Source organism: Sorex araneus, chromosome X (genome assembly GCF_027595985.1).
Source record: "Sorex araneus isolate mSorAra2 chromosome X, mSorAra2.pri, whole genome shotgun sequence".
NCBI classification, from domain to species: domain Eukaryota; kingdom Metazoa; phylum Chordata; class Mammalia; order Eulipotyphla; family Soricidae; genus Sorex; species Sorex araneus.
The window spans coordinates 79,863,668-79,935,756 of record NC_073313.1 but is presented as its reverse complement, the minus strand read 5'-3'; the positions used below and the strand labels follow the sequence as shown (position 1 = coordinate 79,935,756).

At 40.1% G+C, this 72,089-nt stretch overlaps 1 protein-coding gene and 1 pseudogene across 1 annotated transcript; one reads left to right on the top strand and one right to left on the bottom strand.

Moving 5' to 3' along the window:
• Window positions 1-29,664: 29,664 nt before the first annotated feature.
• On the top strand, window positions 29,665-29,760 carry LOC129400533 (U6 spliceosomal RNA; annotated as a pseudogene).
• Window positions 29,761-45,141: 15,381 nt separating this feature from the next.
• CT55 (cancer/testis antigen 55) lies at window positions 45,142-63,294 on the bottom strand. Its single transcript, XM_055121112.1, has 5 exons — window positions 63,201-63,294; window positions 60,518-60,702; window positions 54,195-54,333; window positions 46,046-46,158; window positions 45,142-45,336 (listed from the first exon to the last, which is right to left on the bottom strand). Exons 1-5 carry the CDS (start codon window positions 63,292-63,294, stop codon window positions 45,142-45,144), a joined length of 726 nt encoding a protein of 241 aa, XP_054977087.1.
• Between the last annotated feature and the right edge of the window lie 8,795 nt (window positions 63,295-72,089).

Below are 72,089 nucleotides of genomic sequence, written 5' to 3'. Positions count from 1 at the left end.
CAATTTACATGAGCTTGAGATATGTTGACTGAATTCACATCCCAATCCTTACTATGACTGTCTATAAATTACTACACTCTCAACCTCAGATTCCTAATCAGTAAAAGTGAGGTCCCAAGGAAATAAATCCGAAGCCTCTGCACAATTCTGTGAATTAGATAAAGAGTTAACTAGGCGTTGGAAATGACTAAGCACATAATTGCAATTCACTCTATAGCATTTTATCATCTTCAGGCCAGTTTCCTAGCACTTACTGCTGCCCATGGGGCCATCTCCTTGCCATTACATCTCACACTAATCTGCCCCCTAGATGTCCATCTACTTTTCATTCATAAGTGACACACAAGCCACATGTGACAAACCTTTCCCAGGTTGCCAACAGTTTCTGCCACAACATGGGTAGTTTCATCTGTGCTAAAGTCTATGCTTATTTATAAATTTCCACTTGCACCACTTCTTAATGGATATGTCCTCTCCCAAATGTGCTACTATTTTCAAATTTACCATAAGAGTTACCTATTCTTATCTCCTATGACAACAATTGGTAAAAGCACCACAAATGTAGGAATTTAAGAACTACATAGAAAGGTACTCACATAGTAACTTTTATTGGGAGACCTGTGGAAATACATCCCTTTCACCAATACATAAGCTCTCAGGCTTCTGGGATGTTTTACTGGCATAGTGTGAGACGCTCTGATAAGGAATTGGCAAAGAGCTCCTAAAGTCTTGGTTCAATACCTCAGGCCATTGTGTCAGAGAGGTACAAATCTGTTTGTCATGAGGGTTGACTGTGCGCTCAGAGAGAGCTGACTGTGCACTTGCTGTGTAGGAGGCTATTGAGAGTTTTCCAGACCACGAGGAGCACAAAGTTATGTGTGTCAATCCACATGCCTCCCAAGGGTAGATTATTCACTTTGGCATGAGTTGTGAATATATGGGATGACAGAACGTAGGAGTGTGTCTGTGTATGTTAGGGGTTGCCACCATACAAAAATCCTGAGGCGGTTGCTGTGGACCCCATGACATTTCAAGGAAGAACAACTAATTTGTGGTGATAACTGTGTTAAGAAAAGTCACCACGTGGAAAGAGGGAATATCCTTATAAAAATTTCACCATAGTTTAGGTACATAGCATCAAATCCACACTCTACCAAAGCATAATAAAGGTTGAGTGAGAAGCAAGGCACGTGTGTATGTGATATTGCAACTGTGTGAAGAGAGGAAAGACAGTCAGAGAGTAGCAGAAGTCTGAAAAATGCTGCTGGAAAAATGGTGAGAAATGCACTCTATCAGAGCATAAAAAGCCAAAATGAATGCGCAAATATTTTATCAAATGTGTTAAATTGTTTATGATATAGGCAAATCAGAACCCTGTGTGGAATATAGTCTGTCATTTGTAGAAGAACAGGCTGACAGCTGCCTGTTCACATGGACATTCAAGCTGCGCTCTTGGCATCATATGAGAAAGAGATGGTCCCAAGTGGAAAGCCAGCAGATACCCAAGGAAGGATTCCAATGGTGCACTCACTATTTAATAACCAGAATAAAGACCTATGGAGGTATGAGTGGGGCAGAATATAAGTGGAACAGGCATTGTGTTGTGTCCCTGGTACATTGTGTACCTGCAATGTCAGAATTATTGTCACATGAGATTATCACATCGCTGGCTGTCTCACCAGTCCCTCCTAAATCTTGAAAATTGAGCAGCTGGTTTGATTAACATGAACTTCTTGTCTATTTCTAAGGAACTGAGTACATGTAGTTGACAAGGGAAACCTCTTATACACACGTGATGGAGAAATTGCATAGGCATTGGCAAGGAATAAAACTGCATCTGTAACTTATACCTTAAACAGAACTTCATTGCACATCTACTAAATGACTTAATGGTAGGTAGTAATCCATCAAGAACACTTACAAATGCACAGGCACATTCTGCAGTACATGCATTTTAGATGTTTCCATAGGAACTGACTCCGGAGACAAACAAAAAAATAGCTAACTGAATATTAAACTCAAACAGTTTTACATGGCAAAAAGAAATTCAGTCTAAAAATAAAAGTTCCCTACTGGAATAGGAGACAAAAACCTTGGATATCATGCATCACATAAAAGACACTAGATATACAAACTCATTCATTAATCTTAACAATGGAAAAACTCAAACTCATCACAATATGTGAGAGCTGGTGCAGAGGCACTTTCACAAAGAGACTTATGGACTTCTGCCCCCGGAGACATATAACAAGTGTCCATCATTACTTATACTGAGGGCCATACAAATAAAAACAGCAATCATATAACACTGAGAATGGAATACCTAAAGGACAGGAAACAACCAGTGTTGGTGGGAATGTGATGAAAAAGAAATCCTCTTCATTCACTGTTGAGAATGCTGTTTGGTTCAGTTTCTATGGAAAAGAATATGGAAATTTCTTATCAAAGGAACAGTAGAGTTTCCATAGGATCAATTGAAGCCACTTCTTGCCAGCTACCACCAAAACCATTAGTTCAGAAAGGAAACATTCAGACCTCTGTTCATTGTAGCTCTTAGTAAAATAGGCTGGGTATAGAAATAATCCAGATGGACAACACTATGTGTGTACGTGTGTGTATACATATATATATTATATATATAGCAGATATATAGCAGTATTTCATTTTCCTTACCTGCATTGAGCAATGGATTATTTCAATGTTTCGCCTATGTATCTGAGATATAGATATGAGTTATATAATATCTATGGGACACCTATATACATATCTCAATATAATACTATACAGTTTTTAAAAAGATAAAAATCATGCGGTAATTCTAAGTTGGATAAAACTGTGGGATATCAATTTAAGCACTGTAAGTCCAGGGTAAAAAAATACTGATTCATCTCTCTTGTCTGTTACAGAAAGAAGACAAACATGGCAGTAGACTTATCTGACGTTCACAAAACCCTTTCCCTTGTATTACAACACTGAAAATGTCAATTAACAATTAGTGTTGTGAGGGGAGTGGAAATTTTTAGGTCAACCCTGGAATAACAGGACAATTTGGAGGCACTTTGGGTCATTTGTTGGACGTTAAGAGTGGTTAACTGAGTACAATAAAATAATAAACTTCAACAATATTTAAAATATGTAATAAACTAGAGTTTAATATGAAAAGTTTTAATTAAAATAAATTAAGGGGAAGTGAACAATAGTACAGCAGGTAGGGTGCTTGCATTTTATGAAGCAGACCTACAGCAGGTAGGGTGCTTGCATTTTATGAAGCAGACCTGAGTTCAATCTTCGGAATTCCTTGTGGTCCCTTATAAACCACATGTGCGATCCCTGAATTTAGAAATAGGAGTAAGCCCTGAGCAATGTCTGAGTGTTCTCAAAACAAAACAAAAAGAAAAACGAGACAAAAAATCTTAAAAAGTCCAGATTAAAAAGAAGAGGGCTTAAGTCATAATCTGTAGGCAACTGACCCTGTTTTGATCCCAGTTAATACATATGAGTATCTTTCTCCAGCACCACCACAGAGTAAGCACTGAACACTACCATCTGTGACCATAACCAAAAAGTACAATGATGAGATAAAATAGAATGAAGTCAAACAAGTACAAAAGTTAAACTAAAGCAGCATGCTCAAATCTTACAAAGCATTCTGCCTAGATCTCAATACAAATGTTTATAAAAAATTACATCTCAACGAACTTTCTCAGGTATATCCAACCTGTGTGGCAGAGCCTGGAAAGATACCCGTTACGTACGTACATACCAATATGCAAAAAGCAGTAACAACATGCTCTTTGTGTTCTTGGAGCGAGTAGATGCCATTGGACTACACTAGCACATGACAGTTACTGGCTCCCGCTCGAGCAATTTGGTGAACAACAGGATGACAGTGACACAGTGATCCAACCTGTAAAATAAGAGACAAACACTTGATATCAAAATTGTTTAAAGATAAATACAAGGAAAGTCTGGGTGAGATTACTGCCTGAGGAACGGAACTCATTTCAAATACAGAGAAAATTGTTTTTAATCTCTGAAGACTTTAGTCAAATATCTTATGGATATACCAACCTCAGACTTCACAGAGTGAATTCAGAGCAGGCAATGAATTGTTCTGCATGTAAAATTCCAAGTGGTGTCAAGGTTAGACACAGACATGTGAATAATGGTATTCAGTATGGCTAAAGAGCATAAACTCAGACAAATAAACAAGATTTGCTTTGAATGCCCAGCAACTACCAAAACTTCCAGCCTGATAAAGAATAAGCAACTCCAGAATTTATGAAAATGATTGAATGAAATAAGAGATCAGTCAAATAAAAGTTAGCTTCCTTTCAAAATCTTCTTGTGGTAATTGGAATGGAAATAATATCAGTGAAAGGGCATTTGCAGAGACAGGAGTGACCCAATTTTATCCTTTATTATTTAAATTATTTTTTAAAAAAATGGCCAAATCTGGCAGTCCCCAGAGCTTTCTGCTGGTGCTCAAGATTCACTACTGACAGGGTCTGGACAGCAACATGGGGTGCAGAGATAGAAACTGGGGTCGGCTGCGTGCAAGGTAGAAAATCACCTTACACCGTTACCTGCTGGGCTATCTATCTGGCCTATCAGCTTTTTATGGAGGTGGGGTGCATTTGGCAGTGTTCTGACCTTCCTCCTGGTTCTGTGCTGAGGGATCACTTCTGGCTGGCCTTGGAGACAATATGAGATGTTGGGGGATAGAATCCAGGTTGGCTGCGTTGCAAGGCGAGCGCCCTACCTGCTGTACTATCGCTCTGGTCCCTCACCATTTTTATTGCATTTTGTCTTTTTGCCACACCAGGCAATACTCAGGCTTACTCCTGGCTCTGCGTTCAAGAATCAAGCCTGGTGCTCGGGAGACCATATGAAGTCCTGGGGATCAAAATCCATTCGACCCAATGCAAGGCAAGTGCCCTACCTGCTGACACAACTCTATTCCACTGCCCCCAACTTAATTTTAGCACGCGTGGATGAACTTGCCAACTTCAGAAACCTTTCACTGATTAAAAAAAAAAACCGTAAATGCAACTTACCCCAAATACCGTACTTGAAATGTATAGAAGGAGCGAGAGTACAGCAGGCAGAGCGTTCCTGGCCTACCCGAATTCCGTTCACGGCACCCTCGAGGGTCTGCCTGCCGCGCAGAAGTGATCCCTGAGCACAAAGCCTGCAATACACCCCGAGCAAAGCCCCGCGCCGCCTTAAAAAAACAAATCTGGGTATGAAAAGCTTCAGCACCAGCCGAATGACTCTAGACAAATATTTTTCCTCCCTGACGTGGGCTTGGGGACGTGGGCCACACCTGGCCGTGCTCAGGCTTTCTCCTGGCTTCGTACTCCGGGGCTCGTGGTGTGCTGGTGCCCGGAACTGAGCCCAGGCTGCTGTCGTGCAAGCGAAGCGCTTTACCCGCCAAAAGATCCTCGCTGTTCGGGACCCCCGTGCTTCAGTCATTCTTTTTTTAATAAAAAAAAATTTTGAATCAAATAAATTGCTTTATTTTTCTTACATCTCATCATTGGTGAATTATTCTCTTTTTTTAATCTTTTTTTTTTTTCAAGAGCACCACCCCTCGAACCACAAGCACGTCGTGGGCGGGCTCAAGGTTCGATGCCACACAAAGACACACACACACTCCTGAAGGAGCCGTCCGGCTGGACCCCAAAAAAAAAAGAAAAAAGAAAAAAATCCACAACTGTCGACCCCGGTGTGACTAGTGGCCGTTCTGTGGCAGCGGTTCCGAAGCCCACTCTGTCGTCCGAATCCAGTCAGCTTCGAGCCTCGAATCACAGCGGCGGGGCCGGCGCCAAGCGGCCCAACCAGACGTAAGCCCGAAAGGAAAGAAAACACAAACTATATAACACGGTGCGAGCGCTGCTGTCCAAGAACACTACCGGCAGACGATGCATAGGTAATGAAGCCAAACAACACGTAAGAAATTAAGTCTGACTTACAGCGGGGTGAGGGGACGTCAGGGAAGGGCCTCGTCGCCTCAGCACGCAGCAAAGAGCAACCAGCGGCACTAGCTGCAGATGCGAAAGGTCGCGGCGCATGCCCTATGATAGGTCCCACCTCCTCACATCATGATTGGACGTTCTGTTGTGATTGACAGGTTTACTGTCCATTTGCTTCACTCTGCAATGAACCATATCTACATATCCGAAGATCCAGAAAAATTGTCGATATTTGCAGAGATAGATTTAAATTTATATTTGCTTCCTGCGCATTTCTATTCTACATAATATGCACTTATTTGGGGGGAGTGGGAGGGATACTGGGAATCATCGGTGGTGGAGAATGGGCATTGGTGGAGGGATCGGTTCTCGAGCATTGTATGACCGAAACACAAGCATGAAAATATGTAAATCTATAACTGTACCCTCAGGTTATTCACTAATAAAAAATAAATATACACTTATTTTTTATAGCTGTCACAGATATAGATGAGCTGCATTTATATAACTGTATTGGGTAAGTATGTCTCTTGAACAAAAGAAATAATTATGACTTTTTGTTTGTTTAGTGTATTATTAAAGATGACCATTTACTATTTTAGCTGAGGACACATGTTGGCCTTCTCCAGATACCTTGTATAGGATGCCCAATAATACCATGGTTCTATCTTCTGGGTCATCTCTGCCTACCTGATTATGGGCACAATTCACTTCTGTTCCACCTATCTTTCAAAGCATGTTCAAAGACATCTAGAGAAAGTTATCACTTACCTCTTACTTATTATTCTTTTTTAAAAAAATTATTAGTGAATCACCGTGAGGCTGGAGCGATAGCACTGCGGGTAGGGCGTTTGCTTTGCAAGCAGCTGACATGAGCCTCTCAGAGAGCCCGGCAAGCTACCGAGAGTATCCTTCCCGCACGCACTGCGGAGTCTGGCAAGCTACCTGTGATGTATTCAATGTGCTAAAAACAATAACAACAAGTCTCACAATGGAGACATTACTTGTGTCTGCTTGAGCAAATTGATGAGCAACGGGATGACAGTGACAATAACAATGAATCACCGTGAGGTATAGTTACAGACTTACAAACTTTCATGCTTGCATTTCAGTCATACAATGGTTGAGTGTCTATCCCTCCACCAGTGCCCATTTTCCACCACCAATGGTCCCAGGATCCCTCCCACCACCCCCATTACCTAATATTCTTTTTTTTACCTAATATTCTTGATGCATATTGTCAACTTCCACAAGATTGGGAGTTGCTAGTGGGTTTTGATCACAAATATTAGCTCTAGCAAATATATGTTCATAACGCTTTCTGTGTCTCAGTGTCCTATTCAGTAAATTGAGGGTAGTAGATCCAAATCTTAGATCACAGTGTCATTATTTATACTAATGCCAAACATAGGGACAAATGGATGGAAATGACTGATTACTCTTGCAGTTAACTTTGATTTTTATCATCTTCTTGCACGTCTTTTATAAAATATGATCTATTTCCTATAGCCTTTTAAAAAACAAACATTGTTGGGGCTGGAGAGATAGCACAGCGGGTAGGGCATTTGCCTTGCACCCGGCCGACCCGGGTTCAAATCCCAGCATCCCATATGGTCCCCTGAGCACGGCCAGGAGTAATTCCTGAGTGCAGAGCCAGGAGTAACCCCTGTGCATCGCCAGGTGTGACCCAAAAAAGAAAAACAAACAAACAAAAAAAAAACAAACATTGTTATTGAGGTACCTAGATTTATAATACTGTTAATTATTCTTTTTGTGGTACACATTCCCAATGCCCCACCTACCACCAGAAGATCCCGCTTTCCTCCACTAGTGTCTCAAGCATCCCTCCTACTTACCCCCCCCTCAGGTAAGCTCAATTCTATAGAGAAAGCCTTCAGGTCGGATAACTGACAATTTGTTGTTCCTCAACGTTTCTTTTTGAATTCACATATGAGAGATATTTCTTATTTATTGTGTAGGTGGTGTCACCTCCACTCATATAGATGAATAGAGCTAATCTCCTGAGTTAATTAAAATAATTAAAATTAATGATTAATTAATTAAAATTAGACCAATAATTAAACAATATTTAATGATTAATTTAATTAATTTTAATAAGAATCAGTAGCTAATAGTAGCTAGTTAATAATTCATTTAATTTAATTACGAATTTGATCAAGTTGATTAAACTCATAAAGGAAAAACTACAAAAGCATGTCATCCTACAAACACATGGAAATTAAACTTTAGTGTGATGAAAAATTATGTGCATTATAATTAAGGCAATACCATTATTTAATTATATTTAAGAATTCATATTAATTAAATTCTACAAATATAAAATTTATTAAGTGTACAGTGAGGTTAATAAAGAGAACTTAGCAAGAATGAGTAGAAAAATTTTGAAGGAAATAGCACTGTGGGACTGTCATCCATTGTTCATCTACTGTTTTTTGCATATCGAATACGCCACAGGTAGCTTGGCAGGCTCTGCCGTGCAGGCGGGATACTCTTGGTAGCTTGCTGGGCTCCCCGAGAGGGATGGAGGAATCGAACCCGGGTTGGCCACATGTAAGGCAAATGCCCTATCAGTTCCAGTCCTTAGAAGGAAATAAAAAACAAAAAAATTAAGAGGAAAATATGGATAGGCCTATAAATGTAAAAGCCTGTTTTTATCTTAAGAAAGGGAATATTTGTTTTTTGGGTTTTTTTAACATTTTTTATTTTATTTATTAATTAATTTATTTTAAATTTTTTATTTTATTGAATCACCATGGAAAAAGTTACAAAGCTTTCAGGTTTAAGTCTCAGTCATATAATGATCAACCCCCCATCCCTTTACCAGTGCACATGTTTCACCACCAAGAACCCCGATATATGCCCCCCCCCACACACACACCACCTGAGTGGCTAATGATCTTCACTTTACTCTCTCTATACTTTGAGTACATTCAATATTTTAGCAGAGAACTCACTATTATTATTTAGAATTTTCCCCCAACAATCAAATCTGCTGAAGAGATATCATTTGATAATTTGTTTTCCATTGCTAAGAGTGAAGAATAGATAAGCTCTCAGGTTTTGGATTTCTGATATTTTAGTAATTAAGTCCAGAGAGATTTATGCCAGAAGACACCGAAAGACAAGGCCGAGAGAGAAAAACCTTCCCCTCCCCGGGAGGCCTGGGGTTGTAGCTCAGTTCACAGTCTAGATGCATTTCTGTAAGAAGCCAATGGGTACCAAAAATGATTAGTAGCCCTCCAGGATTATAGTCTTTAAGGAGCAGAGGAGCCATTTTGCGTGTGTGGCCACTCCGGTTCTCGTCTGGGCGGGGAGCACACCGGTAACACAACCCCTTCCCGAGATCTCCTGTGCACCACGTCACTGCAATCCCATACCTCTAGTTAATGGGGTCTGGAAGATGGCGATCGACACATGGGCGCCGCTGTCTCTGCCACTCCCATAGAAAGAAGAGGCCAGGAGAGAAAAAAAAAACCCTTTCCCCTCCCCGGGCAGCCTGGGGTTGTAGCTCAGTTCACAGTTTAGATGCATTTCTGTAAGAAGCCACTGGGTGCCAAAAGTGATAAGTAGCCCTCCAGGATCATAGTCTGAGAAAGGGAATATTTGTTTTATGGTAGAAAATAGTATACTTGGAGAGTATCATGCTAAGGGAAATGAGTCAGAGAGAGAGGGACAGACATAAAATGTCTACACTCACTTGTGGAATATAAAGTAACAGAATAGGAGAATAATACCCAACCATAGTAGAGATAAGGGCCAGGAGGATAGCTTCATAGCTTGCAAGCTGGCCTCACATGCTGGGAAAAGGCAGCTGGGATAGTGAAGGGAACACTAAGTAAATGATACTTGGAGGGCTTGCTCGGGATGGGAAATGCGTGCTGAAAGTAGACTATGGACCAAACATGATGGCCACTTAGTACCTGTATTGAAAATCATAACACCCAAAAGGAGAGAGAGTAGAGAGAATAAAAGGGATTGTGCCTGCCACAGAGGCAGTAGGGGTGACAGGGTGGGGGTGGCGGGAGGGGTACTTGGAACATTGGTGGTGGAGAATGGGCACTCTTTGGAGGGATGGATACTCAATCATTGTATGGGTGTAATCATGAAAGTTTATGTCTGTAATTGTATTTCATGGTGATTCATTACAAAAAAGAAAAATGAAGAAAGAAAATAATATAGTATGGATACTGCTTAAGTAACTACAATGAATACAAATGAATAAAATATATATGGATATAAATAACATCATTATATATTTTTATTATCAGACATAATGTTAAAAATATAAATGAAATGTTTATTTGTTATTGTGAATGTATCAAGGCACTTAACAGTACAGAAGGAAACAAACCTTCCTTAATCCACTAGAGGGCAGCCATAAGAGACATAAGTAAATGGCATTCTCAATGCCAAGTGCTGTTTTGCTTTCTACAGAAGCTCCTTTAATGCTTCCTGCAAAATTGGTTTCAATTGCTATAAATTTCCTTGGCTAATGTTTATCTCTGAATCTCTTTATTATTCCCTCAAATATGAATGATAATATATCTGAGTAACGTATTTTTGGTTCATTTCCTTAAGTTTTTGTACTATATCCCACCCTTCTCTCTGACTCCTAGAATCTCATTTGATAGATATATTATAAATTTTATAGGTTTCCATTATATGTAAGTTTTTTTGGTGAACTTGATGCTTTCTTTCTTTTAGTCATCTTAATACTTTCTATACTCTGTCTCTATCTTTGGATTTTGTGATTTTCAGTAGAATATGACTTGGAGTTTTCCTACTTAAATGTATTTTGCTGGGCCCTTTGGGCTTATTGCATTTGGCTGCCTGTATTTCTCAAGTCTAAGAAAATTTTATTTGTGATTTCTCTAACTGCAGTTGTTTTATCAAATTTGACTTCATGTTCTTCAGGGACTCCAGTGATTCTTATCTTGTTCCTCTTGAATTCATGCCATATTCTCTGGTATAATTTACATTTCCTTTCAGATTTCCCCCCATCTTTTGATATTTCCTTGAGTTTTCCTCCATCTCATCTTTGTGTGCCTTGATCTTTTCCTCGGCTGCTGCTATTCTGCTGCTCAGAGCTTCTATTGAGATTTTTTTATATCACATGTCTTCCCCATGGGGTTTGCTAGAGGAGGGAGTGGGGCAGTGACCAGAGTTTCAGGAGATGTGGAACTGGGACCATTGACATGGCAGTGGTTGGGTGTGGAGGTTTCAGGAGCCTAGCAGAAGGGAGGGGAACAACATGGTTAGTTTCATCTATGTTTATGATTCTATGTTAATATATCAATAGTTGAACAGCTTTTTCATGACTTTCACCTCCTAATTTATTACCATGTTCCATTTTCAAAATTGCCAGCTTAGAGGTTATTATCCTCTTATAAAACATAGCTTAATAAAAAAAGTATAACACAATAAGGAATTCAAGAATTGCATATCAAGTTGCTGCAATAGGACTTTTCTTTGGGACACCTACAGAAACAGTTTGTTTTGACAAATTCAGTAACCTGTCAAACTTCCTTATGACTTTTCTGGAAGCACAGTGTGTGAGTCTCTGATAAGAACTTTGCAGAGAGTTTTTGAAGTTTGGGTGCAATCCCTCAGACTATTGTGCCATGGACGGATAAACATTCAGGGGGATGATCCATCACCCAGGAGAGAGTAGAGGCAGTTTAAATCTGCATAATTGTAACCAGTGTTGGCAAGGATGTGAGGTAAAGGACCCTCATTCACTTCTGATGGGAATGTTTACTGGTTCAGGTTATTTGGGAGGCAATAAACACATTTCTCAAAAAGCTAGGAGTTGAGTTTCCAGATGACCCAGTAATTCTACTCTGAAAATATACCCCAAGCACAAATCAGAAAAGATACCTGCTATCCTATGTTTATTCCAGTACTGTATACAACAGACAAAATATGGAAACAACCCAATTGCCTATGAACAAATGACTAGATAAAGAAACTATGGTACATGTACACAATGTAATACTACTTCGCCTTAAGAAAATACAAAGTTCTGCAATTTGCTGTAACATGCATGAATCTGGAGTGTCATGTTGAGTAAAATCAGTCAGAGGGAGAGCAATATGTCTCTCCTATGCAGAATATGAAGAGAACTTGTAAGGGAATATCAAGTGCCCACTGGCAATAGAAACGAAGAGCTGGAGAACTACTCCTTAGTAGGAAGCGTGGCACCAGGGAAGGAGTAGGGGGTGATAAGTTAGGGAAGGAAACACTAGGACAATGGGGGAGGTGAAAGTACCTGCCACAGAGGCAGGCTACGGGGTAGGAGAGAAACTTTGGGATATTGGTGGAGGGTAGTTGGTACTGGTAAAGGGACTGGTGTTGTAACATTATACACCTGAAAATCAATCATAAATATCTTTGTAATTTGTAATTTATGGTGATTCAATTAAAAACTAACGGTTTAGTTGATTTAGAGCACAGGCAGGTGTCTAAATCAGTGGGTTTTCTAAAGGAAAGATGAATGTGCTGCTGTGAGTTATTGACAGAATAGGGAAGTGATGAGGAAATAAAACCAAGAGCAAAGAACCCTAGGTTCTATGCTGTAGAATACCACGAGAGTACAAGACAAGGGTGTAGTTATATAATTTGATTTTAGGATATATGATTTTTGCTTCAGTGTGGTGAATGACAAAAACACAAACTAGAAACAAGGAAGTCCCCTACTTAGAGAAGTTTGTTTCTACTACAGACATAGTAGTGAATGTGAAATATTTCAAAGGAGTGAGGACTATATAAAATCATATTTGACATAGTGGAATTATAGGTATGTGGAATCTATGTGAAGAGACAAAAGAGAGGAAAACCACTATGTAAAGAGAGTGAATCACAAGTACTATGACTCTGATGCCTAAATGGATGATGGTCCCACCAAATGAGAGTAACACAATAAAGTAGAGCAGAATTGGGACAAAAGAAAGATAATTGCTTCTTTTGAAACTATTTTGAGTGTTTATAAGAGTGGAAAATTAAGTGAATACTAACTAAGTAGAAATGGTGTGCAATTGGATGATGAAGAAAGGGTGTACGTTCTTGTGGAAATTAACTGAGGTCTTGGCAGTTGATGAGACAGATATTTCTCCAATGTGAATCAGCAGAACTTCAAGGAAGACTTTCAAGCATGATCTCACTGTGGAAAATCATGAGGGAAAGAGGAACCATAGGTAGGGGGAGCAGAATGAAAAATGAAGCTGGTGTTATCAAGACCCTGGATTCTTTGTGTTTCTGCAATGTTGGGATTTCAATAACATGCTATTATTTCTCTGTCACACCTTCCCACATAGCCTCTACTGTATCTTTTAAACTCATTTACTTGTTTGGGCGAATACATTTCCTGCAATAATTGGTGCAGAGGTCCCCAAAGAAAGTATTTTGATTTCCTCACCTTGTGCATGGCCTTCCTTTGGATTCATCTCCTCTCCCACACCTTATCCCTGGACCCTGATTTGCTATGTACCTTACTGCCTCCCACTGAATATCAGAATCCGCACTCTGTCCATTTTTCTTTTGATTTTCTAGTTCATCATGCCAACCCTTACAGTACTAGACATGGTAGTAGTTGTATACTCCAATGGCATGAATGCATTGTTGCATATGCAGTTACATGAAATAAGATTTTGGCTAATTCAATACTTGGTTCATGTTGAGAATATGGTTACTCTTTTCTGGAGGTAGATATTCTCTAACAAAATTTATTTGTCATTTATAATTTTGATGTAATTAATGTCACCTCCTGAAAACTGAAAACACTATTCTTAAAATTTTCTAAATGTTGTGTCAAGATGAACAAAAAAAATGTTAGAAATTAAGTTCATTTAAATTATTCGATTGTTTACTAGAAAACCAGCATTTGTGCCGCTTGGCTAATGTTTGGTGTTATTAGAACAATGTCATCAGCGAAGCGGAGGTGGTGTAGTTGCCAACCATCTATCTTCACTCCCATTCCTTCTCATTCAGTCATTGCATGACTTTCTCGAGGGTGGCACTGAAGAGTTTTGGTGAAATGCTATCACCCTGAAGAACCCCTCTCTTTACTTCAATGATCACTTCCTTGTAGAATGGTGAGATTCTGGTGGTGAATATGTAATAGAGCTCACGGAGGATCTTGATGTACTGAGTTTGAGTGCCCTGTTTGGCTAGGGCTTCTATGACCACTTCAGTCTCAATGGAATCAAAGGCCTTCTTTAAATTGATGAACGTTAGACAGAGCGGCATCTTGAACTCTCTCGAACCTTCAACGAGCTTGGTCACTGTGTGGATATGGTCGATCATGCTGAATCCTTTTTGGAACCCGGCTTGCTCGCATGGTTGTCCTTCATCTAGTGTTCTGCCTATTCTATTCAGGATGACATGAGTAAACAAATTGCAGATTGGGTGATAGTTGCCGATGTCGTGGATGTCTCCCTTCTTGTACAACAGAACAGTCCTACTGGTTTTCCACTGGGACTGAAACTTGCATATGGACAGGTAGCGTGTGAAGAGCCGAGCCAGTATATTGACAGATTACTGGTGGCAGATCCTTATGGTGTTCAGGTCTGACCTTGTCTGAACTTGGTACTCTGTGTGTCTTTACCGACAAAATGGCATATTGGATTTCGGAAGGGAGGACATTGGAACGACATATCCATCCTGTGGAATTTGGTATGTGGGCAGGTGGACGTGGCTGTCGAAGAGATCTGAGTAGAAGTCATGAATAATCCTCTCCATTGCCCTTCTGGAAGATGTGATAGATCCATCAGGATTCAGAAAGCCGTCTTGTAGTTGGTGAAGGACAGGTGAGCATTGTGAATACTTTTCCCAGCTTCTGCCGCATCGGCCAGCACTGCTGCTCTTCTTTCTTTGAGGTCTTCCTTTATAACTTCTCTGCACAGCTTTGTGAGCTCGGACATTAGCTTGTGATTGCCTGAGGTTCATGCCAAACCACGTTGGTGAATGAGCTTGAGAGTTTCCAAAGACAGGTGTCTGTTTGTGGCTTTCTCACTCCCGACATTCCTTGCGCAGTCATGGGGGTGCTGAACCGAACCAGTCGACTGTATTCCTTGTTGATGTTGTCAATGATGGCATCTTCTCACGTTGCTGCAATAATGCCAAAGAGCTCCCAGTTGGTGGTCATTATGGGAGTTCTCTTCTTAAATTTAAACTTTGCAGTCCTTTCTCCCCACTCTGTGAAGTAGAATTTTGCACGAAGGAGACGGTGGTCCAATCCCATTTGGAATTTTGGGACAACAAAGACATCGGTCAGGCAAAATCTTCAATTGAATATGATGTGGTAAGTTTCATTCTGGAACTATCCATCGAGGGACTCCCACGTCCAACGTTTAGATTAGGCCTTCTGGAACTGTGAGTTACCATGGATGGTCTTGGTCATCATGATGAACTCACAGTCTCTCACCTTGTTTGTTCCATTCTAGGCCATGGGTCCCAATGTGTAGTTCTTCAGGTGACCTACTCGGTCCTATGTTGGCATTAAAATCACCAACAATGATCTTGTAGAAGGTGTGGTCTTCTTTATAGAACTTCTCCAGCTCCATATAGGACTTCTCAATTTCTTCTTCATCATAGTTGAATGTTGGTGCGTAGACGATGAAGATAGAAACTGCCAGCAGTGAGCCACATCTATTCAAGCGTAATTGTCCAATTTGGGTTGTTAGGCATTCGAATGAATCAATGTTCATGTCAGGTTTGTGTTGACAAGGACACCGACGCCACCACCGCCTCTGCTGTCGCATATTCTGAGGAAGAGTTCTTCTCCAGTGTCGAAAATGTCGTGATGTGATCAATGCCTTCTTGTTTTGGTCAGACCAATGATGTTATACTTGATCTTCTGCTCTTGTATCATTAGGTCCTTGATGGATGCTTCCGATGCCAGGGTACGTGCGTTGAAAGTACAGACAGTCATTTTAGTCCTTCTTCGTTTTGGAAGTCTAGTTTGTCTCTGAGATTTTATCAGCCACTTGTTGCTCATCCTTCTTAATGCTGCCATATGTGGGCCTCTTTTGGTGTTAGGCGAATGAGGCCCATTGTTGTTACTGTTTTTGGCATATTGAATACGCCACGGGTAGCTTGCTCTCATAAGTTAAAAATTAGATCAGTGTCAGAAATCACAGACTACCTTCCAACTATAGAACCTGCTCTCTTTCATAAACTATTATGCAACTGCCAGATCTTTTAAGAAGGCATAATTGGCTTTTTCTCCCTTTCTTCAATTATATCCTTAATGAGATACATATATATAATTTTCAAAATGGCAGAAGTCTTAGGGAACCATGCTCTATCTCCATCTCCTTTTAGTATCACTTTGTCACTGTTTCACTGTCATCCATTGTTCATCAATTTCTCAAATGTGTGCAGCATCTCCATTTGTTCCAGCCCTGAGATTTTAGCAGCCTCTCTTTACTCATCCTTCTCAACGGTGCCATATTGGAGGCTTTTTCAGGATCAGGGGAATGAGACCCGTTATTGTTACTGTTTTGGGCATATAGAGTACGCCACGGGGAGCTTGCCAGGTTCTGCCATGCCGGCAGAATACTCTCGGTAGCTTTCCAGGCTCTCCAAGAGGGACAGAGAATGTATAAAGAGAATACAAGCAAGTATGTTAAAACCAAACACATGTGTGCTGCTTTAGGTACATCAGTGGGCTAGAATATAAGAGGTCGCTAGACTATGAGAGGTCATATATTTATAGTATATAAATATACTATATTATGTTTAATATAGTATTAAATACTATATACTATTGTGTTTGATTTTCTTTCAAAGCAGAATGTAGAATATTCTCCATCCAATCTCTTCCTTTTAGTAGTAATCAAACATAAAGAACATGGTTCTTGGATTCAAAAAAATCTATATTCTTGTACTTCTCAGGCATTGTGCTCATTGTCAAATAACTGAACTCCTGTATGAAATGAGCTATGCGAAGTAACCAGTAAGGCTATTTTAGGAGAAAATGTAAATATGGAAAGGACAGAGAGTGACATCTGGTACTCAGAAGGAATTCATATATGATAGCAATCAATATATAAAAAATGTAGTATCAACACCCCAAAACCAGTCAGCATTCATGTAGCACTGTAGCACTGTCATCCCGTTGTTCATCGATTTGCTCGAGCAGCCACTAGTAACGTCTCCATTGTGAGACTTGTTGTTACTGTTTTTGGCACATAAAATACACCACGGGCAGCTTGCTAGGCTCCGGGCTATCCGATAGGGATGGAGGACTTGAACCCTGGTCGGCCACATGCAAGGCAAACGCCCTACCTGCTGTGCTATCACTCCATACTGGAGCATGGACAACATTCATGAAGCGATAAAAATTAATTTGGGGGCCAGAGAGATACTACAATGGGTAGGGTGCTTGCCTTGCATGCAATTGACAAGGGTTCAATTCTTGTCACTCATATGGTACCCCCCAGCCTGCCAGGAGTTATCCCTGATTGCAGGGCCAGTACTAAGCCCTGAGCATGGCTAGGTGTTGTCCCCAAATAAAAAAATAAGTAAATAAAAATTAATGGATTCATTTGCTGTTGGTGTTAGTGTTTTTTTTTCAGATGGGAGGTGGGTTTGGGCCACATACAGCAGTAATCAGGACTTATCCCTGGTTCTGTGCTCTGGGCTGACCACTGGAAGTGCTTCAGCAACTTTATGCAGTACTTGGGTCAGATGCAGGATAACTGCATACAGTGCAAGCCACTTAACACTAGTTATCATTCCCATTTTTGCCCTTAAGTATTATTAAAGCAGATAATATTGGTTTCCAGAGGCAAGTCTTTTTTAAATCATAACTTATGTTTAAATATGCATCCCAAGGAGCTTAGTAAATATTATGACAAGATGTGATGTCCCTTTTTCTTAGAACAGGGACTCTGAATAATTCATTTTTCTCTCCAATTATAAGGCTGTTGAATTAGAAGGGTAGTAACAAATACTTTCAATCTTCTGAGTAATTTTTGTATGACACGAAATACTGAAAGCAATAAGTCATTACATATTCTTCCTTTAGCTACTTTGTTGGGAGATAATGAAATCCATAGCTCATAGTATTTTTTTTTTTTTTGCTTTTTGGGTCACACCCGGCAATGCTCAGGGGTTACTCCTGGCTCTGCACTCAGGAATTACTCCTGGAGGTGCTCAGGGAACCATATGCGATTCTGGGGATCAAACATGCATTGGCCACGTGCAAGGCAAACGCCCTACCCAATGTACTATAGGTCTAGCCCCGCTCATGGTATTTTGGATTAATGCTTCAATTAGAAAATAACAAATTTCATGTTCTTGCTGTGTGATCCCACTGTGCTGGAGACAGCCCAAATCTACATGACGATTTTCTAGGTTCAGTATTTAATTTATGATGATAATTTGAGCATTTCATGGTAATAGGAAAGCACCATGCCCCATGCCAATGAAGGGACACTGCCTGTCATCGATGCAGAAACAAATGTACGACAACTGTCTTTTTATTAAATCACCATGAGATACACAGTTACAAAGTTGTTGGTGATTGGTTTTCAGTCATGTCTGTCCCTTCACCAATGTACAATGTCCCCAGTTTCCCTCCTTCCACACCCCCATCCCCATTCTGCCTCTACAGCAGGCACTTTTCTTCTCTCTCTTGTTCTCTCTCTTTACTTTTGGGTGTTATGGTTTGCATTAAAGGTTCTGAGAGGTTATCATAATGTATATCCCTTTACCTACTTTCGGCATACCATTCTTATCAGAGTGATAATTTCCAACTGGTGGGGCTGGAGAGATAGCACAGCGGGTAGGGCGTTTGCCTTGCACGCGGCCGACCCGGGTTCAAATCCCAGCATCCCATATGGTCCCCTGAGCATGGCCAGGGGTAATTCCTGAGTGCAGAGCCAGGAGTAACCCCTGTGCATCGCCAGGTGTGACCCAAAAAGCAAAAAAAAAAAAAATTTCCAACTGGACCACAACTTATAAATGTATACTAGCACAATTACACTGAAGGCAGTCTATCTCAGAATGAAGTACACTAAATTTAAATTGTAGAAATAGGACCCACTCTGTCCACGTCTGAATAACACACATTTGGTAAGGGAAATGCTCTAAACATATCAACTGCATCTGTTCTTTTGATTGTGGAATTAATACTCGCCCACTTTATCCAAGCCTATCATGGAATGTACTCACTTTTGGGTGTTGGCTAGGCACTAGTCCTCTTACCCCTAAAGATAAAGTTCAATTCTTCTTTGGTTTAGGTGAGGGCACAGGGCCACTTCAAAGCTTGTACATTCATGAATGATACAGCATCTGAGACAGAGAAATTATATAAGGACACTAATACCCTCACGTTTGCTCAAGTTAACTAAATTAAGAAAAACCAATCATTCTTTTCTGGAATTTCATATTCTTTCCTTCACTTATCTGGGAAGTTTGTCCCCACTTCATTTAATAACTAAGCCTGGAATACTTCTTTGTCACTATGTAAAAATGTTTTGTTATTTTTAACATTTCTTCTAAAGTCTGGTTGTTTGAATATAAACTCAGGGCATGTTACAGCTGAGTTCTTTCAAATTTGGAACTTTGATACTCAGCTAAGACAGAATTGAAAAAGATCACAAAATTTCTGCAGTGATCAATGGATTTGGGGAGCAATTTTCATGTGATAACTTGCTCAAATAACACAGCTGCTGGAATGTGCAAGAAATTGTGAAAAAGGCCTCAGTGTGGAAATCATTCAGGTACAATGCCTAGTCACATAACTCAGTTTTAGGAGACCACGTGGAGCTTGCCCTCCTCTATGAAGACCATCACTATTAACTTTATTGTTTGTTTAAGACCTTTCATTTTCTTATCAGACACAAACCTCCAGCACACTCAACCATGTTACAACCATGAACAAAGACCTGGCTAAAGCTCAAAAAGACTACCAGTACTTCAAAATCTTTTCTCTTGCAAAATCCCCAAGAGTTGTTCGCCTACACATAAAGACCCCAAGGTGAGCAGTTTTGAAAAAGGCTTATACAAATAACTTTTAAAAGCTAGGAGCACACAATTCATTTCAGGGCTGGCTGTATCTAAACTTGTGGTATGTCTTTCCCTTCTTTACAGTATGTGGCCATGTTCTTATTAGTGGGAAGATTTTCATGGCTGATGATTTCTTGTCCCAAAGAATTAGGCAACAGAGCTAAGTTTAAGGAAAGCTGGATGATTCTTCCAAGTCAGGGTAACACAAACACTCTAGTGGCATAAACCTGGCTCATCAGAGCAGGCAGCAAGCCAAAAATCTCCAAATGATGATTCTCCAGTGGCCATATAAAGTTCAGTCTCAGGGGTGGCTCCAGGTGGTAACCTGAGTGGGGTTGTGACTCAGTCTGATATCTTGTCCTTTTGAAGTATCCTGGAGTGAAGTAACCATTCATATTTAAAAATCATTGGGGCCTGAGCAGTAGTACATTTTGGTAGGGCATTTGTATTGATTGTTTCTGACATAAATTTGAACCCAGGCACCATATATGAACCCTGAGATCTGGCAGGGGTGATCCCTGAGCGCAGAGCCAGGAATAAGCCCTGAATACTGTCAGGTGTGTCCAAGAAAACAAAAAACCTACACCAAACCAAAAGGTGACAAAAATGTGAAAAATAACATAGTGAGGCAGAAATACTGACATCCTATCTTGAGGTGCATGTGTTATATACAGAACACATTTTTTAAAAATTTCCTCCTTTAAACTTAGGCCAACATCCAGAGACTTAAAAGCAAGCTTCCAGAAGAGAGCAACGCAGAGAGTCTCTTGCCCGCATGCCTGGCTGTCTTCCCCGGGGCCTCTCGAAGGGGATGGGCTCCAGCTTCCCTCCCCGCCCTGAGCAGAGCTCCCGGCAGCCAAAGACCTCTGGAACCTAGCCACAGGCCTGCTCAAGCCCCTCTCCACACATTCGGACAAGCCTCACGCATGAAGGTACTGGCAGAGGAACCCAGGTGTTTGTAATCCCATCAGCGGCCAACATCCAGAGACTTAAAAGCAAGCTCCCAGAAGTGCGCGGCCTCGAAGTCAAGCGGCCACCCAATATCTTATAACCTACTTCTCCCTCTGGGAGAAACTAGCAAGCTACTGAGAGTTTCCTGCCCACATGGGAGAGCCTCGCAAGCTTCCCATGGTGCATTCATATGCTAAAGCAAGTAACAAGCTGGATCTCATTCCCCTGAACCTGAAAGAGCCTCCAATGCGGCATCCTTGGGAAGGATGAGTAGCAGGCTTCTAAAATCTCAGGGATAGGACGAATGGGAGGTTACTGAGACCACTCGAGAAATTCGACGATCAACGGGATTTCATGATTTGTGTGATTCGTGATTCCTCCTTTAAAATAAAATTTCTTTGTTTACTACTTGCCTCTTCCTGAACTTCATTTTTGGAAGCATAAACTACACACCTGGGAAAATTGCATATGATCAGGACGAACATTTCCCTAACTTAAAAGAGCAAAACCTTGCTCTAGCATTATAACAACTGTTTTCAAAATATTCAATGGTAAAAACTAATTCTTTTTTTTTTTGCTTTTTGGGTCACACCCAGCGATGCTCAGGGGTTACTCCTGGCTTTGCACTCAGGAATTGCTCCTGGCAGTGCTTGGGGGACCATATGGGATGCCGGGGATCGAACCCAGGTCGGCCGCGTGCAAGGCAAACGCCCTACCCGCTGTGCTATCGCTCCGGCCCCAAAAACTAATTCTTAACTCATAGGGATTACGTGGACCTCAGGTGCAACCTGATAAATACCTCTAAGTGTTGGAACCTTGTCATCCCTGTCATACTGACTGTCGTCTGTCCTGATCTTTATGAGCTTTTCTTTTTCTTTTTTTCTTATTTGCTTTTTGAGTCACACCCAGTGATGCTCAGGGGTTACTTCTGGCTCTGCACTCAGGAATTACTTCTGGAGGTGGTTGGGGAACCATATGGGATGCCAGGGATCGAAATTGGGTCACCCTGTGCAAGGCAAACATCCTACCCGCTTTACAATCACTCCAGCCCTTGCTTTCTGAGATTTTCATAGGCAAGGTTGATAAGCCTCTGCCAATAGAACTTTCTCTGCATAGCAGCTGCTATCTCCCCACTCCCAACAAATGGACACTGAATGGGCACTGAAAAATTCTTCTTGACATTCACTCTTATCACGTTGTTTTACTTTCTGTTGGATTTTCTATGACAATAACCACTTTTGAAATGTAAGATTGCTCATCATTAAAGTTTCCTGTCTAGGTTATTAGTTAATCCATTTACCAGGAGATTTAATTATTTCTTCCTATTTTAACTCTTTTTCAAACATTTTTCTTTCTCATTTTTTCTGAGTATGTTTTCCAATGTATTTGCATGGTACTGTGGAATACCCACATTCTGATTTGTGAGGGAGAGCATGCAGACTGTATATTCTTTCCTAAGTTAGCCACACTATTTCAAACTCCTGTTCCTGTGCACTTTGCTCTCCTGAAACCTTTAAAATGCCTCCTGACTTACCTTAGGTGGAACGCCTGCACTTCTGCAAAGTACAATTTAAGATGTGGATTCTCTCATGAAAGATTGTTCCTGGGCTCAGACCAATTCTTCCAGAGCTCTTTGTAAGTTCCTTATGAATGTGCCCCCCACACTAGGACTTCTGAAAAAACCTGTCCGTGTCCAAGAGATTTTATTAACTCCTCAAATTTGGGTAGGTCTGAAATCTCACGAAGGATGTCATTGCTTCAGGATCCATGTATGTACTTACTGAATTCTCTATTGCACCACACCATATGCCGATCTGCATTGTATCATCATGTATGGAAAGGTAGACTAACTAGGAGCCCAAACACCATATTTTCTGTCCCAAAACCCTCCAGTAACCCATTCAAGTTCTTTCTATTAAGTTCTTCTCCATTTCCTCCACTGATCCTGTGGTAAGATTGAAGATTTTTTTGATCATTACTAAATGACCTTCACTTTCTACATGGTCAGTGTTTGTATATCCCATAGTATCAATGTCTATCCAAAAAAATTATCACAATGTGAATCTTCTATCAGTGTACCAGCCTCACCCTGGCCCTGGCTTAATATTCAGGTTTAAGGATGAAGTAGGAAAAGAGGGATAGGGCTGGAGCTATAATACAGTGGATAGGGCATTTGCCTTGCATGAGGCTGACCCAGGTTCGATCCTCAGCATCCCATATGGTCCCCCCAGCACTGACAGGAGTAATTCCTGAGTACAGACAAGGAGTAACTCTTGTGCGTCACCAGGTGTGACCCAAAAAGCAAAAATAAAAGAAAGAAAAGAGGGATAAACAGTAGCAGACTTCTTTTCCATCTGGATTCAGTCAGCATCTACCTCCCTTCCCTTTGGCAACCACTTGTTTCCTGGGGTCTGTTGAACACAGAGAGGGCAAGAGGTCAAGGCAAGGGCCAGCCTCCCCAATAGGATGGAATTTAGCAGCTGCTTAAATCAGACCTTTTATTTCCTATGTTGGGGATTTCAGGGCTCTTTTGGAGGCCCCACCCCAGGGCCTTGAGCTCCTTGAGTTCCCTGTTCTATGATCCCTACCAGAATGAAGTTCTACTCATCCTTCCACTCACTCCCGTTTTCTTTTATTTAAGTTGAATCACTATGAATTATAAAGTGACACAAATATTTGTGATTGAGTTTCAGGTGGATATTGTTCCAACAACCACCCGTTCACCAGTCCCCATTACCTTCCACCAATGTCCTCAGTTCCGCTTCTGGACCCCAGCCTGCCTCTTTGGCAGGTACTTCTCCTCTCCCCCCATTGTCCTAGTTTCCTTTTTCTGACTTATCCCCCTCCCATGCTCCAGTGCTTAGTTTCCTACTGAAGAATAGCTTTCCCGATCTTTGTTTCTTTTGCCATCAGGCATTTGATATTCCTTTAGGGTCACTGTCATTCTAAATTTTTCATTTTTGATCCTGACTTCTTGCAGTGCCTCTCTTGAATTTAGGAGAGACAAAAACCTATAAATGACTTTTTAAAAACCTCACCCCCTAGTATTTTTGAGACGTAGGCCATAATAACATAGGAATTTTATAAACTCATAAGGTTTTCAAGATCCTCTAAAGAGAGTTCTTCTTGACTATGAATCTCATGGACTCTGCAAGTATCAGTATTCATTCTCTAAGGGTGAATACTCAGAATTCATACATCTATGTCCCCTGGGTAGCATGACTATAGATCGTAGAGTCCACATGAAACTAAAACATATCAAAGAAAAGCAATCAAATTTGTCTCATGATTATTTGTTCTTTCAGGAATAGGTATTGTTGACTCACATCATTCCTTGGATTCACCATTATCTGCAGGGACTAAAGTTGAGTCAGTCTCAAGTCCTTTTGGTTTCATTTGTATCAGCACCCAAAGCCAATTTATTATATCCAACACATTGTGTCTCACCAGCTACCTACCAAGTAAAAATATCAACGTATTTTGGAAGGCTAGAGTGGGTTTTAAATATTCTCCTGCCTTCCTCTTGGTTCTCTGGTTGTGATGTGATTGACCTTGGGTTGTCATGATTGATTGACACCTAAGATGGCTTCAAGAGAACATCAAAATTAAGAAAACTGTGTAAATGGATGCTACTGAGACTTATATGTAGAATTTATACTAAGTGGCACCAGAAGCCTCTCGTACTTCCATCTGTCTTTATGTCTCTCTATCTCTCTCTTTTACACAGACAAGAGTTATAATTGCCTAAGGTAACAACTGATTTAAATTGATAGCATTACAGTTTTTTGATTCTCATGTGTATATTAATGTATTTTTTAGAATATGTCTTTTTATTGACATCCTGCCTGCAAGACAGAGCCTGGCAAGCTCTCCGATACGCCAAATATGGTAACAATGATAGGCCTGATTTCCCTTACCCTGAAAGAGCCTCCAATGCATCATCGCTCGGAAAAACGAGTAAAGGGAGGCTGCTCAAAATCTCAGGGCTAGGACGAATGGAGACACTACTGGCACCCGCTCGAGCAAATTGATGATTAACGGGATTACAGTGATATAGTGATTCAGTGATATAAAATAAAGTAAGTATCAAAATAAGAGAAATTAAATATAAGTTAATACAAAAAACATAAGATATTACATTAAATAATGTAAAATTAAAAGAAAAAGATTCAGGGGTCATCTGGAAAGATAGTACAGGGTTTAAGCTCACTGGTGACCCCAGTTCCATCCTAAGGATGGCACATGGGCCTCTGACCACTGCGAGGACTGAACTCTGAACACAGAGCCAGGAGGAAACCCTGAGCACAGTAGTGTGTGGCCCCCAAATAAACAACCCCCCAAATATTTAAATGCATTGCAGTAAGTTATAAAATCGCATTTTAATTATATATAAAATAATGTCACACATTTTAAAATTCCACAGGTTTCCAACACATTAACTGCATTTTGAGCTCTAGTATTGATTAAAACCAGGAAGGTTTTTCACTGTGTGTTTCTCAGCAAATGTGAACGTTAATTTTGCACCTATGTTGTTGACGTACAAAAACCGATCAGTATCCTTTATCTCTTCTCTCATTCCCTTTCCATTTTTCTACACCTTACTTTAGGTGGTTTCTCTTTATATTGTTCACACTTGTAATTTTTCTTTCAAAATACCTTAAATTGACATTATAAATACCTAGCAACCTTTCTCAATGATAATGGCTACCTTAACTACCTCCCCCCAACCCTCCTCCCCCAATTCACTACCATCTCTACTCTTTGACAAATATTTTCATATAACCTTGAACAGGATCCTTACTGTTGAAGCACTACATGTCAGCCCTCGTATGCCACCTAGTGGCAAATAGAAAGCTAATCAACTTCACTGTATATTGACAGATAAGTAAATAGATCTATCCATCTATAGTTTAGGTAACACAATAGTGTTAACTTTTATGGTTTTTATGTAGACAGTTTGGTGTAAACTGAATCAGACGCAATTCCTACCAACGGTGAATAAGGCTTCATTTTTCACCACATCCCTGTCAACATTGGTAGTTCACAGTTTTTTGGTATACGCTATTTTGATCATTTTTATTTGCATTTTCCTGATAATAAGTGTCAATAAACACTTTTTCATATGCATATTGATGATGTTCCTTATGTCTTCTTTGGGTAAATATCTGTTCATATCCTCACCCCACATTTTGATCGGATTACTCATTTTCTGCTCTTGAGATTTGTGAGTGCTTTATGGATCTTGGAATATAAACCTGATGTACTGTGTGCAAATACTTTCTTCCTTTCAAACTTTAGCCTGAGTTTTTTTGAACCTCTGAATGCTGTAGGATGAGAACCTCAAAACCTTTAAGGATTTGATTCCATTGGCAAAAACAATAGAATAAACAAATGGACTAGATCTATTTTTCTGTGTCTTTTAACTCTTTTCCTCCATTGTCCATTTCTTCTTTTGCTATCCCCAGCACTCCCCCTCTTCCACTAATTCTTTTAAAGTCTTCTATTTCATGAACAAATGTTGAATGGACCCATATCTCATTCTTCCGGGTGTTCTATAGTGGGGGTGGGATGTGAGACAACACCTCTCCCTGGCGCTTGAGACACAATTGGTGAGAGATTTTGATTTTTCCCTGCACTTGGGAAAAGGACTGCACTTGGACTAAGCTTTGTTTATCTTTGTATAAGATCCAAAAACAAAGATCCAAAGGCAACATGATGGGGAAACTGATCAGCACAATTGAGTTGGAGGTCAGAATGAGAAGGAGGGGCATTGGGACCCACAGGTGATGGGTATTGTGTTGGAATTATGTCTGTGAGAATTCAAGTATGAATAGTATTATAAACCAAAATGTTAAATTAAAACAAAGACGAAAAATTTTAATGATAGTTTGTTTAGAAACACACAGCTAGGTTAAGGCACAAAACCCAAGCTATTTTATTTTTCATTCCTTTCTTTTTTTTGCTTTTTGGGTCACACTCAGCAATGCTCAGGGGTTACTCCTGGCTAATCCACTCAGGAATTATTCATGGCGGTGCTCACGGAACCATATGGGATGCTGGGAATCGAACCCAGGTCACTCGTGTGCAAGGAAAATGCCCTATCCGCTGTGCTATTGCTCCAGCCCCATATTTCTCTCTTTTTTAAAAAAAGTTTTTCACCATGATTTACAAAGTCATTAACAGTCCTGTTTTAGGCATACAATGTTCCAACTCCAATCTTACCACTAGTGTTAGCATTCCTCTACCAACAACCCCAGGTTCTTCCCACCCTGCAACCAGTCCCCCTGACAAACACATCAAGTTTAATTATTGTAATTTGGGTTCTGTGTTCATAATAGTTTTGAATCTAGTGGTAGATAGATGAATAGATATTAGAACACAGAGGCGTGCAAGGCCCATGATCCTTGCCCTCATGTTACTTCCAGCCTGCTCTTCTTGCTCCCCCATCTATTTTATCCTTCCTTGTTATTTTCATTTCTGTAATCTAGCACCAAAATTTTGTCCACCTTTGAAACTTTTCACCCCCTTGTCATGTATTCTATATATTGCAGATTAATGAGAAAATACAGTATTTGTCCTTGTCCTTCTGGCTTACTAAAATTGACATGGGATTCTCCAGTTCCATCCAAGTTGCAGCAAATTGCCTTATTTTATCATGCCTTGTGACTACATGGCATATTCTGGTTCCACTCAAGTTGCATTGAATGTAGCTATTTCATCATTTCCTGTGGCTGTATGGTATTTAATTGTGTTAAGAAGGGTTCTAATCACATACTGCTGCACTAAATATTATGTGATTATCAGTAACAACGATTCAATAACACTCAATTAAAAGCAGTACAGCTGATAAAACTTAAAGCGGCACAAGATAGGGCCAGGATGATCATTCAAAGTGTTGGAACATGTTTCTTGTAAGTACCAGACCTCTGGTTCAACCCCTTTCCAGGATAGCAGAGTCTCCAAACACTGACAATCCTGGAGTATTCTGCAGGTGTGGTCTTCGTGGGTCTGACAGGACCATATCACCAGCCTAAGTCCAAGCATTTAACTTTCAGATCTGGCACCAAGTATCACAGGAAGTGTTAAGTCTTATAGCATAAATTCCTTGATGATTATATAACATACATCTTTGGTTATCATTAGCATTTTTATTCTGATATATTTTGTTTCATCCAGCTTTTGAAAAGGTGATTGTTTGCCTGACTGATTGCTCTTCAGCCATTACTGAACCTATTTATCTTGACAATGTCTTTATCAAATATGCCAACTAAAGGTTGGTTTCATTTTCTGATTAAGCCAGCTACACTGTTGTTTCAATTGGCAAATTTAGACCATTGATATTAAGTTAAATGATTGAAATAAACAACTTTAGTATCATCTTTTCATATGGATTCTAGGTTTTTACCAAATAAGTCTGTGTTTTTATGGTCTTTGTTTATTTACTTCCCTTGTACTTTGATATCTGCCTGTTACATTGTAATCAGGTTCCATTTTCCTCTTCATTTTTGTGCCTATGTTTGTTTTAAGAATATCATCATGTTTATCTTTGAAGTTGTAAGTTTATATCCCCTCTTAAATCCAAAACTTGTGAGCCTTGAGTCCATTATACTCATCTTCTTCCTTTCATCTATTTTGTATTTTAAGTATCTTGCTTCTCTCAGGTAGGGTTTTAGATTTTTATGGTAGACCATTTAGTTTGCTAGTGACCATGAATTTAGTTTATAGGTTTGGCTTTTAGATTTTTTCAGGAGACCATCTAGTTTGTTGGTGACAATGAATATCGTTTATGTTGCTTGGCTGTAAATCATCGCTCCTTTAAGTTTGAGGGATAGTCCAGCAGTACAGAGTTTACTTGTTTGCATTACAGCAGGTTTCAGGTTGCTTTAGGTTATTATGGATGCATGCATCTAAGATTAGCTGACCTTCCCAGGTCTTACAGGTTAAAGCTCTATTTTGGGGGGACACACCAGGCAGTGCTCAGGGCTCACTCCTGGCTCTCTGCTCAGGACGCACTCCTGGTAGTGCTTGGGGGACCACATAGGATGCATGAGATCAAAACCTGGGTCAGCTGTAGGCAAGACAAGCCTCTACTCGTTGTAATATTACTCCAGAGGCCCCCAAGTACTGGGTTCTTTCCATGACTCATGACTCACTCTTGGTTCACTACTTTGAATATCAGCAACACTGACGGAGGGTGTTTGCAATTTTTAATCTTGCCTAAGGGTTCTAGATCAATTGTTCTAATTTCTATATAAAAGCACAAGTTCAATTTTTTCTGCTTTGGTTTTTTGGATAAAACCCAATGGTGCTCAGGGCTTACTCTGGCTGTGCACTCAGGGCTCACTCCTGGCAGGACTTGGGAGACCATTCCGGATGCTGGGGATTGAACCCAGGTTGACCGTGTGCAAGGCAGGCACCACACCTGCTGTGCTATGTCTCCAGCCCCTCAAAATATTTGCCTATAATACATCACTGTATCACTATATCACTGTCATCCCATTGCTCATCGATTTTCTCAAGCAGGCACCAGTAACATCTCCATTGTGAGACTTGTTACTATTTTTGGCATATCGAATACCCCACGGGTAGCTTGCCAGGCTCTGCCATACGGGCGAGATACTCTCAGTAGCTTGTCTGGCTCTCCAAGAGGGGCAGAGGAATCAAACCCGGGTCGGCTGCATGCAAGGCAAACGCCATACCCGCTGTGCAGCACATATACTAAAATTGGAACGATACAGAGAAGATTAGCATGGCTCCTGCAGCTACAATACATAGAAAGCAAAAATAATGATAGATCTGTGATTCACTTAGAAGAGTAAATTTATCTTTAGAGTTTTATAAGTAAGCATGACAGAAAATCTAAGAGTAAGAATTCCTTTAAAGCAAAGGTTCTCAAACCTACTTGGCCTATCTCACCATTTTAGAAAAAAAAATCACTGTAGCCTCCTGGGAATCTACTTACCCTGAGTGAGCAAACACAAAGTTGTTACCAGGAAAGTGCATTTATTCCTAGACTCATAGATTCTTGAGTGTCATGTGGAAGATTTGCACATAAAACTCAAATGCTTAAGAATTCTAAGTTTATTGCAGTTTAAGTAGATGTGTCTGAGTCCCACCTCAATGTCCAGACCTCTCCTTTTACCCATGCATGACATCACTCATCTGATCTTCAGATGCTTGATTCAGTTTATGATGTCATATACCTGTCTTTGGACCCTCCCTCTTTTTTAGGGAGTTGGGGGAGACCAGGCGATTCTCAGGGGTTATTTCTGGTTTTTCACTCAAGAATTACTCCTAGAAGTGCTTGGGAGCCTACGGGGATGCTATGGATCGGACCTGTGCCAGCCACATGCAAGGCAAATGCCCGACCTGCTTTCAATGTCTTGTTCCTACTCTGTTCTCTGCCCCATATATGCACTGCTGGTCTGAGATGCAGCTGGAACCCTGGAACCCTGGCTGTGACTTGCTGCTCTGAAATGTGTTGCTGAGTTGCTCAGGGATGTACGGCAGCAGTCCATCCCTTGGCTTTTCTTAGTCTCTGGCTAATTGTATTTGGCTACTTGTGTTTGGGTGAAAACCTCTGTTGTCTTGCCATCCATTCAGGCATAGATGAGGGAGCAAAGAATTACCTGGCTTGAAGCTTCCTTTTATCTATTATCTCCCACCCCAGCCATCCCATCATCTATTTTTTTGACTAGGTGGTTTTTAGGTCACTGTCGTTGCTCATTGATTTGCTCGAGCAGGTGCCAGTAATGTCTCCATTCTTCCCTGTCGCGTTCAGGGTCAGGAGAATGAAGCTCATTACTGTTACTGATTTTGGCATATTGAATATGCCACGGGTAGCTTGCAAGTCTCTGCCGTGCGAGATTCTGCATCGCTCTCTTCCAGGAGCTTTGTTTTATAGTCTCTGAATCTTGGCCGTTGATGAGAATACATGGTGCTAGGGGCAGTTTGTGGGTATGGCTGCCAAGCTACTGGAAAACTGGGGATCTGGGTGGAGAAGGCTCAGTTCTGATCCGAGCAGGCTTGCATATTTCAGCCATGGGTACCGCATACATAGGTTCCTCTGACGGTTTCTTCATTCGTGAGGCTCGTCTGAGCGTGTGGAGAGTGGCCTTGAGCATGGCTGTGCCTGGGTTCTGGAGGTTTTTGGCTGGCGGGGCTCTGCTTGGGGCGGGAAGGAAAATTCAACCCGCCCCCCTCCAAGGGGGCCCCCGGTGAAGACAGCCTGATGCGGCAGCAGGAGATTCTGCCAGTTTTTAGTGTTTAGGTAGGGTGAAATTTAAAATGTCCTTCAACCATTGACCTGACACTCCTCCTTTCCACTCCCACCACCAGGAAGTGAGTTTCCAGAGGGTGGTATCATTCCCTTTGAAAAACACCTTCAAACTTTAAAGAATAATCGCGGGGCTGGAGTGATAGTACAGCAGTTAGGGCGTTTGCCTTGCAGGTGGTTGACCCGGGTTCAGTTCCCTGCAACCCATATGATCCCCTGAGCACCGCCAGGGAAAATTCCTGAGTAAAAAGCCAGGAGTAACCCTTGTGCATCGTCAGGTGTGACCCAAAAAAAAAAAAAGAAGAATTGCAATCAATTTCTGCTGAGCAAGAATTCTCTAAGAGGACCTGAAACACCCACAGGGAAATTATTAAAAAATCTATTTATTATGTAGAAAACATGTTTTTTTCATGATATTTTGGTGAACGATAGAGGGAATTCCTACTCAAACTCATTTTAAGTATTAGTATTACTTTTTTACCTTAAACAGTTTCTTGCAGTTTTTAATGTCCTATACCAGTCACAAACATGTACAATTTTAGAGTACTAGTGATGAATATGAAAAATGCACTGTATCACTGTATCACAGTCATCCCATTGATCAATGATTTGCTTGAGCAGGCCCAGTAACCTCTCCATTCATCCTAGCCCTGAGATTTTAGCAGCCTCTCTTTACTCGTCCTTCTCAAAGGTGCCACATTAGAGGCTCTTCAGAGTCAGGGGAATGAGACCCATCATTGTTACTGTATTTGGCATATGAATATGCCAAGGGGAGCTTGCCATGCGGGCAGGAAACTCTCGGTAGCTTGCCAGGTTCTCCAAGAGGGAGAACTAGGCTAATTCTCTGGTAAGGAATGTAAACTATTTTCTTTTCTGTTTCTTGCCTTCAATCAGGTGACCAGGACATCTGGGGGTCACCAGGTCCAGGATAAATGGAGAGTGAGGGACTGAACAGATGGCATATGCAGCAAAAATCTTTGTTTTCATGCAAAGAATAAAATTCACAAAGATTCCATGCAAACAACCTCCAGAACCATGCCTCAGCATCATCTTATCTCACCTGTTAATCCCAAGGATCAGCATTAGACCCCAAAGACCTGAAGAAGCTGTGAACATTGAGAGGAAAACCTGCAGCCTTGACCAGGAAACTCCCTGCCTTGGACCCGGAAATGTCCTGATGGCAGGCACCTTCCCACATCAGTTCGAAGCCCCACTTGGGGGAGACACTGCTCCATCCTCTCCTGTGGATGCATAGCAGTCTGGAATTCTGGCTGTCTGTCAGGAGAGGAGTGATGGGCTCAGTGTACATGGGAGGATATTGCAGCCCTGAAATCTGGGAGTCCTCCCTGGGCCCCAAAGAAGGTCCCTATGGGCCCAGCCAGGGCCTGCCTCCTAGGCCAGGAGCTCCTTTGATTAAACACCCCTGAGCGTCAAGGCTACTCACAGCAAACACAGCTCCCAAAATGGTTCCGCCATGGGGGCAGCCACAGGGACTCAGCTCAGCATGAACAAATCTCTAGTCTCTTTCTGCTCAAAGAATTATCATGCATGCGTGTGTATCTGTGTGTGTTTCAATTTTGGGGTCACAACAGGCAGTGCTCATGGCTTATTCGAACTTGGAATAAACCAGTATCACTCCTGTTGTGGCTTGGGGGACTGTTTGGAATTCCCAGATTTGAACCTGGATTGGCCTTGTGCAAGGTAAGAGCCCTCCCCACAATACTACTACTCCAGCCCTTTCTTTAAATAAATTTAAATAAATTTCTTTAGAACACAGCAGGAGTAATCCCTAAACAAATATCTCCTCCTCCCCCAAAAAACCAACTACCTGGGATTGGTGTTTGAATATTAAACGTAATCAAATATAGTAAACTATCTTATAAGATAAAAAATTAAGAAAAACAACTATCTTGCTTTAAAAATAACCCCTTTACACACAATATTTAAAAATAAAATAAAATAAAATAAAATACAAAAAATACACACAATATTCACCCCAACATCCGGGGGTCACCCGTTGAGCTGATGAAAAGTTGAGAGATACTTTTCAATTTGACTTGAGGGAGCAGAAATTCTTTATCAGGAAAGACACCAAAGTGGTACCGGAGAGACAGTTAAGAAAATACGGTGGTTCTTTCCATACTGACACTGATCAATCCTCGGCATTCCTTAATGCAACTTAATGTTATTCCATCACAAATATAACCAAGGTGAAAGTTGCTAGACATGAAGCCAAACCAAGCTCAACAGCTAAACAACTCATTAACATTGTATGACTGTATCAATGTCATCCTGTTGCTCATCGATTTGCTCGAGCGGGCACCAGTAACATCTCCATTGTGAGACTTGTTGTTACTATTTTTGACATATCGGATACGCCACGGGGAGCTTGCCAGGCTCTGCTGTGCAAGCGGGATACTCTCGATTGCTTGCTGTGCTCTCCGAGAGGGGTACCTGGCACAACTTGAGAGAGAGTAAACAGGGATGGGAAGCAAATATACACTAAATGCTGGCGCTACACAAGCTTTACTTAGTGGTTGATTACATTTAGATCATGATTACAATCACATTAAGGGCCAGAACAACAGAACAGAAGGTAGTGTTTGCCTTGCATGCCACCAACATAGGTTCGATTCCCAACACCCATATGGTTTCTGAGCCCACTAGGAGTGATCCCTGAGCACAAAGCCAGGAGAATAGTCCTGAACACTGCTGGCCCCAAAATTTTAAAAAAATGATCACAGTGGGCAACAATTTTGATTCAAGGCTGAGAAGCATTAGTCAATATTCATTCCAGGTGAAAGCAACCAGCAGTATAAAACATGAAAACTTTTAGCATTAGCCATCTTTAAGGCCACCGCATAAGGAAATTTGTGGTTTTGAGTAATTTTGATTAGAGTTCTGAACAGATTGTAAAACCTTGGAATAAGGTAGTTCCACTGGACTCAGTTGCCAATGTGCAGCCCTGAAAGTCCCTGAACCCGAGTCCTTTACAACAAGGAAGGAGTGGCCTGATGCTCTTGGATGTCTCTCACGTAAGCTGAACTCAACCTAACGTGAGCACATATGGAGGGGGGCCCAAATATCACTGAGAGTACAGAGGGAGACTAAGAGGGCCACTAACAAGAAGGGTCCCACGTCCCATGGATCTTATTCACCTGCCAATACAGTTCAGGTTTCGGTCACTTCATAGAGCAAAGATTAGGGGGGAAATCGTCTCAGGTGCTCTAAGTGGAAATAACTCATAACCGAGCAGGCCCACTGATAACAACTAAACTGGAACAAGAGAAGGATGTGGTAACTGTGGGTCAGGATTCTGGCTCGTTCTGCCCGGCAGTTTCCTTTCCTGAAACTGCACAAAAATCTCAGTGGTTTCCTTGGAATCTGCTTAGAAAGAACAAAAGCATCAGCTCCTTGGCTGACACCCAGATGAAGATTAAGTGGAGATACAAGTAAAGCATCACAAAGAAACGATGCATTTAGGTCCTATTCCCAACTCCCAAAGAGCCTCCTTAAGATTGGCACTCAAGACTCAGGGCATTTTAAATATGTTCACTGTGGGGAGCTGGAGATAGTATGGTGGGTAGGGCTTTTGCCTTGATCCAGGGTCCATCCCCAGCATCCCACATGGTTCCCTGAGCATCACCAGGAGTGATATCAGAGTACAGAGCCAAGAATAAGCCCCTGAGCACTGCCGTGTGCTGTCCCAAAAGAAAAATGTTAAAAACCAAAGACCAACCAAAAAAAAGGTAAATTTGTTCACCAAAAGAGGACTACTTTCGAGAAATATATTGTTTATAGGCTCTACATATTTAGTCACTACTTACACAACTTTCCCATTGTTAACAACTGTTAACACAACTCGTTAATAATTAAGTTAAACTAGTGGTCTTCTGATTTTAATCAGATCATAGGGATCATATTGAAATGCAAGTTCTGAATCTGCTTCATGTGTAGTAGCAGGACTTAGGTTTTTTTTAAAACAAAAACACCAACATTTAAAAAGTATTTTAGTACATTGTGAATCTTTGATTTTATTCCTAAAAGTCAAATAAGCATTTCTGCTTTTAGGGTGGAAAAGTTTCAACATGCAAGAAAACAGTCCCCAAGAATCATAGTCCATTAATCCCTTTATGAAGACTACCTTACTATCTGAGGTTCTGTACCTAGAAACCTTCAAATGAATTGCTTATGGAAGACGACTTTGTTGTTCTTTGCATTGGAATGCATTTCTGCCTAATGAAAGTTAAAGTAATTCTATCAACTTTCAAAATTGCTTTGTACCTCAGAAATTATCATTATTTTGATCTTTGGGCTACAGCTGGTCATGCTCAGGGCATACTCCTGGCTTTGTACTCAGGGATCAGTCCTGGTGTGCTCAGGGGACCATATTCGCCGGTGGGGATAGAATCCAGGTCTACTGCATGCAAGGCAAATGCCCTACCTACTGTATTATCACTTTGGGCCCCTCTACTTCATAAATTTTGTATGAGTTGCACAGTTTTTCATGTAAACAAACAAAAAATTCATTCATTTACTTATTTCTTATTTTACTTTATGCCCCATGTTCCATAGAGCTCAATTTCTGCATTCTATTAATATCAATATTCTGCTTTCAAACATTTTCCATATTGCTATTATTTAATTAATACATTCCCTACTCCTCTCATTTCCTTTCCTGCTCCCCTCCATTTCTTTTTTTTTTTTTGCTTTTTTGGGGTCACACCTGGCAATGCACAGGGGTGACCCCTGGCTCTGCACTCAGGAATTACTCCTGGCGGTTCTCAGGGGACCATATGGGATGCTGGGAATCGAACCCGGATTGGCCGCGTGCAAGGCAAACGCCCTACCCGCCCTACCCGCTGTGCTATTGCTCCAGCCCCTCCCCTCCATTTCTATTACTATGTAAAAGAAACAGGGGAGGGTGTAATTTGAAGCTATTTTGAACTAAATTTTACAAAATATCTCTTAGAGAGGCATTTCATATTCTAATAGTTCCACAATACGACTAACTTCCAACATACTTTGTTTTAAAACACATTTTATAAGTCAAAATGCCTGTGTTTACAGAGAACTGTTCCCTTCCATTAACAAAGAAGTGAAAAAAAAATCTTCATTGGTTTAGTGCCGGCTGCCCGGGGTGAAAACGTTTAAAAACAGAGGAAACCAAGAGGATTAAGAAGACAGGACATAAATAAGTTAAAAAAAAGCATGAGTCAGGGGACTAACAACAGAGAGCTCAACCTCTCCTGCACTGCCCTATTTGTTGCCTTAAACCAACAATCATCAGAAGAACAAAGACAAACATTTGCAGAGATTTGCCTATCTATGCTAATACAATCTGGCTAAACGTTTACATATCAAAGGGTACCAAAGGACTGGTGCAGAAGAAATTTCTAAAGTGGGTTTTTCTCAAGGGAATTCTATCTGGGAAAAGTACCAGAGATAAAGCAATTACAGAACCTTTAAGCAGCTTTCCACTTACAAAGCTGGCTTTCTGGAATTAAAGGCCCTGTAAACCACTTATCCAGCCCCTTCTATCTGACTTAACCCTTCGCTTCCCAACCTCTTAACACCTGCAAATTAACCTACTCACACAATCAGGAAAAAATTTATAATTTTTTAATATTTTTATTTACACAGTATACTTACATAAAATAAATGGAAATCTAAAGGAGCAGTTAAACCCAGGAGCTTATTACTACTTTAATTAAAAGTGATAAATTGTGTAGAAGTGACTCGAGCAATTTGGGAATATAGGAGCAGTAAATTATGGGAAGGTGGTGAGGAAATGTATAGTTCCCTGAGGGTTGTTTAGCAAGATTTATTGAGTAGATTCAAGTCACTGCGGTCTGTGATTTCCATGGTATGGGAAAGAAAAACACCTTGTAGCTTGCTTTCATTCAGAGATGGAAAGATATAAGCTTTATATGTATCTGCAGTCCCTCAATTGCCCTCATATTAATATTCTCCAAATTAAAAGTAGCATATCTTGGTCTTCACTAACAAAACTCAAATCTTTACACACATACAATGACTTAGTGGAACCAATAGCAACCTAAACCTTAGAACTTCCAGGAATAAGTTATTTATAATTAATGTCAAGTTATTTTTTCTTAATGGTCCTATTTTATCTTGAAAGCAGTTGGCTTTTTTGATCTTTAAAATATCAAAAGAGGGAGCTGGAGAAATAGTACATAGGAGTGAGTAGGGCACTTGCTTTATAAGTGGCCAACTGGGGTTCAGCCCCTGGTACCCCACCCATAAGGTCCCCTGAGCCTGCAAAATGTGATCTGAGTATGAAGCCAGGAGTAATCCCTGAGCATTGCTAGGTGTGCCCCACCAAAAAAAAATAATAATAAAAGAGATAAAATTTACCCATGATGATGATAAATCACATTAGTATATCAAATCAATTTCACCTTAATTATATTTCTAATTACTCTCTTTAATTCAAACAAGATTATTATTCATCCCAGTTTATAATAACTACTTTGAAACTGTATTACAACCATGGGGGAAATTTATGTTAAATTTTTCTAACTCAGGGAATGTTTTAATTTCCATATTAGTACTAAAGCTTTTTCACAGCTGAACATAATAAAGATTAAATTGATAATATTTGTTACATAATGCTTTATGTCATATTAAAGAAAATAGACTTTTTTATTATCTTTTCAAAAGCAAAAACGAAACAAACAAAACCTTTCCTCCTTGGACCTTTATTTTTCAACAGTAAGTCTCAAGGACTTTGGTTTGCCAAGTATATGGAAATCAGATACTAGAACCATTCAAACTTTTGTATTAAAATACATGTATATAAAAAAGAAACTTCAATACATCAAAAGAAATTTGGGGTTTTTCCATAAAAAATACTTATATGCAAATTTCTGTTAGGGGATAAACTCAGATTTTTTTGTAGTTTAATTATTACATGAAAATAATTTCTTATAAAAACAGTATTTCAGGGTCAGAGTTAGGATTCATGCCTTGCATGCAAACTCCCTCCGTTAGATCCCCAGCTCCACATGAAACTCTCTGAGTATTGCTAGCCTTATTCCTGAGGCTCCCCAGAATGTCGCTGGAGAGAGGAGAAGCACCACATCCTCAGGACAACACTGACTACCCCACCAGCCCTGGTAAACCGAGAATGATAAGAATGACCCTGGGTCTCCTGCACACTGCTTGGTTGACTCCCTGAAATAATATTTCAGATACTTAAATCCTAGTAGCCATTAGATAAAATGGAGGACCTTAACATAAAGTCAAATGCTAAATAACGTAACCATTATAAAGTGATATTTTATTGAAAGCTAAAAAATCAAGGTATAATCACTCACCCATACTTCTTCTCTGGAATTCAGTCCAGGCAAAGAGTTTGAGAGTTCATAAACATTGCGCATGGGACGTGCTCGCCTGTGCTCTGGAACATATTGCTCCAGTGTTTGCCTTTTTGACTTGTATTGTCTATTGGCTTTTGCCTCTTCTAACACCCACACCCAAAGGTATGTGACCTTCTAAGCACCTCTGTTCTTCTGTCGCAGATGATCACTCACCATCATTATGGGAAAGTATCTGTTCTATTGAGTCTCTCACGGCACACAACACTTGAAGCCGAATATTATAAAAATCTTACTGAATACAAAGAGCTGACCTTACATAGGATATGATTTATATCTACCCACAAAGCTTCCATGTGGTCACACACCTATTTCAAGCACTTCAGCCGCCATATGGTGGGGAGACCTCATATGCATTATTGCCACAGTTGAGAACTCATGTGCCACTCTTTTCCCACAGATAATTCAGAAAAGAATCTTTCCCCAAACACAACTGCATTCCTGCTCCTGATGATGGATGCAGGACATTCATTTTCACAGAGAGAATCCCCCAGTCCGTCTCTAAAGATTTTGGACCCCATGACCCAAACAAGACAGTAACTGTACATAATTGGTCACTCTTTCCCCAATTTTCGAATTTTAATTACATTGCATAATTTGTCCACTTCAGCCCAGATTATGTGGGATCAAGTTTAATCTAATTTCTAGTTATAGGTTTTCTTTTAGGGACAAGTATTGACAAAAAAAAATTGAAGGCTAACTGAGCTGAAACAAAGGAAAAGATTTACTGAGGCTTTAGGACTGCTGTGCAGAGAACATAGACTCAAACGCACTCAAGTTGTGTGCCAGAGATGCTCTTAGGTGGGAAGGCCTTAAACACACAAAAGCACAGGTTAGTCCACTCAGGTCAGATATGTGCAAGTGAGGTTATTCAATTAGTGCAGGTTTATTTGGTGGGAAGTTTGTCAAGTGGTGATTCAATTCTGGCTAAGTCAATTCAACTCAGAGTGCTGTTTACTTCTTAGTGTTGGACACATTAAGGGATTCCCAAGCATGCAGGAATACTGGGACATGCCTGGGATCCTACCCTCACTCTTGACTATGGCTTTTTCTAAAATTTGAGATGGCTCCAAATTTTAATTAAAAAACCATAATTTACAAAGTTATTGATAGTTTAGTTTTAGGTATATAATATTTCAACACCAAGCCCTTCACCCCTGTCAACTTCCTTCCACCAGTTCCCATAACCCCCCCACACCCCAAAGCCCATCCGATCCCTGACAGTCAACTTGAAATCACATTGCAAAGTTTCCGTGGTTGCAGCTTAGATCTCATATTTTCAGTGTAGTTGAGTCTGTGCTTTGGATATATAGCTATATCCCTCACACATATCACCAGTACAACTGAAGCCTTGATGCCTGTTCACCCATTACTACCTGTTGTTTTCTTCTCCTCTTGATTTCTTTCCTTCTCTATTCTCTCTTTTCTAAACACTGGGGTCAAGGTGTCCCTTTTACATCCAGTATTCTACATACCACAGATAAGTGACATCATCCTGTGTGTGTTTTTCTTCTTCTGGTTTACTTCACTTAACATGATTACCTTTCAGTTGCAACCACGTTGCAGCAAATTGCATGATTTCATCATTCCTTGCAGCTGCATAGTATTCCATTGGGTACATATACCACATCTTCATAATCCATTCATCTGTTGTTGGATACCTAGGTTGATTTCATATCTGAGCTATTGTACTGAATGCCACCAATGGATAATGGTGTGCAAAAGTCCTTTTGAGAGAGTGTTTTTATGTTCTGGGAGTAGGTGACCAAAAGTAGTATTACTGAGTCATATGGAAGTTCAATCTAAGTTTACTGAGAACTATCCATACTGTTTTCCATAGGATTTTTACCAGAAAACATTCCCATCAGCAATGGATGAGCTGCTTTTCACCATATTCCCAACAACACAGATTGTTCCTACTATTTTTATACGTGATGGTTCCATTTTTTTGTTTTTATTTTTTATATTACTTCTCATATATTAGGGAACACCAAACCACTACAGTTCCTTGGTTTTCTGAGAAATATTTGGTATATAAAATGTGCATCTATTAAGCCCAACGATAATCCCAAGCAAAGGGCACTTTTAGTCCAGATGTAACTGCACAAGCATGAAATGGTTAAGAGACCCAATTTATATTACTAAATTATTAATAAAGTCATCTTCTTCACTACCTCTGAAATACTTCTTTACCATATGAATGAAATTACTGTTGTCCACTCATCAAACTCCTCGTAAAAACTCCCTATCATTAGAGTGAACATTTAAAGGAGTCCCTACATAGAATAATAACACTGTTGGATTGAGATGTGAGTGAAGGTAGTTGGGTAGAAGTGACAGAGTCTGATGGGAGATTTCTTATGAAATAAAAGAGGGTGTGATAAGAGATATAAATGAAATACCAACTTTTTATGGGGACATGTTGAATTCTTCAAAAAAACAAATCATGGCGGTTTAGGTAGGCTGGAGCAATAGCACAGCATGTAGGGTGTTTGTCTTGCACACAGTCGACCTGGCTTTGATTTCTCTGACCCTCTCGGAGAGCCAGGCAAGCTACCAAGAGTATTCCGCCTGCACGGCAGAGCCTGTCAAGCTACCTGTGGCATATTCAATATGCCAAAACCAGTAACAAGTCTCACAACGGAGACGTTACTGGCGCCCGCTCAAGCAAATCGATGAGCAATGGGATAACAGTGATACACTGATACAGTTTACCTCATTAAGCCACTGGAGTGGCATTTTCTTTTACTTGCAGTAAACAGTTTATTAACTTACTGATGCTTTACATCTCTTTCACATATATGTTTGCCTTTAGCTTGAAATATATGAGATTTTTGCAAGCAACAATAGAATTGTAAGTATTGTAAAGATGCAATTCCTAAAGAAAGTATAAAGCACCAAGAATAAAGGAAAAGAAAAATGAGATATCTTGTAAGAAGGGTTCTTGTCCTAGGGCTGGAGCGATTGTACAACCGATAGGACACTTGCCTTGCACATGACCGACCTGAGTTTGATCCCTGACATCCCATATGATCTCCCAAGCACTTCCAGAAGTAATTCCTGAGTGCATATCCAGGAGTAACCCCTGAATATCGTTAGGTGTAGTCCCAAACATAAAACTTAACAAACAAACAAAATAAATCGCTGGTACTACAGATTCTAAGAAGCACTATATCCTAGGCCCTTGCTTGAAACTGCTAGCCCAACCTAGAATTGCTTGGAGTAGCTCCAGCTCTCCTGAGAAACACTTGGGAACCCCCGTCCCTAAAATGTATTTAATGAGTCAGAAAGAGAGAGACAGACATAGAAAGATTGCACTCATCTATGGTATATAGAATAACAGAGTGGGAGACTAACACCCAAGAACTGTAGAAATAAGTACCAGGAGGTTGACTCCATGGCTTCGAGGCTGGCCTCACGTTCCGGGGAAAGGTCAACTCAGAGAAGCGATCACCAACTACATTGCAGTCGAAGGCCATGTGGGGGAAGGGAGTTGCGGGCTGAATGAGGGCTAGAGACTGAGCACAGCGGCCACTCAACACCTTTGTTGCAAACCACAACAGCTAATTAGAGAGAGAAAGCAGAAGGGAATGCCTTGCCACAGTGGCAGGGTGGGGTGGGGGGGAGATGGGATTGGGGAGGGTGGGAGGGACACTGGGTTTACGGGTGGTGGAGAATGGGCACTGGTGAAGGGATGGGTTCCCAAACTTTGTATGAGGGAAGTGTGAGCACAGAAGTGTATAAATCTGTAACTGTACCCTCACGGTGATTCTCTAATTAAAAATAAATAAATTAAAAAAAAAAATTAAAACAAAAAAAAAAAAAATAAAATAAAATGTATTTAAAATTTAAATTGCATAGGGCCCAGGAATGTGGCTTGGTGGTACAGTGCCTGTCTTGCACGTGTGAGACCCCAGGTTTACTCCCTGGTACCACACATACAACCGAAAAGAAAAACCCACAAAATTTGAAAGATATGTAGATTTGGTCCAAGAGCTATAGTTTGCAACTCTTCTATATTCCTGGACATTGACCCTACGTGTTTTAGTCTTCATCAGTGAATTGCCCCTTTTCCCTCCACCCCACCAAGAGAAGCTTACAGTGCTCATACAAGCACCCCTAATCCCCCGAGTTTATCTTTAACCTTGCCTTTGTGCTTTACCTTTCATTGTCACAATTTCCCAAGTCAGATTTGGTAACTTATAAGTCAAACTTTCTGGTAACTTTGGACTTTGTATTTGTAGTGAATTATTTGCTTTTGTATTTCCCCTATAGCCTTTTCATATTTTACTATAGAGCAATGTTCTTTGTTTAAACACAGAAAGACAATTAATGCTATGCTCCTAATACTTGGGAGATAATTGACTCTGAAATGTATCTGCTCCTGGGCATCTGTCATAATTACTTGACTCAGGCATCGGTTGCCATAGTTCCTAACACAGTGGGTCTTGGATGGACCCGGCATGAATGGCAAAGCTACCTCAGCATTGAAATGGGACAGTCTAGAAAGCATAAAAGTGCAGTCTTAATGCAAGCTGTTATGACATAAGAGACAGGATCCCCATGGGGAAGGACAAGCTGGAGTTACTTGAGGACTTAGTCTGGGATTTACAGTAAAAGCCTTGCTTGCCTCCTAGCCCAGAGAACTAAGATTTGGAATCCATATCCTTTACTGTTTATCCAAATAACTCCAAGTATTAATAAGAAATAAACTTAATTGTTTAATACATACAACTAAAGTGAAAGAGAAAAGCAATATAGATATCCCTGGGAGATAATGTCTCCTTGAGTTAATCCCACCAGAGAATTGCCTCTATTGATACACTTTACCTCTGTAAATGATCAATCACACCTGCGTGCAGTTCTATACCTCGACCCCCTCAGGTGTGCGATGTGCTATAAGTATGCTAACAGTTCTACATTTAACAGGCCATTTTGACCATCAGACTGTGGTCCCCAGTCTCTTTGTTCTTCTGCTGGGGTAGCAGGGGAGGCGGCCCTCGGCCACCGCACGTGCCACGCACCCACACTTTGAACTCACACATATTATTGATTTTTTTTACAATTATTCACTGAATTTCTCCCCTAAATGAGCTAACGGGTATTTATGTACAACACATCTGAAAACCAGTTCCCAGCACACACTAGCTGGGTAGCTCTACTTAATGAGCTCTAAGGCTCTAGAAACTTATGGAAGCAAGTCCCTTCTTTTCATTTAATTTATTAAAGCCATGTTTCTAACTTAGCCCAACCTGATACTTTTTGCTTTCAGTTATTAGTATCATGATATCATCCATTTTGAGATGAAAGAGTAATATCCTAATGAAATGATCAAGGACCCTACATTTGAAGTTATGGCAGAGAGCCTCAGAGTTGATATATCTCTAAGACAGAACATTTTAAGTGTGCCACTGATGGACTGGCTCCAGAAAAGAAGCAGATTCTGGGACTTACTATTTAAAAAGGGATGAAGGGAAATTATTCACAATAGATGCTGATGTGATTCTGTTACTCTAGGGAGAATGGTTATGGAGCACTGCCTGGGACAGGATCACCACCGACAATAATCAGCTGCCACTTGCAGAAAACTCTTCCACATTAAATCAATAGAGAATTAAATGAGGAAATGATAGTAGCCTTGACCCACAACAACTTGGAACCTCTCTTTGATTCCTACAGATTGTAGTACTGCTCTGAAACAACAATTTTTACACATGAGTCTGGAGCTACAAGGGCTCCCATCTGCTCTTTTTTTCTGTTTTATGACTCCACAGTTAGGAAATCACATGGGTATGAACAGAAGGTATGTTCCACTAGGACAGAAAGTTTGGCCTTTGTGCTCAAAGCTATAACACTAGCCTTCAGTATATCTATTTGGAAGTGACTAATCTGGAAGTGAACCAATCAACGAATACCTAAAATCTAAAAATCGTAGACTCCAACCACTGAACTAGATGTTTGGCTTGGTCCCACTCAACCTGGAAAACAAAATCAGAATATCGGAAAAAGACCTAGTATGTGTGATAAAAATGCGTTCTGATACTAGAAACTGTTCTAATGGTGAAAAGGAGAGAATATAATGTTTTAAAATATGCACTAAAGAGAAAATTAAGACGATTACAATGGATTAAGATGAAAATTCTGAACACTCTTGATACACTTAGTTTAGCCAACCCACACAGATTTTAAAGGTTGCATTTTATTAAAGTTTTAGGTTTACTATTTAAAGAAACACATTTAAATCAGAACTGAAAAACATTACTAAGGATAGTCTGGAGCAATAGTACAGTGGGTAGGGTTCTTGCCTTGCATGTGGCCAATTTGAATTTTCATCCCTGACACCCCATATAGCCCCCCAAGCCCTGCCAGGAGTGATCCCTAAGCGCAGCGCCAGGAGTAAATCCTGAGCACCGCTGGGTGTGGTTAAAATTTTTTTATTAAGAAGTAGAAACTACTAAGGCATTCCAAGAATTAAAGTTGTACAGTGAATAACACTATTGTTTTCTTACTGCGGTCTTTTTACTAGAGACATAGAAATTGCTCTCCAAACATAGTAAGGCTGAATAGTTTCCACTGCAACTGCATCGACGATGTCAAATACTTGAGGTACATAACCATCAGGAAGTTTCAGAGAATCCAAGGTGAAAAAGATACTATCATCAATAACCCCACTTCTTCCCTGTAGATTAGTAATGCGGACCTGTAAAAACAAAAAAAGGAAATGTTTACCTATAAGCATCACATCCTTCTATCACAGCCCTCCCCACTCTGGCTCTAAACTGTAGCTCATTGAAAACAATGATTCCCAACAGAAGGAACAATAAGTAGTGACACTACCCTTGTCAAGCCCACACTTCACACCAAATAAGCCAGTATCTCTGAAACTGAGGTCTTAGCACAGGAATTAAAACTTTTCTAATCATTATGGTTATTCATTAACCTCTGTAGTTAGGTTTGGGAGGGCGGTAGGGAGTAAGATAGGAATGTGGTGGTATATTGAATACCATTTCCCTCTGTTTCCTTTTCCACATTGCAAGTTTCAATTGTAACTTTGTGCAAACTGAACTTCACACTTATATTCAGTCTCCAATACCCCAAATCATATCTGGCATTTAATATAAGCTCTTGTCTCACAACCACTCTATTCATTCTTTCCCAACAATTCTCTAAGCATGATTTGTTCTCAGTTCTTGTAGTTTTCAGAACATTTTAATACCTCTAAATACACTATATAATTTAGATCCTATATGTGTATGGGTTATTTTCTAATTATTTTCTTTCAGAAATACTGTCTCTTATAAAAGCCTCATCTAAGGTTTCCCTAATCGTCCAACAGAATCCTGCTCCCTTAAAAGAGTACCTCTAAAGGAAGGAAAACAAATAAGAAGAGAAACATTCAAATAAACTACCTCATACACATGCTTATGTCTCAGAGGCCTGACAGAGAGGGCCTTCCTAGTCTGTGTCTCTGGATGGATGTAAAACTCCACTTCTACTTGGTCACCCTGATATGGCTCAAAACCTAAACCAACCATAGAGAGAAATCAAGCTGGAATTATCTCTTATTTTTTTTGGTACAGCCCAATTTCACAAGTTACTTTATAATGCCCCAAATTATTTCCTATTACATAAAGGTATATTTTAAACATTTTAAAACAGGTTACTTATAAATCTTCCTGTCAAAACACACAATGATATCACTTATCTATGGTATATAGAATAAATGGATGAGGAGATGTAATGTAGTAAAGGGAGGTTCCTAGATCACCCGTGACCCTAAACTGTAGGGAGAACAGAGAAGGAAAGAAATCTAGGGGGAAAGAAGGAGAAAGGAAAGTAATAGGGAGAGCAGGGCTGGGGGCTTCAGTTATACTGGTAATGTGGGAGAGTGGTATAGCTATATACACAAAGCACAGACTTATCAACACTGAAAACATGAGAGCTAAACTGCAACCAATCCCCAAACTGTAAAATGTGTATGTCAAGGTGGTAGCTGGGGACTGGGGGGGCGGTGGAAGGGGGGGAGAGAATTTGGAAACACTAGTAGAGGGAAGTTGACACTGGTGGTGGCACTGGTGCTAGAATATTATACACCTAAAACTTAACTGTCAGTAACTTTGTAAATCATGTTCTTTAATTAAATAAAAACATTTAAATAAATCTTCCTGTCAAGAAGTTAGTTTATGTCTTCCCACGGTACCAGCTGGGGGAAAGCATCAACATGCATGCAATACAGTGCTTCTCTTTGAAGGCATCACAGATGCATTAAACTGTTAATTATGTTCACACTCTTTCTGGAGAGGAAAGAAAGTTAAGTAGGAGCACACACACAATTCTGATTTTTGGGTTCAAACTGATACTGCCATTTACTCAGAGGCTTTACAACTTTGATCAAGTTACTTAACTTCTCTGCTTCAGTTTCTTCATCTATTAAATGGGAAATATAATATAATAGTATTACTTACCATAAAGAGTTGAAAGAATAATCAACCAATATACATAAAGTTCATAAATGCCATGTACATAATCAGCACCAATCAATGCTGATTGTGACTAATGATAGCCATAGCAGAACATATTGCTACAGAAAGAAACAATTTTCTCAATATTTTGAACAGAAAATGAAGTCTATATGTTTTATATTTACACCTACAGAGTAAATTTATGCAAATTTTCACAATATTTTCACAATAAGTTAAAAGAAATTCATAGGATTCAAAGGTACTATGGAGGACTTGAAGCTCGTGGAATCCTCAGGTTTCTGGCAGACATATACATTAATTCCGGAAACTGGAAATGTATACTTACACATTTCTGTATCTTATGACTCAGCATTTCCTAATTCAGTCATAGTCCTTTCTTGTTCCTCCTTGATTCCATTACAGCTAAATTTTATTTTTTCCTTCAATTTATGTTTAATTTTTATTTGTCACTGCGATTTACAAAACTGTCAATGATACGGTTTCATGTGTACAGTGATCCAATACCCCCCACCAGAGTGTCAATTTCTTTCCACCATTATCTCAGGGGTCAACCCTCAAACCTGTTATCCCTGACTCCCCACCATGGTAAGTAAATTCAAAGATTCTTTTGCTTTGGGCCATTTCTTATTGCCTTACTATGCTTACACACACACACACGCACACACACACACACACACACACACACACACCAAATTTTATCTTGTTAAATAAAGCACTGTGAATTATAAAGCTATTCATAGCTGTTTTTTTACATACAATGTTCCATCACCAATCCCACCACCAGAATCAACTTCCCTCCACCAGAATCAACTTCCCTCCACCAGTGTTCCCAGATTCCCTCTCCGACCCCACCACCCTAACTCCAGTCAGCTATATTGACAGCACCTTTTTATTTTTATTTTATTTTATTTTTTTTGCTTTTTGGGTCACACCTGGCGATGCACAGGGGTTATTCCTGGCTCTGCACTCAGGAATTACCCCTGGCCGTGCTCAGGGGACCATATGGGATGCTGGGATTCAAACCCAGGTCGGTCGCGTGCAAGGCAAACGCCCTACCCGCTGTGCTATCCCTCCAGCCCTTGACAGCACCTTTTTAAATTTGTTTAGTTATTAAAGTTTGGATCTCATAATTTCAGTGTTGTTAACACTGAGATTTGGAAATTTAGCTTTATCGTTCCAAAGCCACCAAAATACCTGGGACCTCTTGACTCCTATCTCTGTTGTTTCACATCTATCTTTTCTTCCCTTCCTCTTCACTCTATTTCTTTCCTACTTCCCTTATATTCTGAGCAAAGGGTGATGTAGGCATCCCCACCCTTACACCATTGCATTTCTTCATCTATTTACTCTAAATGTCACATATAAGCAGTATCATTCTGTGTTTGTCCTTCCTCTAGATTACTTAATTTAACATGATATCTGCCAGTTGCATCCATGTTGCAGCAAATTGCATGATTTCATCATTCCTTACAGCTGCATAGTATTCTATTGTGTAAATATACCACATCTTCATGATTGACTGATCTGTTGTTGGACATCTAGGTTGATTCAATATTTTAGTTATTTTAGTGAGTGTTGCAGTGAAAAGTGACGTGCATATGTCCTTTCAAATAAATGTGTTTCTGTCCTGGATTTAGAAACCCAGAGGTGGAATTTCTGAGTAGTAGGGTAGCTCAATTTTAATTTTATTAAGAACTCTTCATGCCGTTTTCCATAGGGATTGGGCAGAACTACATTCTCACCAGCAGGGGATGAGAGTTCATTTTTCACGACATTCTCACCAATACATATTATTCCCATTATTTTTGATATGTGCATTCGCACTGGTGTGAGATAGTATCTCACTATTTTCTTGATTTGGATTTCCCCAAAGTAAGTAATCTTACTATGCATTTTATATCCCACATGAGAAAAATAATTCTATACCTCTCATCCTTCTGGCTGACTTCACTCAGCATGATACTCTCCAGTTCTATCTATGTAGTGGCAAATTGCAAATTTTAATATTTTCTTAAAACCGAGTACCATATTATTGTGTATATATACAATAGCTTCTTTGTACAGTCATCTTTTCTTGAACACTTGGGTTATTTTCAGACTTTTGACTTTTAATAGTGCTGCAACAAACATAGGAGAGCAAAACAAAATCATGGGCACACAAAAAGATTTGTACAAGAATTTGGACAAAAGCTGGTATCAGCCAAGATGACCTTCACATGGGAAAACAGAAAATACGTTATATTCAGTATAATGGAATGAACTGTAGACACACAAACAGACAAATCAAAAAACTTTCTGAAGAAAATATCTCTCACAAAAGAGTATGTCTGACAATACTATATAATTTTTTTTGCTTTTTGGAACACACCTGCCAGTACTCAGCCCTTACTCCTGGATCTGGTGGAACTCAGGGGACCATATAGAGTGCCAGGGATCGAACCCAGATTGGCCGCACACATAGCAAATATCCCACTCACTGTACTATCACTCCTGCCCCAGACAATATTATATAAAATTATATATGAATCATAGACTTAATTTAATATATGAAAATAACAGATTTACTTGTAGAGAAAATTAAATCTATGATAGAAAAAAATAGTTTATCTGGGAAGTAGAGATCAGGACTGGCAGGTGAAGGCCATGAGTATGATGTTTAGGTAACATGCATTTGTAAATAACCAAAGCTATAGTAATCAAAATTTAGAACATAAGCATGTATGTTTATATATTCTCAATAATGGGACTAAAACTCTTCTAAAAAAAGTCAGTACTGAATAGAAAAGTATAATGCCCTAACAGTGTTCATTTTTTCTGTCTCACTTGTTTTCTATGCTATAATACTCAATAAGATTTCAGGCATGCTTAATCCTTTAAAGACACACTGTGTAAATCATCCCATACAGCTTAACATGATAATGAAGGAATTAGTTCTCTCAATTTAAATTCACTGTCACTGTCATCCCGTTGCTCATCAATTTGTTCGAGCAGGCACCAGTAACGTCTCTCATTGAGAGACTTATTGTTACTGTTTTTGGCATATCAAATACACATGGGTAGCTTGCCAGGCTCTGCCACGCAGGCTAGATATTCTCAGTAGCTTGCCGGGCTCTCCGAGAGGGGCAGAGGAATCCAACTCGGGTCGGCGAACGCCCAACCGCTGTGCTATTGCTCCAGCCCCAATTTAAATTAATTTGTTTAAAATCAATTGCAACTCTTAATTTAAAAAATTCAGCCCAGGGCCAGAGAGAAAGTATGCTTTCATGTGGAGGACCTAGACTGTTCAGTTAACTATGCGGTGGTCATTTATTAGTTAATAGTAGGATATATTCTAGCAAATTAATTGAAGACCCCGCAATGCATAGTCCCTTAAGCACTGCCACGAATGACCCTCAAGTACAGGGAGGGCACCCTCAAGGACTGCCAGGTGTGTTCCAAAGCCCTATATCCTCAAAACACAATACCATAAAATAAAATAAAGTTTGCAGAGAGAGAGAGAGAGAGAGAGAGAGAGAGAGAGAGAGAGATAGAGAGAGATACAGAAAAACAGAGAGAAAGGTTAAATTTTTCCCCTTAAAAACAAGGGCTGTAGGGGGCTGGAGCGATAGCACAGCGGGTAGGGCGTTTGCCTTGCACGCGGCCGACCCGGGTTCGAATCCCAGCATCCCATATGGTCCCCTGAGCACCGCCAGGAGTAATTCCTGAGTGTAGAACCAGGAGTAACCCCTGTGCATCGCCAGGTGTGACCCAAAAAGCAAAAAAAAAAAAAAAACAAGGGCTGTAGTGATAGTACAGAGGGTAGGGTGTTTGCCTTGTATGCAGCCAATGCAATCCAATACCTAGTATTCTATATGGCTCCCGCAACAGCCAGGAGAAACCCTGGGTGTGACCCAAAATAACAAAATATGGAAGAGGTCATTGCATGCTTAAAATTCTACTATAACCGACTTTGTGAACAACGTTGTCTTGGTTATCCCCTATAACTAAAGCTACGGAGAAAACTGCCCACAGAAACTGTCCTTGATAAAAGTAGAAAGGTATGGCAATGAGGTAGTTAGGGGAATAAATATTCCAACATCTCTTGACCTCTGCAATTTCCTGAATGTCAGCAGCTGAAGAACATGATACTCTAGTGCTTAGTTTCTTAAACTGTGTGAGTCATGACTTCATATCGGGTCACATAAATAAATGTGGGGGTAAATAATTATCAGTAACAAAGGATTCCTGAACATGCAACAAACAAGTATTAATTTGAAACCAATCACAGAATGATTCCAAGGTGTTTCTGGAAGTGTTCTCCCATGTTTCATTTTTCTCAGGCAAAAACAAGTAACCAGTGGGAAACATTTAAAAAGCCATGGTGACCTCAGTAGTCTCACAGAGGCATACTAAAACATGTTGAAGTTGGACTAAGACACTGAACTTCATAGAAGTCTAGGCATGAAAGAAAGTTCAAAAGGGCAAGAAGGCTACATGGAATTCACTACACAATTAAGATATAGAAAGAGAGGAGATAGCTTCGCCTTCAGGGGTCTGGCATGCACCAATACTGGAGTTCTATCCCCACAATCACATATCCCACTGCCCCTAGCACCAGTATTGCTCGGTGGAGCAGCACCACATTTTCAGTCCTAAGAACCATGTTGCACAATGACAAAATTGCCTAATGATTCATCTGCTAGAATATATTTCACTATTAACCAATAAATGACCACCTCATAGTTAACACAATACCCAATTCAACACCATTTGGATCCTCCTGGCATTTACAATGTAACTTCATTTGAGTCATTACCACAAATACACATCACACTCATGCCACTCTATCTCCAGTCACTATCTAGGATTTGCCAATTTTTTCTACTTCAAGACTTTCATAGTGATTTTTTCCTGGTTTGGAAAATTTTCTCCAGCTCTCTTCTTATCCTTCAGATCTCAGTTCAAGTATCACTGCCTCAAAGATACCTTCCTAATCTGCTATATACAGCAAATTCCAAACGACACTCCCCCTAGTTTACTATCCCTTTGATTCTGGGGTGAAAAAAATCTGAAACTATTCTTTTTGCTTATTTACTTGTTCACCACCCGAGGTACATCTAACTAGAATGCAATTATTACGAAAATAATACCTGAAACAACAAGGCATTCAAATATCTGTTGAATGAACATCAGTTAGAACATATAGTAATTCTTGATTATGTGAGAAAAATAAAACATTTTTCTTACTTTAAAATTCCCATTACATTTTAAACGGGAATATTTTTTGCCATTTTCACTGGGTTGCATAATCGGCTTAACTGCAGTTAATTCTGGTGATTTTAAGTATGCAAATTAGTTACTCAGTGCTTTTATTTAATCTCTCTAAAGAGTTTTCACCCTAAAGAGGTCTATTATTCTGATTCATTCAATTTGTTTCCTAGTAGAAAATAGCTCCACCTCTGAGTAGACTCCCTACTGTCTCTGATCTCTTTAAATCACAAGGACCATGTTCCATCGATCTACCCTGCTCTTTAATGAATCCCTTTGGCATCACAAATGTGTTTAAGTGTTTACTGTATTGAGAAGAATTCTCTTAGTGAATATTTTTGGTGGTGACTGACTGTTGGCATGGTTATTTGGACTAAGAAATTCTCTTTGGAACTTAGCAATCATAAGGACTTTTTATTCTATAATTGTGCATTTGAATAACGAGGTCTTAATATCCTAGCTACCACCAGACATCTTTTGGGACTTCCAGGGTAAGCAACTAAGTTGAAGTTGGCTTAACATAAAACATTTTTTAAAATAAAATAAAATAAAATGGAAAGCAACCTGGCATGGCTGAACTAACTTTCCTTTTTGTATACAAGTTAAATTAAACCTGTTTGGACTTTAACAGGTACAAAATTTTTACTTCCAGTCATCTCTCAAAATCTACCCGAAAGGAGGTTGCAAAGGCTTCCCCTCATCCAGGCAGCCTACCTTGATTCTCTCACGTCAGTCAATCATTTCCTCTCCTCTGTTAAATAATATTGTTTTCATCGTATTTCCTGAATATATTCACACATTTGTCTCTCCCAACTACACTACATGCTTTCTATAGTCAGAGTTTAAAAACAGTCAGATCTATCTTGGTCTTGTCAGTAGTGGCATGCTTAATTTGATCTATATTACACTAAAGTAGTATAATACATTAACAAATTATTGCTTTTGGCATAAAATGATGATTTTTTTATCTAAGAAGTAAAAACAGAACTCAGCAACAGATACATACACTCACATATGTACACACAGTTGGAAAGGTACAAGGTTATTTCCAAATCTTTTTAAAAAACATTTGGAGTATTTTCAAAAATAGAATCCCTGTATATTTATGATAGTTTATTTGGATTAGAAAATCTATTTAATGAATGGAAAAATTATAAATACTAGTAATTGTATCCAGTAAGTGAAAACATGATAAAACACATTTTTAAAAATATTATGCATCTACCCCTTGCTGAACATTACTTTTAATTCCAAAGGTCCACCTCAAATATTGAAGAGCCTCTCAGTGAAGCCAAGGACACTGGATAAGCAGCAGTAGTATTAAAATCCTTTTATCAAGTAAGAAGGCTCTAGATTTTAGTTGCAAAATGATGTCTATAACCATTCCTAATTCCAATCTATAAAATTTGAAACTAAGAGGTAGGAAACACAATATATGGATTAAGGTGTCTGTCTTGCATCAAGCCAGCCCTAGTTTGAATCCCTGGCCACAACATATGGTCTTCCAAACACTGGTTGAGAACAAAAACAAATATTTTAAAACTAGGTAAAATTTTTAGGATGTGGAGGAATAGCTCAGTGGTAGAGTGCCCACCTCGTAGGCATAAAGTCGTAAATTCTATTCCTGGCACAATCCCACATGTCTAGTGTAATCCCTTTGGCAAGGTCCTTTGTGATCCCTGGAGCCACAGCAAAGTCTGTGCCCTCTCCATGTACTGCAGTCAAATTTGTACAAGCATCACAGCCAAATGTGTGCAACTCCAACCCATCAGCACCACAACAACGGGAAATAAATCACAATTAATTTAAAAAACATTGTAAACTGTACCTTCACAAACAATGTCTAGTGTAAAGAAACCCGGATCACTAAAATAGTCAGCACTTTCACTTAGAGAGCTAAGAGAGACAGATGAAACTCCAGAATAGTTGAGTTCCTCACTATGACAATCATCAGGAACAATGTTTACCTGTAAGATAAAGAAACAGTTAATTCAAGGAAGAACAAATGGTACAAACTTCCAGTTATAAAATAAATAAGCTATGTGGATGTAATGTACACTAAGGTGCTAAAATAACATTGTGTTGCATATTTGAAAGTTCCTAAGAAAGAATGGAGCCTAAAGATTCTCAGAACAAGAAAAAATTTTAATTATGAAGGGCAACAGATGTGGCTTTATTGTTTTGATAATTTCATATTATATCTGTCACTATCACTGTCATCCCCTTGCTCATCAATTTGTTCGAGCGGGCACCAGTAACGTCTCTCATTGAGAGACTTATTGTTACTGTTTTTGGCATATCCAGTATGCATGGGTAGCTTGCCGGGCTCTCCGAGAGGGGCGGAGGAATCAAACTCGGGTTGGCCGCGTTAAAGGCGAAAGCCCAACCGCTGTGCTATCGCTCCAGCCCTGGACAGATTATAACATAATCTGTCATATTATATACAGACATCAAATCATAATATGGATTCCTGAAATGTATATTATGGTATATACCAATTATACCTCAATTAAAACTTTTTAACCATGAGAAACATAAGTAAAAATAAAGTTGATTCAAATATAACAAGAGTTTTAGTATCAGAAACAGAATACATAAATCATTGCTGTTCATGATATAATTTAAGTATAGCATAGGAATTACAAATGTCAAAGACAAAAGAACTGGAGAACTGGCCTACAAAAGGTTTGGGGGGGTCGAAGGGGAAGGGGGGTGTATGGGAGGCGAGTCTGAGAAAAAGGTGGAACAGTAATATAAAAATGGAAGATGTGGTGTTAGAACTTCGTATGCAGGAAGCCACAGTGGTTCAAATATATATATATGTATATATTTGTATATATATTATATATACATATATGTATATCTATAATATATTAAAAAGAAAAGTGTAAGCAATAACAATAAACAGTAGCGTTGTTGTTCATCAATTTGCTCGAGCGGGCACCAGTAATGTCTCCATTGTGAGACTTGTTACTGTTTTTGGCATATCGAATACCCCAGGGGTAGCTTGCCAGGCTCTGCAGTGAGGGAAAGATACGGGGGAGGGATACTCTTGGTAGCTTGCCAGGCTTTCTGAAAGAGACAGAGGAATCAAACCCGGGTCGCCAGCGTGCAAGGCAAACGCGCTAACCACTGTGCTATCGGGGCACCCCAATAATAAACAGTAGTGAATATATTTTACCTGAAAAACATATAATAAAAATATTAATGCTTGGGGCTGGAGTGATAGCACAGCGCATAGGGCATCTGGCTTGCACGTGGCTGACCTGGGTTCGATCCCTCTGTCCCTCTTGGAGAGCTCAGTAAGCTACGGAGAGTATCTCGCCTGCCTGGCAAAGCTACCTGTGGCAAATTCAATATGCCAAAAATAGTAACAAGTCTCACAACGGAGACGTTACTGGTGGCCACTGGAGCAAATCCATGAGCAACGGGATAATAGTGATAGTGATAATGCTTGAGATTTATGTTTATTTTTATTTTCCTTCCTTCCTTTCTTCCTTCCTTCTTTCCTTCCTTCCAACCTTCCTTCCTTTTCTTTCTTTCTTGGGTTGTGGAGGTTTCGTCCTCACCAAGCTCCTTGTGGTCCCTGGGATCTAACCATATACCCTGCGTGCAAACACTAGCCCTTGTCTTTGTTTCCCCAATCCCTTGCAATTTACTTTTAAAAGTAGCACTGTAGTCCATTTTTTCATCCATTTGCTAGAGCGGGCACCCGTAATGTCTCCATTGTGAGACTTGTTACTGTTTTTTGGCATATGGGCTCTGCCGTGCGGGTGGGACCCAAAAAAGAAAAAAAAAGAAAAAGAAAAAAGAAGGATAATGATACAGTGCCACTCGGGGATGACTCTCTCCTCTACGACCCTGGATCCGGGGTCTGTCTGGGCCACAGAGCGGCTCGCCCGAGCCCCACTCAGAGGAGGCTGCCGGGGTCTCCGGGGAGCCGGGCCGGGGCTCAGTGTGCAGGGATGTGGGGTGCCCGCCCTGCGCCCCAGGATCTCGAACTGCAATGACCCGGTCACCCCAAGATCTATCGTCCAGCGCAGCGCTCAGAGCCTCCCAAGCTCTAGGGACGCGGGCGGGAAATCTGCTGCCAAGGGAAGGCCCAGCGGGCCCAGGGGACCTCAGTCGACAGGGCGCACGCCGGCCACGGAGTCGCGGATTGTTCTAGATAGAGCTGGCTAGAGAAATGCCTGAAATGCAGCCGGCGGCACACCAGAGACGGTTTCACACAGCACCTGGGAACGGCAGGCTGGCAGGCACGGCCCTGGGCGACCCCAGTAGTTTAGGAAAATTGAGAAGAATATTCCATGTTGGCCTCTTCTCTATTTTCATTTTCTATCACTGCATATTGCATTTGTTCAACGATACATTTGTTGAAGAGATGAATGTGTTAGCGATGAACCAATACATTATATTTAAATAAAGTTGATAGTTTGAGTGTGCAATCCTTGTGCTGTACTGTAATATTTTTTAAATGTGTCTAAAAATCTTATATTTATACCAACCAGGTTTGCTTCACAGAGAGTACCAGATTCCAAGATAAAACATATACTATTCCTGCCCTCTAAAAATTCATAATCCAAAGGGAGTAAAAGGCAAACGCAACTAATATAAAGCACGTGTTACAATAGTAAAGAATACATGCAAAAATTTAGCTTCTGGGAATTCCCAGTTGGGAGAGAACTTCAGACTGAGAGAATACGAAACAAAGTTCTTGAAGACACTGAGATTTAACCAACACTGTTAAAGAGAAAAATATTCCTGGCAATTGGAGGTAATGCTGAGGACAGGAGTAGGGAGACAGCAAGGGGGTAAGCTTACTAAGGTAAACTAAGATAAGTAAGTTTACCTTACCTTAGTAATATTAGTGAAAAACTGCATCATGAAAAATATGTAATTTGAAGGACTGGAAAGGAAAGGTATATTACCACTGTGCATATTATCAAGGAACTCATGAAAAAGGGCTTCTATTTCTCAAAGTAAAAAGGAAAAAATGCACTAATCACCATGTCCAAGTAATAAAATTTTTCAGGAGGCATAAAAGGTGATTTTTCACTTTTTATTTTATTATTCAGAATTTGTATTATTTTATGTATTATTTTATGACTATATAAAACTCTAAATTAGAGAAAATTCATCTTGCGTTCTTTTGACAGTTGCTGTAAAATAATGGTAATGGTAATAATAATAAAGTGCATCTCACCTATTTAAGAGAGATAAAAAAAGACTTACGTAAGTTTGCCACCTAACAAATTGTATAGCAAAAATCTACACACAAATCTATAAAAACATCTACAAGCCAGATTGAGTATATAATATATATAATATATAAATATAATGATAATGATAAAATTTAGAGCTTTTTATGTTTTTCTTTTTTGGTTTTTGAGACCACACCGGTTCACTACTCAAGGATTACTCTTGGCTCAGGCATCATTCCAGGTAGTGTTCTGGGCACTTGCCTTGCATGAAGCTGACCTGTATTAGATCCCAGGCACCACATATGTTCCCTTGAGCACTTCCAGGAGTGAGCCCTGAGCACATAGTCAGGAGTGAGGCCTGAACACCACTAGGTGTGACTAAAAAAACAAAATTTGTATTGAAAATGGAACAAAAACATTAAAAGTAAAGGAAATAAAATACATGGAACCCATACAATGAAAAATATATAACAGCTTTAAAGCACGCAGGAAAGCCATGCATTTTGGAGGAAAAAAATATTATCATGTCCCTTAACTCTATATTAAATCTATACATTCAAAGTCACCCTAATAAAAAAAAGTTGCAACCAGTATTATTATTGTGGTTATTGTGGTTTGGGTGGGCCAACATAATACAACATATATGTATGTATGTGTTGGAGATCAAACTCAGGGTCTCACTCATATGAATTATGTACTGTACTGTTATATCTCTGACCAAAGCACATTTTTAAATTAGTAAATTAAATCAACAAAAGAAATAGTCACAGAGTCCAAAAACTTAAAAAAATTTTCCCTTGTTTTGGGGGGCACACATGGCAGTGCTCAGAATTTAACTCCTGACTATGCACTGGAGGATCACTCCTTGCAGGGATCGGGAGCCCATATGGGGTGATAGGGATTGAACACGACAGGCCATGTGGAAGGTTAGCACCGTACCAGTTGTGCTTTCTCTCTAGCCCCAAAACTTAAAGTTTTTGACAGAAAAAAATTCTCCCAAACATTGAAATATGCTACATAATTCTTTAATAATTCAAAGATTTTGATCAGAAATCCAGGAAAAACTAACACAATCAAATGGACACAATAGAATTCCCCATAGTTTCAAATGCCTGTGGATGTAGTGTCTGACAAAAGCCATATTACAACTCAACGAGGGGAAAGTATGAATCTATTAAGATATGGGAACAACAGGGTCATAAATTATCAAACAAGATCTGCATCTTTTTGTTATACCCCCAATTTGCCCCTGAAAAACCAAATATATAGATATGAATATATATAAATATATAATACATTATATACAAGAATATAATATATTATATAATAATAATATAATAAAATATATAAATATATTAATTCAGAGGAAACCTAAGTAAATTTAGAAATCATAAAAGGAATAAGCTTTCGTAAGAATTTTTATTTAACTGAAAAAGCCACATGGATAAGATGTACAGATTTATAGCATATAAGTATTGGGGGGGTCCTAGGCATTACTTAGGAGACCCAGGCCTCACTGTTAGTCTCAGCCCATCAGCCTATGGTTCAATACCATGGCCCAAGATGCAGTGCCAGGGATCACCAGAACCACATCTAGTGATACTTAGGGAAGCTCCAGACCCCTTAACGCTAAGCAGGAACTGTGTGGTCTGGGGATTTAACCAGAGTTGGCTGCATACAAATCATGAGCCTTAAGTCCTGTACTCCTATAGCATAAAATATTAAAATACCCAGTTGAATGACAGTCTTGAAGCATTTGACAAACACTCATATGATAAACTTGCTAACAAAGCTCTTATTTTCATAACATAAAAATACAGAAATATAAATAGTATGAATAGCTTTTATTTTATAGTACTAAGAAATAAAAAGTTCTCTACTCTTATCAATATTAAGAAGAGCAAAATAAGATTATTAGACTGTTTTTCTTTTTCAGATTGCAAAAATTTCCAAGAATGACATTTTCATCTGAGTGAACACTGGCAAACAGAAAATTCCATACCCTGCTACTGACAGTGTCAATTAGTACAACAAAGCTGATACATACATGATTTTTAACAAACAAATTACATTAGTACAGTAAGTATTCTCAGATGATAGCTGCAGGGCTGAAAATACTTTACCAAAAATTTTTACAAAAACATACTATTGAAAATTCCCTTAAAACAGATAATCTTATGGCACATAAATTATGCCTCAATAAAACTGTTTTTTATTTTTATTTTTATTTATTTTAGTTTTTGCTTTTTGGGTCACACCCGGCGATGCACAGAGGTTACTCCTGGCTCATGCACTCAGGAATTACTCCTGACAGTGCTCAGGGGACCATATGGGATGCTGGGAAACGAACCCAGTTTGGCCATGTGCAAGGCAAATGCCTTACCCACTGTGCTATCACTGCAGCCCCTGTTATTTTTTAAAAATTATTATTTACGTGTCTGTTCCTACATCTCAGCAAACGCAAAATTCCTTTATTTGAAGGAGAAAGAATTGTAGAAAAATTATAGACTTTAATAATTATTACCATAAATCATATTTAGATGTTAAGCAATTGATATATGATTTATACTTTTACAAACAGAAGCCACTTAAAATATATGAACAAATGTCCAACATAACTTTGTTTCTTTTGTTGTTGTTGTTTTTGCTTTTGTGGGTCACACCAGGCGATGCTCAGGGGTTACTCCTGACTTTGCACTCAGGAATTACTCCTGGCAGTGCTCTGGGGACCATATGGGATGCTGGGAATCGAACCCGGGTCGGCCGCGTGCAAGGCAAATGCCCTACCCACTGTGCTATTGCTCCAGCCCCCCCCCACATAACTTTTGTTTCCAATTCTGCTCTACATTCACTAAACCAGGTCACCTCACAGAGACTAAGTAAATAGAAACAAGATAGAAAAGCCCAAGGAATAATTTTGGAATAATATCCAAAATTATACAACTCTTACTTCGATTGCTTTCATCTCCAGAGATGTTTTTTCTTCTTCTACAATTGCCATAACTTTCTGTCCAACTTGTGGAAGTATATTGCCAACCACAACATCATTACTGAAGTAGATCAAGTCATCAATGAAGCCATGATCACCACAGAGCTTTGTCACAAATCCCTGCACAGTTGTTAACTTGCTCTCATCTAAGAGATGGGTAAACAAAAGGTTTCATTAGTAAATCTCAAAACCTCTATCAGTAAAAGATGTGATAGACAATGATTTAAATCTAGAAATAAGTTAGGTTAAAAATAATGGAGGTATAGATCAAAAAGAGCAGATCACATTAAGTGTACAAGAACCAGAATATTCAGGTTGAACTGTTAATTCCTCATTTGCCTTTATAACTCAATGACTCCAGTGGCTCCAATCATACATAAAATAATACATATTTCTCAAAGCAGTGAAGCTCTGCAGAGGTAGCACTGTGTTCAGAAGCAGATAGCCTAACTTTGAATCACAACTCTTTCCCTTACCATCTTGCATAAGTCTGAGCATATTTCTTTTTCTTTATGCATATATACATTCATATATATATATATATATAGTCACTGTGAGCTACAGTAACAAAGTTGGTCATGATTGGATTTCAGTCATACAATGTTCTACAACCTGTCCCTTCACCAGTGTACATATTTGTTAACAGCTCTGAGTTTTGTTTTCTTTTCTAAGATCAGAACTATATGATATCATACACAACACACACACAAGAGTTAACTGCTCTTTTTTTGGTGGTGGTGGTTGGGAATGAGTCAGAGCTCAGAGATTTCCTAGTTCTGTGTTCAGAGATAAGTGACTGATTTTTTTCTACTAGGTAACTGATTTTAATTAATCTTATTATATAATTATTTCACAATATACAGGTATAAAATTCATAATGTACAACTTAAATTTGCACAGTATTTTTTGTAAATTGAATCTGAAATCTGGAGAAAAGACCATTATAAGTATTCACTGACACATGTCAAGTGACACACTGCCACTATTCAGCTGTATCATGATATCTGCACCTAGAGTCTTTAAGTATTCATTACTGTTATTAATTTCATCAATAACCACACCAGGAGCAGTGTCTTGAGACTTCTAAACATCTTACCAAAGTACAGAGATTTGAGTATTTTACCGTGACCCCAGAGTGCATCCAAATCACGGTGGGTTTTTTTCCTTAATAAATACAACTAGTAAGACACAAGTTAGGATCTGAATGTAGGAGTCAGTTTACAGAGCTCATAACACAGGTGAATTGATAGGATACCTGGGGAAAAAAACCTGGATTTTAAGAGATTGTGGAATTAGAAGCAAAGAAAAATCCTGTATTCTTCAAAGGAAAAATAGAGTCTAATTCACCAAAGAAACTATAAAACACAATGAAGTAAAACTTACACTGGGGATTAATTTGAAATATGGACATGCAAATCTGCTCTAGAATGTTCTTAGTTGTCCTGTGGAGGGAGGGAGGAAGAAAGGGACAGGGAGGGAGAGAGAGAGAGACTGACAGACAGAGACAGATAGAGACAGAGAAAGACAGAGACAGAAAGAGAAGAAATGTGCCTGCAGTAGAGGCAGGCTGTGGGGAGGAGTGGCAGGAGGGAAACTGGGGACACTGGTGGTGTTAAATGTACACTGGTGAAGGAACTGGGACGTGTTGGAACATTATATGACTGAAATCTAACCATGAACAACTCTGAAAGTGTGTATCTCACTGTAATTCAATTAAAATAAATGAATAAATAATTAAAACAACAACAACAAAATGTTCTCTGAGCCAGCCTCCCCCGCCCCGCCCCGCCGCGTGCAGTACTGCTGACACAAAAATGGACAAATCTGTAGCCAGAGAGAGTACAGGGATAGGGCGGTTATCTTCCAGGCGGCCTGACCCAGCTTCCATTCCTGGTACCACGTGCAATCCCTGGAGCGCTGCCAGGAGTGATCCCTGAGCAGAGAGCCAAACACCCCTGCGTATGGCTCCGAAACCAGGAAAAAAAAAAAAACAGGTTAAATCCGGTTCCGGTCCCCCCTGGGGTGACGAACTCATGATTCGTCACCTAGATTTCTAACAGACGTTGACAAACGTCCTCAAATAAGGGAGATGCACATTCCCACAGCATTGGCACAAGTCAAGTTCCAGAACACACAGCCCACCCCTACCAGTGCCCTGGGATTGTTCTCTGCCTCATCAGCCCCAAGGACAGAACAGTTCATGCCGTGTCCTGTGGAGACACTGCCCGCCGTCCCCACCACCGGGACGCTGTGGTACCCTTCTGAGCCTGAAGCCCTAAACCAAGAGTAGAATACCCACCCCTCACCCCCCACCCCCACCCCCACGCCAGGGTTTTCCTCTCCCTCATCATCCCCAAGGACAGAACACTGTGCCCTGTGGGGACACCGCCCAGGGTCTGTGGTACCCTTCTGAGCCTGAGGCCCTAAACCAAGTGGAGAACACCCGCTTCTCACCCCCTCGACGCCAGGGTTTTCCTCTGCCTCATCACCCCCAAGGACAAAATGAAGTGCCAGAAACTTAAGGGTGTGGCCTGTGGGGACACCACTCACGGTCTGAGGCTGAGGCTCTAAACCAAGAATAGAACACCCCCCACACACACCCTGAGGTGCTAACTTCTGGGGAGGAAGGGGACGAGTTAAATACCTTCCAAGAGCTTCTGACGTTCTGTATTCTCTCTCTCAGAAGAAGTCTTCTTCTTACAGAGAAAGGCAAATGCCCTGGCCAAAGCGCGGAACATGGTGCTGTTGGGTGCTTGGCCTGGAAGCAAGCGTGTCGCTGGAGAAAAACCTCGAGACAGCGAGAGCTCAGCTGTTCTCAGAGAGCCTCGAAGTTTCTGTCAGTTATATACTCGAGGAGCAGCAGTCTGCGCATGCTCACAACCCAACCAATGGGAGCTTAATGTGATTAGTGATGGGCACAGAGATGCCACGGAATGGCTGGCAAGACTTCAATAGCCCCGCCCACCACCAGAACAGAAATGCAGTGACCAATGAGAAACCATTTCCAGTTTGAACAAATCCGGTTAGGACCAGTTTCGTGTGCCCCTAACAGACTTCTGCAATGACTCAGTTATTTTCTTTTGTCTCTGGTTACCCTACAGACAATCACCTGCAGAACAGCCCTGCCTCCTCACTCCTACAACCTTGTAGCATAAAATTCACTGATCAGTTCTACGTGAAGTCTTTAAACACTAAATGATGCTGCATCCTACATTAAAAAATTGGGGGGCTGCAGCGATAGTTCAGTGGGTAGGGCATTTGCCTTGCACGCAAAGGACACCGGTTCCATTCCCAGCATCCCATATGGTACCCTGAGCACCGCCGTGATTCATAAGTGCAGAGCCAGGAATAATCCCTGAGCATTGCCAGGTGTGATCTAAAAAGAAAAAAATGGGGGTGCTCCCAAGTAGTTCTCAGCGGACCCAGCGGCAACTCCCATAGGATATTCATCTTGGCTCTGTGGGACCAACATTCCAGTGCACAGGATTGACGATGTCGTGCTGCTTGGGCCCAGGGCTTTATCCAATGGTGCTTGGGGTGGGGAACATTCTGTGCTGGGGGTTAAACCTGAGACATTCAAAACCAAAAAAAAGAAGAAGAAAAATGAGTTCTTTGTGTTCTAGCTAGACAATCTCATGGTCTGTAAAGACTTGCAGTTTTGTATCTTCTTCCGACCTTCATAATGATTCTTGTTGAATTCAAGTCCCAGCTTAACTCTTATTTTTCCAGCGAGGCTTGCCCTAACTAACCGATTTTAAAATACATTTCACTCCCTCCCCTGCACTGATCTTTTCTTGTTCAACTTTATCTGTAATGTAGCACTTTTTACATTCCAAAATGATGTGTTTCACTTATTTACTGTTTTTACTATGTGCCCTTTGTTGAAGCCATGAGGATGTTAGTTCCACAAGGACTAGAATGTTTGTATCTATGTTCACTGATCTATTCCAAGAATTTTAAGTTATATGGCTCAGGGCTAGAAGGACAGTACAGAGGTTAAGGTGTTTACCTTGCACCCTGCTGAGCTGCTGCAAGACCACATGTGGTCTCCCAAGCATTGTTAAGGCTCCCACCTGAGCAGAGAGTGAGGAACAACTCTTGAGCACTGTTAGGGGTGACCCAAAAAAGCAAAGGGAAAGAGAGAAAGAGAGAAAGAAAGAAAGAAAGAAAGAAAGAAAGAAAGAAAGAAAGAAAGAAAGAAAGAAAGAAAGAAAGAAAGAAAGAAAGAAGGAAGGAAGGAAGGAAGGAAGGAAGGAAGGAAGGAAGGAAGGAAGGAAGAAAGAAAGAAAGAAAGAAAGAAAGAAAGAAAGAAAGAAAGAAAGAAAGAAAGAAAGGTGGGAGGAAGGGAGAAAGGAAGGAAAAAAAGAATATCTGGCTCAAAGGCAGCATTTAATAAATGTAAATTAAATGTGTGAATAGATAGAAAAATTGGCAGAGAACTGACTGGTAAAATGAGGTAAGTATACAATAGTAATTAATAAAGAATTCAATGAGAAATTAACATTGGTCTCCACAAATAGAAGTGGAGTGTAAAAGACAGACATTGACCATCCCTAAAATGTTACATGCCTGCAGAAATACTACACATATATACATGTACACTTTACCTAAACAGCAAGTAATTACTTGTGCAGGTTTATTTGCATTTGGTTCCATTCTCAGGTCCATAACCCCTTGCAGGCAAGATTACAGTAAGAATTACTTTAGGGAAGCCTTTCAGCTCAGTTTTGGAGCCCAGAGGCCACTCTATGTTGCTATGCTGTCCTAATGGTTTATTGCTCAACTAGACAGTTCACACAAATATCATTCCTGGTAGGGCTTAGTATCATGAGGTGCCAAGGATTAAACCTGGAGCCTCACACATGCAGTGCTATCTTCCTGGTCCTGATGACTTACAATAGTGTTCTAAGCTCTATACTAAGAAATATGGAGAAAAGAGGCCCAGTGTCTAGAGGAAAGAGAGTCATCCAACAAATAATGGGAAATGAAAAATAAAGTTAATTGCAATTATAAGAGACATTCAGAATGTAGTGTAACTGATAAACTAAAGTATGCCTCGTCACACTGTAGAACCAGTATCAAGGGACCAAATGAGTTCACCAAATCCCAGAGCCCACTAGGACTTATTAAAAGAACAGATAAAGAACATTGGATGAGAATCAATTCAGAAATTGCAAGTAATGTCCAAAAAGTCATCTCAAAGCAACAGCTTAACCTGCCATCTTAAGAAAGTAAAAAAAGAGTGTCCCATACTTCAGGCAAGTAGAATGAAAGATATTTTAAAGACTAAGAATAAATGAATGAACTAAACAATAGAAAAACAATGGAGAAAAATCCGATGTTTTCTTTTTTTTTTCTTTTTGGGTCACACCTGGCGATGCACAGGGGTTACTCCTGGCTTTGCACTCAAGAATTACTCCTGGCGGTGCTCAGGGGACTGACCATATGGGATGCTGGGAATTGAACCCGGGTAGGCCGTGTGCAAGGCAAAAACGCCCTACCCGCTGTGCTATCACTCCAGCCCCAAATCTGATGTTTTCATGTTTTGATACTGCCTTTTGCCCATTTTGAATTTCTCCTTTGAGGATGTTTCTGATTGTTTCCTCTCCCCATTTTTGATTGCTTGGATTTTTTGGTAAAGTTTTACCATATATATATATATATGAATATATACATATATTTGATATAAACAACTCCTCTACTGGGCCTCCTCCATCCAGATCCCCAGTTTTCCAGTAGTTTGGCAGTCACACACACAAACTCCTCATGGTACCATGTAATTTCATCAACTGCCAAGATCTAGAGACTATAAAACAAAGCTCCCAGAAGAGAGTGATGCAATTTTTCCTGGCGCATGAGGCCACATTCGTGGCTACACGACCTCTTTATTTTTATTTTTATTATTTTTTATTTTTATCATTTTTTTTCCTGTATGGCAGAGCCTGGCAAGCTACCTGAGACGTGTTTGATGTACCAAAAACAGAAACAACCACATGCTCCTTGTGTTCCTGGAGCAAGCAGTGCCATTGGGCTACACTAGCATGTGACAGGGTCAAATGAAGACGTTACTGGTGCCTGCTTGAGCAAATCGATGAACAACGGGATGACAGTGATACAGTGAAAAACCCTTTATTCAATAGGTACTGGATAAATACGTTTTCCCATTCTATGGGCTGTGTTTTTTTTTATCTTGATCACCATTCCCTTTGAGGTGCAGAAACTCAGTTTAATATAGTACTATCTATTTATCTTTGCTGACACTTGCTTGGTCAGTGGTAGAAGCAGAAAATCTTATTGAAAATCTTATCTCAAATTATAGCACTATCATGAAAACCATGGCAGAAATTAAAGATCTTCCCAAGAATAAAAGCCTGGGAGCAAATTGGTTCACAATTAAGTTTTTCCAAAACTTCAAAGAAGATCTACCACTAATTCTTTTGAATATATTCTCGAAAGGGAGAGACAATCATCCAGAACAGTTTTTGAGACCAAAAGTATGTTGATACCAAAATCTAATGGAAACATTACTTAAAAAGAAAATCTCAGATCAATACTTCTGATTAACATATATGTATAGATCTTCGGGGATGGAGCAATAGTATAGCAGATAAAACAGTATCAGTTGTGTTGTAAACTCTAATATTTTAATAAAAACTGATTGGAAAAAACTAGAGATAGGATTTTTTTTGATTCAATTTGGTTTAAATAAAGATTTAAAGAATCGGCAAAAGTATTTTTTAATTTATTTATTTTTTAATTAGTGAATCACCGTGAGGGTACAGTTATAGATTTATAAATTTTCATGCTCGTGTTTCCCTCATACAATGTTCGAGAACCCATCCCTTCACCAGTGCCCATTCTCCACCACCAATAAACCCAGCATCCCTCATACCCCCTAATCCCATCCCCCCTCCCACCCCACACTGCCTCTGTGGCAGGGTATTCCCTTTTGTTCTCTCTCTCCAATTGGGTGTTGTGGTTTGCAATAGGGGTGTTGAGTGGCCATCATGTTAAGTCTCTAGTCTACTTTCAGCACGCATCACCCTTCCCCCGCATGGCCTCCAACCACATTTTACTTGGTGTTCCCTCCTCTATCTGAGCTGCCTTTTCCCCAGAATGTGAGGCCAGCTTCCAAGCCATGGAGTCAACCGTCTGGTACTTATTTCTACTATTCTTGGATGTTAGTCTCCTACTCTGTTATTTTATATTCCACAGATGAGTGCAATCTTTCTATGTCTGTCTCTTCTTTCTGACTCATTTCACTTAGCATGATACTTTCCATGTTGATCCACTTATACATTAAACTAAAAAGCTTCTGCACCGCAAAAGATACAGTGACCAGAATACAAAGAGCACTGGTTGAACTCTACAAGAAGAAAACATCCAACCCCATCAGAAAATGGGGCGAAGAAATGAACAGAAACTTTCCCAAGGAAGAGATACGAATGGCCAAAAGGCACATGAAAAAGTGCTCTACATCACTAATCATCAGGGAGATGCAGATCAAAACAACCATGAGATACCACCTCACACCACAGAGACTAGCACACATCCAAAAGAACAAAAGCAACCGCTGTTGGAGAGGATGTGGGGAGAAAGGGACCCTTCTACACTGCTAGTGGGAATGCCGACTGGTTCAGCCCTTTTGGAAAACAATATGGACGATTCTCAAAAAATTAGATATTGAGCTCCCATTTGACCCAGCAATACCACTGCTGGGAATATATCCCAGAGAGGCAAAAAAGTATAGTTGAAACGACATCTGCACTTATATGTTTATCGAAGCACTGTTTACAATAGCCAGAATCTGGAAAAAAACCCGAGTGCCCTAGAACGGATGACTGGCTGAAGAAACTTTGGTACATCTATACAATGGAATACTATGCAGCTGTTAGAAAAAAGGAGATCATGAATTTTGCATATAAGTGGATCGGCATGGAAAGTTTCATGCTGAATGAAATGAGTCAGAAAGAGAGAGACAGACATAGAAAAATTGCACACATCTATGGTATATAGAATAACAGAGTGGGAGACTAACACCCAAGAATTGTAGAAATAAGTACCAAGAGGTTGACTCCATGGTTTGGAGGCTGGCCTCACACTCTGGGGAAAGGGCAACTCAGAGAAGGGATCACCAACTATAATGTGGTCGAAGGCCATGCGGGGGAAGTGTGTTGTGGGCTGAATGTGGGCTAGAGACGGAGCTCAGTGGCCACTCAACACCTTTATTGCAAACCACAACATCTAACTAGAGATAGAGAGAACAGAAGGGAATGCCCTGCCACAGTGGCAGGGTGGGGTGGGGGGAGATGGGATTGGGGGGGTGGGAGGGATGCTGGGTTTACTGGTGGTGGAGAATGGGCACTGGTGAAGGGATGTGTTCCCGAACTTTGTATGAGGGAAACATGAGCACAGAAGTGTATAAATGTAACTGTACCCCCACAGTAATTCACTAATTAAAAATAAATAAATTAAAAAAAAAAGATCTTGAGCTGTGAAGTCAAGCTATCTATGTAGGCCCTTTCTTCCTTCCTAAGGAATGCTTGCAGAGCTCTAAATTTTCCCCTTAACAGAGCTTTAGCTGAGTCCCATAGGTTTTGGTAGCTCATGTCTTTATTCTCGTTTTTTTTTTTTGAGGTATCTCTTGATTTCTTCCTTGATTTCCTTCCTGACCCACTCATTGTTCAACACCGAGCTGTTTAATTTCCAGGAGTTAGTTTTGATTCTTTGCGTCTGGGTGTGATTAGCTTCTATCTTCAGCGCATCGTGGTCTGAGAAGATAGTTGATACAATTTCTATTTTTCTGATTTTATTGAGGTATGTTTTGCAGCCCAGTACAGGGTCTATTTTGGAAAATGTTCTTGTGCACTGGAAAATAATGTGTATTCTTTCTTTTTGGGGTGTAAATCCCTGTATAGGTCTATTAGGCCTCTCTCTTCTATTTCTTCCTTCAGAGTCCGTGTTTCCTTGCTGAGTTTTGTTCTTGTCGATCTATCCAGAGGTGATAAAGCAGTGTTGAAGTCTCTGACTACTATTGTGCTGTTAGTGATGTCCTCCTTAAATTCTGTTAGGAGTTGTTTTATGTATTTAGCCAGTCTCTCATTAGGTGCATATACGTTTAAGAGTGGGATTTCTTCCTGTTTCACATATCCCTTGATAAATAGGAAGTGACCTTCGTTGTCCCTTCTAATCTTTTTAACCTGAAATCTATGTTGTCGGATACTAGTATGGCCACCCCAGCTTTTTGAGGGAATTGTTTGCTTGCAGGATTGTTTTCCACCCTTTGACTTTGAGTCTGTGTTTGCTCTGACTGTTCAGGTGTGTTTCTTGCAGGCAGCGAATGTTGGGTTTAGTTTCCAAATCCATTTTGCCACTCTGTGTCTCTTAATTGGTGCATTTAGGCCATTGACATTGAGAGAGATTATTGTCATGGGGTTTTGTGTCACCTTTATGTGGGGTTGGTTGTTCTTGTGGGGTTCTTCCTTGACTTACAATAGCCCCTTTAGTCCTTCTTTTAAGTTTTGTTTTGAGTCTATGAATTTCCTGAGCTATTGTTTATCCGAGAAATAGTGTACGGTTCTTTCACGTTTGAGTGAGAGTTTAGCCGGATAAAGTATTCTTGGTGAGGCATGCATTTCCTTGAGTTTTTTCACTATGTCCCACCATTGTCTTCAGGCTCGGAGGGTTTCCTCTGATAGGTCTGCTGTAAATCTGAGAGGTGCTCCTTTTTATGTGATCTCCTTCTTTGATCTTGCTGCTTGCATAATTGTGTCTCTATCCACAGCCTCCATCATTCTGACTATGTTATGCCTTGGATTCTTTTTATTCGGGTCTCTTTTTGCTGGTACTCTTCGGACTCCTTGGATCTGGCTGCCTGCCTTCTCCAGCTCTGGGAATTTCTTAGCAATGAAGTATTTGACTGTGTTTTTTTCATTGGGGTTATATTCCTGTGCTTCTGGTATTCCAATAATTCTTATGTTGGTTCTCTTGAAGTCATCCCTAAGGACTCTGATTTGCTCTATAGCCATTTTGAGGTCTTTTGCCATTATTTGTTGTTGTCTGTAAGCTTTCTGCAGCTCATCTTCAAGCTCACTGATTCTGTCTTCTGCTGTAGTCATTCTACTGTTGAGGGCACCTACTGAGATTTTTAATTCATCTACCGAATCCTCTATTTGTGTGACTTCTGTTCGTAGCTTTGTGACATCTGTTCGTAGCTTTGAAATTTCTGATCTCATTTCTTCCTGAATTTTCTTGGTTGACCATTCCAAAGCATCATTCATCTCCACCCTTAATTTATTGGATGTCTGTTCCATGGTTGCTTTGAGTACATCGACCCTCTTCAAGATTTCCTCTCTGAATTCTTTTTCTGAGAGGTCCTGTATGTGGGTAGACCCTGTGGATATTTCTGAAATCTTTTCTTCATCTTCTCTTCGTGGAGGGGATTTTCTCTGTTTCTTCATATTGATATGGAAGTCTAGAGTTGGAACCTTCTAGTTGTCTATCCCTGTTCCCTTTTTCTGCACGGCGGATTCTGTTTGTGCTAAGTTGATGATGGTAGCGTTGTTCCCATTCTAGAATACTTCCTTACTCTCAGGCGCTCGTCTTGGTTTGTGTGGGGCCTGTAGTGATGATTTAAGGCTATGCTGTTTGTACGAGGAGTTTGTGCAGATTCTATTGTTCACTGACAGCTTTTGTGAACTTCAAGTCAGCTAAAGGACTATTTGGCAAAGAATAATTGAGATGCCCAGGGTGATTTTTGAAGAAATAGGTGATAGAGAGTATAATGTAAGGAAAATTACAACTGCGGATAAGCGGCCACTGCTCCGGCAACTGGCCACGCCCCTTTTGAGGCCACGCCCCCTGACATACAGGCCCCACCTCCAGTAATTTCATGAGGAATAGGGCAGGATAGATGGGGTGGGCGGGGTCATGATCTTCTGAGAGTACCTGATGGACAGTTCAGGTGGTAAAGAGGAGCGGAGAGGCATGTCCATGCGGCACATGGGGTTGGGGGGTTCCAGGGGAGCCCCCATTGCCCGGAGCCGTTGGGAGAGTGTTGCAAAAGTATTTTTAAGTCCACCAACAAAAAGTGCCATGAACAAAAGCAAACTGAAAACTTAATCCTGTGCAGTATCTAGAACAAGGAATGGATTAAAAGACTCTCTTAAAAATGACAGGTATCTTTTAAAAATGAGTGAGGGAGCGACAAATGGCCAATGGCAGCAGAACTTGACAACAGATCTATAGAGCTGAGTTTATGATGACAGGGATTCAGGGGTGGGGAGCTATGGTAGAAGTTGAGAGGGACTGGTGGAGGGTGTGATGTTAGGATAATGCATTCATAAAATGTTATTACTAATAGTATTGCAAATAACACTGTCTAAAATTAACTTACAATAGGATAAAAATGATCTGGAATGCATACTTTCCCCAAAATTATTTTGAGCTGAAGGTACTTGGAAAACAACAAATGCAGGGACCTGCAGTCTCTGAAATCAACATATATACATAAAAATACAAGTATTGCAAAAGG

Excerpts from the sequence above, each read along its gene's own strand:
- CT55 (XM_055121112.1), bottom strand. The coding sequence starts at position 63,294 with ATGTTCCGCGCTTTGGCCAGGGCATTTGCCTTTCTCTGTAAGAAGAAG. Across the intron at positions 54,334-60,517 it reads TGGAGATGAAAGCAATCGAA|GTAAACATTGTTCCTGATGA; the intron begins GTAAGAGTTGTA and ends TTTATCTTACAG. Across the intron at positions 46,159-54,194 it reads ACTAGACATTGTTTGTGAAG|GTTTTGAGCCATATCAGGGT; the intron begins GTACAGTTTACA and ends TGGTTGGTTTAG.